Source organism: Rutidosis leptorrhynchoides, chromosome 4 (genome assembly GCF_046630445.1).
Source record: "Rutidosis leptorrhynchoides isolate AG116_Rl617_1_P2 chromosome 4, CSIRO_AGI_Rlap_v1, whole genome shotgun sequence".
Taxonomy (NCBI): Eukaryota; Viridiplantae; Streptophyta; class Magnoliopsida; order Asterales; family Asteraceae; genus Rutidosis; species Rutidosis leptorrhynchoides.
Genome location: NC_092336.1, coordinates 631,276,553 through 631,348,641, shown reverse-complemented (window position 1 = coordinate 631,348,641; position 72,089 = coordinate 631,276,553). Strand labels below are relative to the sequence as shown.

Genomic DNA, 72,089 nt, shown 5'->3' with positions numbered 1-72,089 from the left:
CAGCCAATCAGATTTCGCCACATATTTTTATATATTATTAATTAATATATTTTATACCCAACTACCAATAATATTTTACCACATCACTCATTCACAAATTTAACCCTCAAATTTGACACTCCCGTTTATTTAATTCATCTATTGACCTTGCCACATCACCAAAAAGTACATCACTTGACTTGACGTCACCGTCACCGTTAGAAAAAGTCTTACCGAGACCTATACTTCTCTTTTCTCCCCGTTTACATAACCTTTAAACAAATCAAAAGCTACCACTAATCCATGAGGGGGATGATTCTTACACACACTTTTTTGATCCTCACACACCTATTTTAACATTTTACTCTTCTAATAATATTCAATTGGTGTGTGAGGATCAAAAAAGTGTGTGTGAGAATCTATCCCTCCATTGATAAATGCCCCCCTTTAATAGTTAATGAACCTCAAACACATCCCACATGCACACATTTTTTATTCAAACATACTCTTCAATTTTCCGGGTGATGTGTTAAACATATTATTGGTTCACGTTTAACATATGCAAGTTCTATATCCAAACTCTCACACACAGATCCATCCAAATCTATTCAAACCGACGCAACTTCTCGTTTTAAAGTCAGAGATCTAGAAATCGAAAATAATATATAGAGTGTTGACGGATCGCGACAGGGGATTACGAACGAGATTTAGATCGCATCGAAGTTATAATCAGTGTTCTAAAAATCAGAGATCTTTAAATCGGACGACGTTTACAAATCGAAGATATATCCCATTGAAGTTAAAGTCGGAGATCTAGAAATAGAAAATCACATATACAGTGTTGACAGATCGAGAGAGGGCAGTTCGAACGAGATTTAGATCACATCGAAGTTACAATGTGTTTAAGAAATTGAAGATCTAGAAATTGAAAGACAATTACAGATCGAAGATATATCGCATTGAAGTTGCAATCGGAGATCTTGAAATCAAACAAGGTTTACAGAGGTGGTGGCTGAAATTGCGGCCGCTGCCGGAAAATTATGAACAAAAATCGGAGATTGAGAGTGGATACGTGGACAGTCATTTTTTCAAATGTTTTTTCATCAACATTTGCGTGAATTTGAGATTATGCTAGTAACTACGTTGATGTTAAAGATGTGTAATTAAGTTTTAAATGAAGAAAATTATGCGTGTGAGGTATCTGAGTAAATATTTTTAGACAATGTTAGTACCGTGACAGATTTTTGGATGATAATGACGTACGTCACGCAACTTGTCACGTGCAACGCATGACGTCCAGCACACGAGCTTGCCGGGAACCTAATGTTGTGTCACGTGGAACACACGTGATGTCCAGTTAAACGGTCAACTCATATACTCAATTCACCGTCACGCGATTGGTAGCGTGACGTACTGACAAGGTTGACTTGGTATTACTAAACTGAACCATATCCCTACATTTCAGGAACGTGGAGAACCTGGAATAGGTTGTGGGCATGATTAGGAGGTTCTAATCGTGGGTGCTATTATGGTGGCTATCATGCATAACCGTCATTTGACAATCTATAAATAGCACCCCTAGGCCTCATTTGAAGGCTAATCGATTCACTAATCAACTCGCACATACTAACCTTCTTCTGTAGCTTACCTTGGAGGCTCGACAAAAGACAAACAACACCACCACATCCAGATCCCATTTAACCGAAGGAAACCCTTCCAGAGGTTATTTCCTCCTTTTAATTTACTTGCACTCAAACCGAACCATTTTGGTTTGATCGGATGATGAGATAAGTAGAGTATGAAATTTTAAAGGACAAGATTACCCTCACATGTTTAGCACATCACATGACTGGATTTCACAAAAATAATTAGCGCTCATCAGGGACTATCTACGCAAGAACCGCAAACCACAGGATTTGCAAGGAAAAAATTTAAGGATGAAACATGTAAATTTTGACAAACCACGTGAGCTTTCCGTGTAAGTCCATTATAAATTTATGGGAGGTGATTCGTACACCACCAATTTTAGTCATACACCACCAAATATGCAGTAAAATGTTGTACAATACAATGCTTTAATGCACATTTGGTGGTGTATGGCTAAAACTTAGTGGTGTACGAATCAACACCCTAAATTTATACCGAGTAACTTTCTCATCTATCATGAGTACTGATCAAGTACGCATTAATACATTACATGGTGTAGTATTATATCAAGAAAGAAAAAAAAAAGAATGCTAATCAAATTAGATTCAAGTTCGGTTTATAACTCCAAAAAGGGTAATAAGGTATGCCATCAACCGTGTCACATAGTGCTACTACTTTCTTTAAGATCGCCTGCCGAATGAGAAAAGAACCAGAGAATGAAACCACAAAGAAACAAAACAACGGGTATGAAATGAATCGTGTTTTCTATGGGCGACTTGTATTGTTCCCTCTTTGTGCCATCAGGAGAGATCGGATCGTACATTGACAAGTCATCATCGTCATCAGCTTGTTGGGAAGACTTTCTTGGTGGCGATATGTTGAGGAAAAACTCGTCAGAGCGAAACATGGTGGCTGATGATGATCTATGCATTTTCAAGACAAAAGAAACCGATTTCTGGGTACTCTTGAGAACTTGAGAAAAGGTTGAAATGTTTATGATGAAAGCCTTATGGATTTATAGCACTATTTTAGCATTAGCATAGATTCACCTTTGCTTTAGCCTAAAGAGTGGGGTAGAGGGTTGACTTAATAACTAAAAAGGGAAGAAAAAAAACTGTAAAAATTATGAAGCCATGTTCAAACAGCTTCAAGTGTAATCAAAGGCATATGCATGTGGCTTTTATGCAATACCAATACAATACTGATGGTGGATTACCATATTAGTACATTAACTTGACCCCAATGATAATAGGAGATAATAGGAGTAAAAAAAAAAATAATAATAAAAAATAATCAGGTAACTAGAAAGTAACTAAGATAATAGTAATACAGAGGGTGTAAACAAAGCAGCAAAGAATGCAGTAGCCAGTAACTACTCTATTATATGTAAACTATAATTTAAAAGTTTAAAACTAAAAGTTTAGAACTAAAAGAAAGTAAAAAAAAAAAAAAAAAAAGGTAAAACCGACCCTCTAGCGGCCCACACCGACCGGACATGTGAGAGGAAAATCGTGTAACCCATGCTTAAAAGGACATGGGGCTGGGATTGAACCCATGACCTCCGCTTTATGTTGCATGTCCCCAACCACTAGGCTGCCATCGCGGGGACCAAAGCAAAAGAAAGTAATAAATGAGATACGATACAACATACATTTCATGACAAATTTAAATAATTTCATAGAGTACCTTACTACATCGGTATTAGTTTGGTATGTTTGGCCTCATTCTATATAAAACTTGTTTCTGACAGGTGCCAACATTTTGCCAGATGACAACTTGATTTGAAAACCAAGATCAACGTTCATCAAGCGATGATTTTCTTCTGAACGGCTCATTGAAAAATTAACGAGAACCTCGTCCTTTTCGTTGACACGAACAGGAGGATGCAAGAGAAAGACCTGCACATATTGCAAGGAAACAGAAATTAAATTTAATACAACCACTCTTTATTCCATGAAAACTTGCAATAGATAAGCTTTTGGTTAGCTTAATACTTAAAAAGTTGCCGGTATAAATTCATTTTTCTTTTTAGAAGTTTTAAGTAATTATTACAAACCTGTTGTCCCCAATGTGTGCCATCATCTACGCTGGGAGCTGTTGTCAACTCGACTTCACACTCAGCGGGATTCTCCTTTCTTCCCTATGAAAAAGACAAATCAGTTCAGTAGATTAATAATTAGAAAAAGCTATTTAAAGAATAAAAGAATTAAATAAAATAAAAAAATACTAGCCTCAATCATGTGCTATTCGGAAAGGGTGGTTTTACGCATTTGATTATATGAATATGCAACATATAACATTTCTTTTATTTGACATGGTTCCCTATTAGTTGAATCCATTATGTATATGGGTTAACCAATTTGAACAGCTAGATATTGAAAAACATAAACCAACCCATTTATAAGAGATGGGTCGAGATTGACTCGTCTACAGTTTAACTAGGCCCCAAGACTCGTTAAAAGCTGGTGGTACGGAAACTTATTAATAAGTAAACGGGTAAAGATCAACTCATTTAAATTTTAACTCGGCTCCAAGACTTATTGAAAGCTGGTGGTACGAAAACAAAATAAACTCACATTAAAATGAACATCAAACCAGCCACCAAATCCACATAATCTCGTGTCCTCTTTAGTGATTGTTAATGAAATGCTGGCTTCAATTTTGAAGATGTCTTCAACAGTTACGGTTAAACAATCAATCTCCTTTAAAATAGCACATGTTCCGACTACTTGGTTGGGATGCAGGTTGTTCCACACAGAATTCTACACAATTGAACAAGACCAATATGCAAAGGAATAAAAAGCCGAATATATTACTGTAAATATTGATGTAAAAAGCAATTAAAAAGATAATGGGAAAGAAACAATAAATCTAACCTGCAAGTAGTACTTTTTCTGCTCTTCAGAAAACGGTTTGGTCAAAACACTCATATCGACACCGTAATAAGTGTTAGTTTCATTCACAAAACCATGCCAGTCATCCATACATCCTTCATAATCACTCATTTTTTGATCTGCTAATCCTGATCTGATAGGTGCCAACCACATGCGAGCATGGCTTGGATACCTACAAAATTAAAAAATAAAAACTCTAGGCAAAAATGTTACGAGTCAATTTTTAACCAAAAAAAAAAAAAAATCACGTTTTGAGTAAGCAGATGCACGGAATAATAATGAATAAATCTTTAAGAAAAAAATACTTACATAACTCCAGTTGGTTTCAGCCAGCGATCACGGGCGCATATTACAGAATCAAACATAGATTCACGTAGAAGAAAGTATCCCATCCATTCAGATATAATTACATCAACTGTTCAATCGTTTTTCACATAAGAAAAAACAATTAGTTAACAGAAGAGGATTTCCAAAGGGTTGCAGCAGAAGTCAAAATATTTGTCTAAAGACATTTTGCAGCAATGGAAATAAGGGAGGAGATCAAGCACGTTGACTCACAAGTGTGTCAAATCGGGTTGGATTGACCCAAACACTTTTTTGAGTAATTTCTTTTACATTTTTTTATAAATCATGGTTAGAAACTTATGGTATTCAACTTTCTGAACAACATGATTTACACATTAAATATATAACTTTGAGCCAATTTCAAGTTTCAACCCGTTTGACTCATAACTCATTTCCTTTCAATCTGATATTTTCACTCTGCCTGTTCGATTTCACATTCCTGTCCATTCATTAGTAAGGGTGTGTTTGGTTGGAAGGTATAAGAAAGGGGAATAGGATTGATACCCACAGACTTTGTTTGTTTATGAATTGTAATAATGTGGGTTCCAAACCCACCTAAGGGGGTTGGTTTTAATTTCTTTCCCAATAAAAGCTACAATTCACTTCTTTAAATGTACAAAATTTAGTTTCAAACCCTTCAAACTAAACAATTATATTGGTAACAATTACATAATTGATACCCATTCGCAGTCCACTTTCAATTCATACCCATACATCTAGTGATTCCGGACAATAAACCAAACGCACCCTACATAAATGGGTTGAAATTGCCACCTCTAATTATATAACACTAACCTTTCTCAGGCAATGTTATATCTTCTATTGAACCCTCGATTACTTCAACCACATCATGAAGGTTATTCGATTTAACAAGCTGACGTGCATGTTCAGCCATCTTAGTAGCTTCAACAGCATATACCTTCTTTGCACCAGTTTGAGCGCACCAAATTGCTAGAATACCACTCCCTGTTCCTACATCCAACACAGTCTGTTCCATCGACTCACCATTTTAGTTCCAGGTCCAATAATTTCTAACTTATTTTTATCCAAATTATTTACAATAACACAACAATTGAAACACACAAAAATTTGTTTTTTACGTCGATTACTCTACTCTAATAACATAGGCCCTACAAGTCAAAAATAAATTTTTATTTCAATAAGCAGATAAATACTCATTCCATTGAATGTCATCTATGATGGAATTCTGTATATTATTTTCAAGTAGTCATTCAATTAGAATTTGTCTTCGATGAAAATAAAAGTACTCATTCCATTTGAGTAAGCTTATTTTCACGGCTTTTGTTCTTATTTAGATCTTGAAAAATCAATTAGCAACTTCAGCCTTGAGAGCTTAAATAGGCCATAAGTTGAGGCTTATAAGCTTATACCGATCTAACAGACTTTTCATTAATTTCAATCAGACCATAAACCTCAATAATAAGTTTAACCAAAGTAACACAAAATATGCAAACCCAAACAACTACTTTTATATTTCCAATGTAATGCATAAAAACTGATTATCAAGATTCAAGAATCGCACTTTTATAAATAAAAATGTTAACTTTTATACAAAACTAGTAAAATTAAGGTTACATAAATACATAATAATACACAGGTGATACTAAAAAAAAAAAAAAAGTAAAACAATTAATATGGCATGAGAAAACAAAAACAAGAAATATAATGAAATATTTAAATAAATAACATTAAAAAAAAGGAGAAAAGAAACATACTTTGCCAATGAAGTGATGTTTGTTATTGAAAACAGAGTTGTAATAAGCGTCCATACGAACACGGTCTGAAAGCATTTCCTTTTGGTGGTAAAGAAAGGCATAAGTGCAGAAATAATTAGCGAAATCGACTCCTTTATCGACGGTGGCGTTACCATTGCTGGTCGATGTTGCCTTATCGGTGGCGGCTGATGTTCCGTTTGCTGTCGTTCCCATTTTTTCTTTTATTTATTTGTATTAATATTTATAATTAAATTAATTTAATATTAAATATTAATAATAATAAAGATAAAGATAAAGAAAGATTGACTGCAGGGGTTTATGTTTTTGTAGGAATTATGGAGGGAGATGTAAAAACAGCGATTGGGAGAATAGCAGAAAGAGGAAGATTCATGTGTTAGCTCTTTGAATTAGGGCACAAGTATCTGTGGGTCCCTTCAATTTTTTTTTTCCCTTTGTGGTTTTATCCGTTACTTTTATAACCACTCCCTATACGTCATTATTCGCTCATTACCCGCTCATTACCCGTAACTAACCATAGGCACGAGCTAGTTACCCGCTTTAGTTACCCGCATTCACCATCAATTTAACGGAAGTTTTAAGTTTAGTTATAGGAATTGTGGGTCCAGTGACTTTTTATTGTTGGACTTGATACTTTATTGCTTGTACGTTGTATATTAAGAGGAGTATTGTTTTAGCCATTATAAGTAGTGTTTAATTATGAGTTAGTTATAGGATATTGGTGTTGATGTGACGCTGATGTGGAAGGTTAAGAGGATGAATAGTTTAGTTACGATATGGAGCGGCCTAACACGTCTACACATCCTAGACAACATCATTAATAAAAACAGATCATTTATGCTAGAGATAGTTACGCATTTTACTATTTTTGCTTTATTAAATCGTCTCAAAAAAATCATAGTTAAAGTCTTAAAGATACCGACCCGTTCTATTAAGGTAAATCAGGTGTCAAAAAGGAAAATAGTTTGTTGTTTCTGTTATATACTTCCGAAAAATGTTGATAACCAACTAAACCTACTAAACAACGGTTTACAATGTAAAACAAGCGCCGTTCCAGAAAAACCAATGTTTTTTTTTTAACGGCTGGTTAGTTGGTTACTGACTCACGCACCCGAAGGAGGAAACCCACTCTCGAATCTTCGCACAACCTTATTTCAGGAGGTGAACCCGACCGGTTTTGTCTGAGGACCCCACCCACCAGAAGTGGAATGGTGATTCAGCCATATGGGAGAAAACCTCCCCTCCCAGGATTCGAACATGCACCACTAGGTAGATACAAACTCTGCACAACAGGGAGTGGCCACCCAAGCTAGGCCCGGATGGTTAGAAAAACCAATGTAAAACAAGCAAAATAATTAACATGTTCTTTTATAAAATATTTCTGCCACGAGCCCCAAACATACTCGTTTGTAATATGCCTTAGCAAACATGGGCTTCCACAGCTCAAAATATATATATATAACTAGTAAAGTGGACCGCGCTTTGCGGCGGTGTGAAAAGAATTTTTTGTTTACGATTTCATATAATTAAAATGCCATTTCGAAAAAATAACTATGAAATTTGTAGTGCAATCGAATTTGCATAATTTTTTACCATTATTTTAAATTGCATACTCAACTGCCGCTTACCACCAGCAAATCGCTAGCCACCTTACAAATCTGAATCGTCGCACTCTTCCGACACCGCCACCCTTATCTTTTTTTTTTTTTTTTTTTGTCTAAAACTCCAACTATGTATTAGTTTATATTTTTATTTTATTTTGAACTCGACCCAACTTATTCTATTCGTTTTTCATTAAGATAGCATCAGTCACTTTAAAAAATATTACTATCCAATTAATATAATAATGTGGTTACAAGTTACAACTAATTTAAGGATTTTATTATAAAAATTTCAGATTGTCATTATTAAAACAAAGCAGTCACAAATTAGCTGGTTCCAAAAAAAAAAAAAAATTTGCTACCACTACAACAAATTTATCAATTGTTCACGCATATTTTTACACACTTGTAAGAAAGTGTAAGCTTTTTATCAAATTTCTCACACTTATAAATATGTATAAGTTTGTTACATTTATAAATGTTGAATGTTATTCAAATTTCACACTTAAAATTGTAGGAAAAATTTGTTCACGCTTATTAGTGTATACAAACACAAATTTAATCACATTTAGAAATGTGAGTAAAATTTGTTACACCTCATTTCTTCACACAAGGGGGAGCGTGAACAAATCTAGTGCGATAAAATTAACTTAACATTCTTAAGTGTGGTTATATTTATAATCTAGTGCGACAAAATTAACTTAACACTCTTAACAACATTTAACAAGATCGTTAACATAAAGGTTTCAAAACAACATTTACATGTAACGACTAACGATGACTTAACGACTCAGTTAAAATGTATATACATGTAGTGTTTTAATATGTATTCATACACTTTTGAAAGACTTCAAGACACTTATCAAAATACTTCTACTTAACAAAAATGTACAATTACATCCTCGTTCAGTTTCATCAACAATTCTACTCGTATGCACCCGTATTCGTACTCGTACAATACACGGCTTTTAGATGTATGTACTATTGGTATATACACTCCAATGATCAGCTCTTAGCAGCCCATGTGAGTCACCTAACACATGTGGGAACCATCATTTGGCAACTAGCATGAAATATCTCATAAAATTACAAAAATATTAGTAATCATTCATGACTTATTTACATGTAAACAAAATTACACATCCTTTATATCTAATCCATATACCAATGACCAAAAACACCTACAAACACTTTCATTCTTCAATTTTCTTCATCTAATTGATATCTCTCAAGTTCTATCTTCAAGTTCTAAGTGTTCTTCATAAATTCTATAAGTTCTAGTTTCATAAAATCAAGAATACTTCCAAGTTTGCTAGCTTACTTCTAATCTTGTAAAGTGATCATCCAACCTCAAGAAATCTTTCTTATTTACAGTAAGATATCTTTCTATTACAAGGTAATACTCATATTCAAACTTTGATTCAATTTCTATAACTATAACAATCTTATTTCGAGTGAAAATCTTACTTGAACTTGTTTTCGTGTCATGATTCTGCTTCAAGAACTTTCAAGCCATCCAAGGATCCTTTGAAGCTAGATCTATTTTTCTCATTTCCAGTAGGTTTATCCACAAAATCTGAGGCAGTAATGATGTTCATAACATCATTCGATTCATATATATAAAACTACCTTATTCGAAGGTTTAAACTTGAAATCACTATAACATAGTTTAGTTAATTCCAACCTTGTTCGCAAACAAAAGTTAATCCTTCTAACTTGACTTTTAAAATCAACTAAACACATGTTCTATATCTATATTATATGCTAACTTAATGATTTAAAACCTGGAAACACGAAAAACACCGTAAAACCGGACATACGCCGTCGTAGTAACACCGCGGGCTGTTTTGGGTTTGATAATTAAAAACTTTGATAAACTTTGATTTAAAAGTTGTTCTTCTGGGAAAATGATTTTTCTTATGAACATGAAACTATATTCAAAAATCATGGTTAAACTCAAAATGGAAGTATGTTTTTCAAAATGGTCATCAAGACGTCGTTCTTTCGACTGAAATGACTACCTCTTACAAAAATGACTTGTAACTTATATTTTCGACTATAAACCTATACTTTTTCTGTTTATATTCATAAAATAGAGTTCAATATGAAACCATAGCAATTAGATTCACTCAAAACGGATTTAAAACGAAGAAGTTATGGGTAAAACAAGATTGGATATTTTTTGATTGTTGTAGCTACGGGAAATATTGTAACAAATCTATATTAATCATATCCTAGCTAACTTATATTGTATTATACATGCATTCTAATATATTATGTAATCTTGGGATACCATAGACACGTATGCAAATGTTTTGACATATCATATCGACCCATGTATATATATTATTTGGAACAATCATAGACACTCTATATGCAGTAATGTTGGAGTTAGCTATACAGGGTTGAGGTTGATTCCAAAAATATATATACTTTGAGTTGTGATCTAGCCTGAGACGTGTATACACTGGGTCGTGGATTGATTCAAGATAATATATATCAATTTATTTCTGTACATCTAATTTTGGACAACTAGTTGTAGGTTACTAACGAGGACAGCTGACTTAATAAACTTAAAACATTAAACGTATTAAAAATGTTGTAAATATATTTTGAACATATTTTGATATATATGTACATATTTGTTATAGGTTCGTGAATCGACCAGTGGCCAAGTCTTACTTCCCGACGAAGTAAAAATCTGTGAAAGTGAGTTATAGTCCCACTTTTAAAATCAAATATTTTTGGGATGAGAATACATGCAGCTTTATAAATGTTTTACAAAATAGACACAAGTACATGAAACTACTTTCTATGGTTGAATGATCGAAGCCGAATATGCCCCCTTTTTGCTTGGTAGCCTAAGAATTAGGGAACATCACTAATTTTGAGAATTAGTGCACGCCTAATTGACGCGAATCCTAAAGATAGATCTATTTGGCCTAACAAACCACATCCAAAGTACCGGATGCTTTAGTACTTCGAGTTTTATATCATGTCCGATAGATGTCCCGGAATGATGGGGATATTCTTATATGCATCTTGTTAATGTCGGTTACCAGGTGTTCACCATATGAATGATTTTTATCTCTATGTATGGGATGTATATGGAAATATGAAATCTTGTGGTCTATTATTACGATTTGATAAATATATAGGTTAAACCTATAACTCACCAACATTTTTGTTGACGTTTAAAGCATGTTTATTCTCAGGTGATTATTAAGAGCTTCCGCTGTTGCATGCTAATATATGGACAAGATTCGGAGTCAGCATGCTTGTATAATATTGTTTAAAACTGCATTCGAAATTTACTTTGTTGTAACATATTAATATTGTAAACCAATATGTATTGGTAGTGTGTAAGTGTGATATTTTTAGATTATCATTTCTGATAATCTAGGTGGTGTCCTTTCAACCTTGTCGATAAAATAAAGGTTATGGTTTGTTTTAAAAACGAATGCAGTCTTTGAAAAACGTCTCATATAGAAGTCAAAACCTCGCAACGAAATCAATTAATATGGAACATTTATAATCAATATGAACGGGACATTTCAACATTTACACACAGGGGTGAATTTAGGGGGGGGGGGAGGGGGCAGGAGGCGCCCGCCCCCAGTCGATTTCGAAATTTTAGTGTAAATTTTTTTTTTTATTCTGCCCCCAACTCAAAAGTCATTTGCCCCAAACTCAAAAGTCATTTGACCAAAAACCTACATATTTTGTCTCAAAATCTTTAAATTTTGTCCACAATTCTCTAAATTTTGCCCAAAAAACTTCAAATTTTGACCACAAATCTTCAAATTTTATCCAAAAACCTCAATATTTTGCCTAAAAACCTCAAATTTTTGTCCCATAAACTCCGTATTTTGCCAAAAAAAATTGCTACGGTTTTAATTTTTTTTTTTTGCCCCAGATGAAGAAAAATCCTGCTTCCGCCACTGTTTACACACATTTACAAGTGTGGGGAATTTAGCAAAAAAGTACACTTTATAAAAGTGTGTAAATTTATGCGTGGTTAATTAACAAATTTGTTGTAGTGTACATAAGTGTGTAAATTTATGCGTGGTTAATTAACAAATTTGTTGTAGTGTACAGTGATATTGCTATAGTGATTGCTACAGTATATTAGTGTTTTTTAGCGAGCTGGCGAGTTATGATTGGTATCCATTTACACTAATTACTATATAGTATAATATAATATAATATAATATAATAAATATAAATAAACATTAAACATCAACAGAAATTAAAAGCAGATATTTGTAGAAACAAATATTAGACATCACGTGTACTAGGGTCATGGTTTACTTACACGTCATCTTTTGACATGCAAACCATACCCCCTACCTACTTGTTCATCACCGTCTTCCACTCTAGCACGCTCCGCCCATTATATATAGTCACATGTCTATATCTATAAACTAACTATCCGCTAAAATTGTATCAGAACGTTACTTTAATTCTCACAATAAATCAAACATATATACCACAAATATTGACACAAAGTGGAAGCACAGTGCAGTTGATATTTATTTAAGTTCCATCATCTCCAGGTACTTCTTAATTTCAAAATTTCAGAACTTTATTTTAGTTTATACGGAGTACTTGTTATTGTTATTGTTATTGTTATAATCTTACATGTGATTTATGTTATATTATTGTTGTTCATTAGTTTTAGAAATACTTGTAAATTGTAAATGATGTAATATTTCATGGTGTAGCTAATGTTTTATTTGTTGATTTTAAAAATTATACAGTACTTAGTTAGAGACTTAAATCATCCCGAGATAGTTTATTGATGCTATTCTCATAACAGATGATATTCTCATAAAAGGTGTTAGTGATATGAGTGATATGTAGCAGCTCATATATTATTTAGGATGTACAGGAAAGATGTAGGAAATGATTACCGGATAACCCAGCGAGAAACGATAATTTATAACCCGGTTAACAAGTCAAAAGTCAAAGGGCTTCTATACAATTTGATATACACCTTGAATGGTTGATTGATCCGTTTTCAATTTTGAGAAGTTCCGTTAGGTTCTTTCGTGAAAGAACACAGAGGCCTTTAGAACCACATTTTTTTTAGCAAAAGTCAATAAAGAGAAAAAAAAAAAGTGGAAGCTGTGTACAATTTGAGTGGTACATTGTTAACAGATTTCTAAAATAGTGGGGTCACTAGACTCCACCCACATATATGTAAATTCACCCATGCCGATTAGATCGTGTACATATGGCTAAACCATCCGGTATAGCCTTATCTTTAATATGAGGTCATCATGCTTTCAAATAATCAGCCTATACGCTTTCAAATTACTATATATTGAGCTCTATGTATAGCTAGTTCAACATGTAAAAAACTTGGGACAATGCATTTGATCACAAAATTATATTTGAAACTGGAATTTCGATTATAATGGATTCCAGGACACGAAATATGGCAATTTTATAACTTCCATCATAAGAAGAAAAAAAAGGTATTTCAACAAGTGTTATCATTGGTGTATCATATCACAAAGGTATTTGCACCATGGAACGATTTGTTCCTGATATGATATGATATATAGATACCGGTTTTATTTATAGATGAAGTCTAAGATGAGGCCGACGTGTGGGATTTGTTCATCGCAGGTTTTCTTCTCTCTGGCTGCATTTACTGGTTGCATTTCCGTCATTATTAACATGACTTTTACTGACGGACCTCTGGATTCTGGTTAGTTTTTTTTTTTTTTACACTTTTTTTGTTCGATTTATTCTACGCAGTGACAATGTTATTGGTAATCTTGTCAATTCAAGGTGGTACTACTACTATTAGGAGTTTTGAATTTGGACCAACATATGTGGTGAAACCTAAAGGCAAACACCAGGCCACAATTGTCTGGTTACACGGCCTTGGTGATGATGGTTTAAGGTAATATCATATGCATACTCCTTTTGTTTCTGGTTGTAATGTTGTTATAGATCTGATTCCATCAATAAGTAATGTTAGTCAATCCTAAAAAAACGGGTAGCCTGAACAAGGAAAATTTTAGATTTCATCTGTTTACTTGTTTGTCAATTCTCACTGACATAAAGGTCGAACAAATTTATTAAACAATTTCTTGGTTAAAATAGATCAATTAGTTGCACCACCATCTGAGCTAGCTCACATATGAGTTTAATCGTTACCTTTCACATTATTTCAATCTTCTAGAGTTTGGACTTTTGTGGGTGACATTATAAGTAACTATTATATACCTAACTTTTCCTTACAGGTTTTCTTCAATTGCATAAGTGAGATTATAATCTCTAATGATGTGTGTGAAAGATTAATAATTGGCGATCGAGGTCCATCTTCAAATATATCATCTACTTTTTTTCATCGTGCAGCTGGTCGCAGCTCTTAGAGACCCTTCCTCTTCCAAATGTAAGTATGAGTTTCTTACTTATACTCCATAAATGACTAGGCCATTACTTGTGGGACTATTTAACATTTCGGGACCATGAGTGCTATTTATACCATAATTAAGCTAGGACCCGCAAATTTAAGACCAGATGAATGTGCTACATATGTAAGATTAATTTGATCATTGCAGATAAAATGGATATGCCCTACTTCTCCTGCTCAGCCATTAACTTTATTTGGTGGACTTGCTACGAATGCATGTAGGTTATATATGCTTTGCAAACAAACACTATCGTCATAATATAATATTTAGAGCTTCATCTCATATTAAACGCAACGTTTTCTTCCTTGACAGAGTTTCAGTCCAAAATTACCTCTTTGACATTAGTTAATTGTGACAAAACTGATTTTGATAGATTCGATACTAGTAGGTACATTGAGAGAAAATGTAGATATGTGACCACTAGTCACGTCAAATACTTAAGTTAAGCTAATTAGTCATCTGATTAAATATAGGCCACGTCCCCAAAATAGACCTAAACTTATAAAAAAAAGGGTCTAACTGTCCCCGGATCCAGAAATTAGAAACAAAATAGTACTAATAGTAGTGCATACCTGGATACCTTTTGTGATGGTGATGCATACCCATGTTAGAAACTTGTGTTTGTCACTGAATCGAACGTTGTATTAAAATTTTAAAAACAAAGGGAGCATGTGACATCCTCACTACAGTGTAAAGTAAGATTGTATGCAATTGCAAAGGTGAAACAACACAATTTATCTTTGTTTTTACAACGTTCTGAACAAGCTGCAGGAGTCCCTCGTACTTTATGAAAAAACATGATGCTCAGAATTTTACTTTACTTTATTTATTAAATAGAAAAAAAAAAAGGAAGTCGTCAAGATGCAATTTCATTATTTGATTGTAGGGTTTGATGTGATCGCCATGTCTGAAAATGCAATTCAAGATGTAGAAGGAATGGATGCTTCAGCAGCATATGTTTTGAGCCTGCTTTCAACCGAACCTCCAAACGGCAAGTTTCTGTTTCTGTTCGCATTATCCATTTTTTAGTATATCGATTGGAATTTTCGCCTCTGCATTCGGTGCTTGTATCGTTTCTGATGTCGTGATCTTTGACTCTTGCAGTCAAACTTGGTGTAGGAGGCTTTAGTATGGGTGCAGCAACTGCAATATACTGTGCAAGTTGCTTTGCTCGTGGGAAATTTGGAAATGGATCTGTTTACTCTACTCATTTGGATGTCGTCGTTGGCCTTAGTGGCTGGCTCCCATGTGCAAAGTTTGACCACTCTCCATAACTGTTTCTCTTCTATTCATTTACATGTTTGTTAACCTTGATTTATTTTATAGTGATCTAACTAACGAGGTTGACGGCATCGACGTTGAAAATCGTGCTGCATCAATGCCCATTTTGCTTTGTCACGGAAGAGGTAACTGAGTTTATTTTATGTCTTTTCAATCTTCTCATAAATTCATGCAATTGTACTTGGAAGTAAAATCATCATATATAATTACGGTAGGTGACGATGTGGTTCATTTTCGCTACGGTGTGAAGTCAGCAGATAAACTAACTTCAGCAGGCTTTCAAAACTTGACTTTCAAGTCCTTCCAAACGTATGTTACTTCGTTCATCTTACATACTTTAGAGTCCTATGACATATAAAACGCACATGTTCTACATTTTGTTTAATATTCGACACATTAATGTATATTTTGTTTGATGATTGTTTCTTGGTGATGCAGGCTCGGTCATAATTTAATTCCAGAAGAAATGGATGTGGTTACGTCATGGCTAACTTCAAAACTTGAACTTGAGGGTGAGCCACCGAGGCGTACTTCCACCGGTTGATTCAGATGAAACAACCAACGGACCTGAAAACGAAGAACAGATGGATATAGAGAGGGCTGCATCAACCAAAATAACATATTCCCTTGATGTAGATATATCTAGTTTGTTTAGAGTTTACGGAGGACCAAATCACGAGTCGTACCATTTTATGTTATGTGGCCTGCTTGTTAGTTATGTTTGATAATTTTTTTTTTTTTTTTTTTTTTTTGGTTAAAACTGCATATAACACACATTATGAGGGATGTTGAAGGGGGCTGGTTGCTCCGTTATATGCATGCTAATGGGGCAAATATGTTTCTCATTGTGGTTCACCTTCATCTTTTTCGTGATCTATATCATGCGAGTTATTTATGATTTATGATTCAACTAAATTATACAAAAATCAAAAGGATACACAAACACGAGAACTATCGAGAAATATATTCTATGAGCATTGATATTTCTAACATAATTAATGACAGATCCACCATAACTGTGCATTATTGCATCTACAAGAGATGCTTACAAAACACTTGAAAGAGGTGGATGAAGAATCATAACTGAGAAAAAGGAAAGAAAAAAAACACTACTCGTATTTGCGGGCATCAGTCATCATTTACAGCCTCGTCTGTCGGTATAATCCTCTCAAAGGATAACCAACACACCCAGTTACGAATACACACCAGAAAACACAAGTATTACCTACCTTGAGATCCCTTTAATAAAAGCTATTTCAGGTGCAGGAGTTGGTGAAAGCAGGACTTTTTGGTCAACTTCATCACTTTGTGATGCGTCTTGACTACTTGCATTTGACCCAGAATCACTCCCATCATCATCATCATCATCATCTGTACATTCATAACTCACGAATTCATAACACCACCCCAAAACGTTATATCAAACTACAATTATATCTGACCATTGTCATTCTCACAACAGGTTTTAAAGATTCTCTTATTTTGTTTATTGCTAAAGATTCAAACTTCTAAGAAATGATGAATAAAAAGTTTAGATATTGGAAAAATTAAAAACAAGAAAAATCACTTTTGACCTCTATAGGAAAAGAAAAAAGCTTTTTAAACCTCCAATGGCGAAAGTAAAACGGATAAGATCTTCCTTGTCAATGCTACTCGGGGAAGGGGATCACCTGCCTAATCAGGTGATCCCGTGAACGTTTTCGACCTTTTTCCCTAGTCACCACAACGTGACCTCCAATAGCAGAAGTTACATAATTGAAACTTGAAGAAACATGATACATACCATATGTATGATACTCTGGCATCTGTTTAACGGTAGTTGCTTCAAGGCTATCAGGAAGTAAACAACTGAAGAGAGAACCTGAAATAGTATTTTAAATCCAGTAGAGTAAGTTTTGTGATCTTCTTCAACAAAATAACAACAACAACAACAACAACAACAACAACAACAACAACAACAACAAAGCCCAATACCACATGAGTGGTGTATGGGGGAGGTGAGATGTAGACAATCCTTCCCTTATCCGAGAATAAAGACAAGTCATTTCTCCACCCAGAGTGAAACACTCTCAAGAGTAGAAAAAGTCATCCCTCTCTTTATTCGACGGATAAAGAGATTGCTTCCGAGAGGACCTCCGGCCTTAAGTAGGAAAAAGTTTTTTAAAAAAAAAAATTAAATACTAAAATAAAAATAATAATAGACGTCATGAAAATGGTAGAATCAAATTTTCATGGGTTTTAAATCCTGCCTAGAATTTAGTTTAGGGTCTAAGAGTCAGTCAAGTCGCCAATAAATCGACGATTGTTGTCGACTCAATAGAGCCATCTTCAACAAAATAACTATTTATAATTTATAATACTATGGAAAGGAAAGGAACAAAAGAATGTTATGGGATGGCTTGACCCATTTGGACATACGCTATATATTTTCTTATTCTTTTTGACCCGCTCTCTAAACCCACATGTGACTTTACCCACCATCTTGATTATACCTGGCAAAAGGGTCAAGTTGGGTCGGTTTGGGTAACGGGTCATAACGGTTTGGGTTGAATGGATCACGGGTAAAACGGGTGAGATTTTTAAAAGGGTCCAAATGGGTCAGGTTAGGTCGGGTTGGGTAACGGGTCGAAATGAGTCATGGGTCAAATAAGTCCAAATGGGTCATATAATTTTACTTTTGTGATTACGTTTTACGTTAAAAAAATTTTTTTTTTTTTTTTTTTTAAAGGCAAGTTGTTGGCATCGAATACTCTCATTTGCCACACACGCACGTGCTTTCGGGCAGGAAACCAAACCGCATTACAGGGATCCGAACCTTATACCATCCCGAGGGGCAGGCGGTCGGACCTGGGTCTTGAATACGGGTCGGTAAAACCTTCCCGGGGCAATTCGGATTTTAGGAAATAAATCTCACGAATATTTTAAGGGGAGAGACTCGAACTTGAGACCTCCCCACCCCCATCCCAATGCACAAGTGCAAAGGGTGAACCACTAGACCAAGTGAATATTTTTACATTTATATTTACGTTTTACGTTTATACTTTCATTTGATTTTTACATTTATGATTACGTTTGACGAATAAAAGTTACGCTCAACCCATATGACCATTCACATGACGTATTAATATTTATTGAGCTTTAGGAATTGAAACCCACTTGACCTGTTCCCTTATATTTTGTATGAACCCAATAGATTGGAAGGAAACCCATTGGACCTCTTTTTAAGTTTTGGTTTACAATACCAGGCCTAATTTTTCTCAAGACCCAGTTGACCCGAAAGCTTGACCCAAATTTGAGAGTATGGGTCTCAATTGCCAGGCATGATCTTGACACAAAGAATGTCATTTAAACCAAAATACGGGAACCAATTCAATGGTAGTATATTCATGCATACCTAGCTTCGCCAATCGATTCACCCATCCGGGAATCCTTCTACCTGTTAACCTCTGACAGATATCGTCAGTAAAATGATTGCAATTCTTAGAAATTAGGTGATAGGTGTCCCCATGGTAATCCGAAGCCATGGTCTCAATAAATTCTCTAAACTCTGAAGCCGACATACTCAAATGCCCGAGAGAAATTGAACACCTGTATATGAAACCTGGACAGCTTCTTGGTTCAACTTCGAACACTCCACTAATCGAATAATCATGTGCCCCAAAACCATATTCCATACCATACACTGCAATGCGTTTCCATCAACTTAGATTAAAAAGTAGGGAAATTGAACGCTGGTACAAACCCTTCGACAAGTATATATTACGGAGTAATATATAATAAGTTTTTAACAAAATCCAAAGAAACCACTACAATCTCTTACGTTTCATATGGAACACATTTTTAGCATATAAAAAAAAAAAAAAAAAAAAAAAAAATTGAGATGACATTTTGTTAATAATACAAAGAACTTATAAGGATATGGAATTTCTTCAAAGAATCAATATCATCTACCAATCAGCATATAAAAGGATTGAGATTGAAAAAATTGCCCAAATCTTGGTTACAAATTCAACCATTCACATGCACATAAATAACCAGCAAAAGGATGATTATATAGTAAATAAATATAAATAAATAAATAAATTGGAAAGAAATTAGATCAAAATATCACCTTCAATACCGGTATGAAAAATACCAAATCCAAACCAAATGCTGTAAGCATTCATAGGAGTTAGATCATATATATTCAAAAAAAGCTCTCTATCAACGTAACCTTCGTATGTTCCACTAGTTGCACAATTTGATGATAATGTACTACCCTCCATTTTCTAATTTCTTTTGTTTAATTGATAACAAATGGAAGATATTGTTAATATTATTTTTTTTAAGAAAAGTAAATCAAAAATGGGGGATCAAGAAAGAAAAAACCCCTTTATTGCAAGAATGGGTTGATGTTGTTGTTCCTGAGTTGCATATTCTTTGCAACCAGAAACACACATACAAACACCCACACACACAAACCAAAAAAAGGGTTCTCTCTTTCCGGCCACCGGAATCAGAAAGATTGAATTTTTCTCACTTTTTATCTTTCAATTAATTAATTCGTTGGTGTTGATTTCCTGAGTTAACTCGGACTTTTGTTGGGCTGTTGTCAAATCTTAAAATTTTGTCTCTTTAATTTCAGTTTTACCGCAAGCAATATGGGGTCAATTTTTTGATGGTTCTAATTAATAATTTATATATATATATATATATATATATATATATATATATATATATATATATATATTTTTTTTTTTTTTTTTGAAAAGCAAAATTTTTATAATAAAAACACAAAACAAACGATACAATGTTGGGAGATCCCAGGAAAGTACGATTACACGAGATCTAAACTAGAACAAAACTACAAAACACACGAATATGGATGCGGAGGAAGCATCACCAATACTTGCAACAATTTTAAGTAAATATTCGGAATCGAGAACTTTATTTTTCACCCGCTTTGATATCCATTCGAAGGATCGAACTTGAATCTCATTAAAAGCAACCGGAACATTCCAACCATTTTTTTTGAACACCATCGAGTTTCGGTTCTTCCAAATCAAGTACGCACTAGTCCACTCCACACCTTGCCAAATTTTTTTACCCCATCGCGACATTGTGTGATTGTTATTTCCCCGAAGCAATTCATTGATACTTAGGTTTGAGAAGTTTCCAAGATCTCACCATTTGAACACTCGATCCCAAATATCGTAGGCAAACTTACAAAAGATTAAGGAGTGATCCACCGATTCCAACCCATCGTCACACACCGGACACCGAACACTATGCAAGTCAATACCTCTATTATCCAATTCCACCCTAACGGGCAACTGTTTCCTCATCACACGCCAAGCAAAGATTTCTAACTTTTTAGGAACAATGTTGTTACGTTGTGTTTCAAAGAAAGATGTATTACATACCAAAAGCTTCTCGTCGATTATAACAGCCATTTCCTTCACTGTAAATGTACCATCCGAATGAGATGCGAGGTTCCAGACCCAATGATCAGACCTGTTACACTCGAAAACTTGATCCGACAATAGTAGCTCCAGTTCGACGAGCTCGGAAGTTGTTCTGCCTGTTGCTTCTCGCCGCCAAGAAGGATTGAAAAGCACACTGTTACCCTCGACATTGATCCGATCACTTACTGTTGCATCTTTTGCCACTTCAAGATGAAAAAGTCTTGGAAATTTGAACCGCAACTCTTCAGCTCCGATCCATCTATCACACCAAAATGACGTATCTACTCCATTGCCTATGACCTTGGAGAATGAAGATGAAAAAGGCACCTGCAAATCATTAATACATTTACCAGCATAGATATTGTTGTTCCAAGTGCCAATTGTAGAAGAATGATTCTCCAACAAGAGACCACCATTGGAACCGTGAATACTTCAAATGACATTGGCCCATAATGAGTTAGTTTCGATTTTGAACCTCCACCACCATTTGGCCAATAAAGCAAGTTTTTTTCCTTTCAATGATCCGATATTTAGCCCGCCCTTCCCGTAAGGTAGTAGAATATTGTCCCATTTGATCCAGGACAGTTTTGAATCAAAACCCAACCCACCCCAAAAGAAGGAACGTCTCACACTCTCAAGTAATTTAATCACACGTGGCGGGGCACGAAAGAGCGAGAAATAATACAAAGGTAGACTACTTAGAACCGACTTTATGAGGACTAAACGACCACCAAATGACACCGATCGCATTTTCCACTCCGAGAGCCTACTTTTGAATTTTTCAATAACCGGCAACCAATCGTTTTCCTTTTTCATCTTTGCACCTATGGGTAACCCGAGATATATGAATGGAAGATTCCCGACTTGACATCCTAGCCGGTTAGCAACCGAACTTACTTCATGTTGATGCACTCCAATTCCATAAAGATAACTCTTTTGGAAATTCACCTTTAACACCGAAGCTAATTCAAAGCATTTTAAGTTGTTTCTCAAATTCACCGCATTTGCTCTACTCCAATCCCCAATAAAAATGGTGTCATCCGCATATTGCAAGTGTGAAACAAGGACTTTATCCGCACCTACTTCTATCCCTTTGTAAAGACCTTTATCAATGGAGGCTTTCGTAAGAATGTTGAGACCTTCGGCCGCAAGAATAAATAGAAAATGAGATAACGGATCGTCTTGTCTCACACCTCTACCGTGAAATGTCCCGTTCTTATTGATTAAAAATGTTCCATATTAATTGATTTCGTTGCGAGGTTTTGACCTCTATATGAGACGTTTTTCAAAAACTGCATTCATTTTTAAAACAAACAATAACCTTTATTTCATAAATAAAGGTTTAAAAAGCTTTACGTAGATTATCAAATAATGATAATCTAAAATATCCTGTTTACACACGACCATTACATAATGGTTTACAATACAAATATGTTACATCGAAATCAGTTTCTTGAATGCAGTTTTTACACAATATCATACAAACATGGACTCCAAATCTTGTCCTTATTTTAGTATGCAACAGCGGAAGCTCTTAGTATTCACCTGAGAATAAACATGCTTTAAACGTCAACAAAAATGTTGGTGAGTTATAGGTTTAACCTATATATATCAAATCGTAACAATAGACCACAAGATTTCATATTTCAATACACATCCCATACATAGAGATAAAAATCATTCATATGGTGAACACCTGGTAACCGACATTAACAAGATGCATATATAAGAATATCCCCATCATTCCGGGACACCCTTCGGATGTGATATAAATTTCGAAGTACTAAAGCATCCGGTACTTTGGATGGGGCTTGTTGGGCCCAATAGATCTATCTTTAGGATTCGCGTCAATTAGGGTGTCTGTTTCCTAATTCTTAGATTACCAGACTTAATAAAAAGGGGCATATTCGATTTCGATAATTCAACCATAGAATGTAGTTTCACGTACTTGTGTCTATTTTGTAAATCATTTATAAAACCTGCATGTATTCTCATCCCAAAAATATTAGATTTTAAAAGTGGGACTATAACTCACTTTCACATATTTTTACTTCGTCGGGAAGTAAGACTTGGCCACTGATTGATTCACGAACCTATAACAATATATACATATATATCAAAGTATGTTCAAAATATATTTACAACACTTTTAATATATTTTGATGTTTTAAGTTTATTAAGTCAGCTGTCCTCGTTAGTAACCTACAACTAGTTATCCACAGTTAGATGTACAGAAATAAATCGATAAATATTATCTTGAATCAATCCACGACCCAATGTATACGTATCTCAGTATTGATCACAACTCAAACTATATATATTTTGGAATCAACCTCAACCCTGTATAGCTAACTCCAACATTCACATATAGAGTGTCTATGGTTGTTCCGAAATATATATAGATGTGTCGACATGATAGGTCGAAACATTGTATACGTGTCTATGGTATCTCAAGATTACATAATATACAATACAAGTTGATTAAGTTATGGTTGGAATAGATTTGTTACCAATTTTCACGTAGCTAAAATGAGAAAAATTATCCAATCTTGTTTTACCCATAACTTCTTCATTTTAAATCCATTTTGAGTGAATCAAATTGCCATGGTTTCATATTGAACTCTATTTTATGAATCTAAACAGCAAAAGTATAGGTTTATAGTCGGAAAAATAAGTTACAAGTCGTTTTTGTAAAGGTAGTCATTTCAGTCGAAAGAACGACGTCTAGATGACCATTTTAGAAAACATACTTCCACTTTGAGTTTAACCATAATTTTTTTGATATAGTTTCATGTTCATAATAAAAATCATTTTCCCAGAATAACAACTTTTAAATCAAAGTTTATCATAGTTTTTAATTAACTAACCCAAAACAGCCCGCGGTGTTACTACGACGGCGTAAATCCGGTTTTACGGTGTTTTTCGTGTTTCCAGGTTTTAAATAATTAAGTTAGCATATCATATAGATATAGAACATGTGTTTATTTGATTTTAAAAGTCAAGTTAGAAGGATTAACTTTTATTTGCGAACAAGTTTAGAATTAACTAAACTATGTTCTAGTGATTACAAGTTTAAACCTTCGAATAAGATAGCTTTATATGTATGAATCGAATGATGTTATGAATATCATTACTACCTCAAGTTCCTTGGATAAACCTACTGGAAATGATAAAAATAGATCTAGCTTCAAAGGATCCTTGGATGACTTGAAAGTTCTTGAAGCAGAATCATGACACGAAAACAATTTCAAGTAAGATTTCCACTCGAAATAAGATTGTTATAGTTATAGAAATTGAATTAAAGTTTGAATATGATTATTAAATTGTATTAGAAAGATAACCTACTATAAGTAACAAAGGTTTCTTAATCTTGGATGATTACTTGGAATGGATTTAGAAAACTTGGAAGTAAACTTGCAATCTTGGAAGTATTCTTGATTTTATGAAACTAGAACTTTTGGAATTTATGAAGAACACTTAGAACTTGAAGATAGAACTTGAGAGAGATCAATTAGATGAAGAAAATTGAAGAATGAAAGTGTTTGTAGGTGTTTTTGATCGTTGGTGTATGGATTAGATATAAAGGATATGTAATTTTGTTTTCATGTAAATAAGTCATGAATGATTACTCATATTTTTGTAATTTTATGAGATATTTCATGCTAGTTGTCAAATGATGGTTCCAACATATGTTAGGTGACTCACATGGGCTGCTAAGAGCTGATAATTGGAGTGTATATACCAATAGTACATACATCTAAAAGCTGTGTATTGTACGAGTACAAATACGGGTGCATACGAGTAGAATTGTTGATGAAACTGAACGAGGATGTAATTGTAAGAATTTTTGTTAAGTAGAAGTATTTTGATAAGTTTCTTGAAGTCTTTCAAAAGTGTATGAATACATATTAAAACACTACATGTATATACATTTTAACTGAGTCGTTAAGTCATCGTTAGTCGTTACATGTAAATGTTGTTTTGAAACCTTTAGGTTAACGATCTTGTTGAATGTTGTTAACCCATTGTTTATTATAACAAATGAGATGTTAAATTGTTATATTATCATGATATTATGATATATAATATATCTTAGTATGATATATATACAGTTAAATGCCGTTACAACGATAATCGTTACATATATGTCTCGTTTCGAAATCATTAAGTTAGTAGTCTTATTTTTACATATGTATTTCATTGTTAATACACTTAATAATATATTTACTTATCATTTAACATAATTAACCAAGTGTATCAATATCTTAATATGATTCATATGTACGTAGTAAGACGTTGTTATAACGATAATCGTTATATATATCGTTTTCGAGTTTCTTAAATTAATAGTCTCATTTTTATGTATATAACTCATTGTTAAAATACCTAATGAGATACATACTTATAATAAAATCATGTTAACTATATATATAACCATATATATGTCATCGTATAGTTTTTACAAGTTTTAACGTTCGTGAATCACCGGTCAACTTGGGTGGTTAATTGTCTATATGAAACCTATTTCAATTAATCAAGTCTTAACAAGTTTGATTGATTAACATGTTGGAAACACTTAATCATGTAAATAACAATTTCATTTAATATATATATAAACATGGAAAAGTTCGGGTCACTACATACCGAGCATAGATTCTTTAGTTGGTGACCCATTAATTAAAACGGATACGGAAGCTGTTGTAAGACATGAGATAATCCACTTACACCACTTACATCTGAAACTCATGCTTTGCATAACTTCCATAAAAAAATCCCAATTGAGGCTATTGAACGCCTTCTTAAAATCCGGCTTAAAGATAATACCTTTTTGCTTTTTATATTTAAGATAATCAATCGTTTCGTTTACAATCAAGGCACCATCCAGAATATATCGCCCTTTAATAATTTATATTTATATTTAATTACTTTATATAAACACAAAAGAGAATTGTGATTTTATAGCAATCAGCCAACCACTTCTGCCCAAGACAGTCAAAATCCTTGCAAGATTTTGACATTGCAAGATCATATCAACAGATCCTACTCAAATTCATAAAAGTCCATCGAGTCGAAATTAGGTGTAAAGACCCGTCCTAATCCATCTGGATGAATACATTACATTTGGTTACATCGCGAGGTACTTGACCTCTATATGATACATTTTACAAACATTGCATTCGTTTTTAAAAGACAAACTTTCATTACATCAAAGTTGACGACATGCATACCATTTCATAATATATCCAACTATAATTGACTTAGTAATAATCTTGATGAACTCGACGACTCGAATGCAACGTCTTTTGAAATATGTCATGAATGACTCCAAGTAATATCTCTAATATGAGCAAATGCACAGCGGAAGATTTCTTTCATACCTGAGAATAAACATGCTTTCAAGTGTCAACCAAAAGGTTGGTGATTTCATTAGTTTATCATAATCATTCATTTTTATCATTTTAATAGACCATAAGATTTTCATTTCCATTTCTCATAAATATACGTCCCATGCATAGAGGCAAAAATTATTCATATGGATTGAACACCTGGTAACCGACATTAACAAGATGCATATAAGAATATCCCCTATCATTCCGGGACATCCATCGGACATGATAAAAACAACATCGAAGTACTAAAGCATCCGGTACTTTGGATGGGGTTTGTTAGGCCCAATAGATCTATCTTTAGGATTTGCGTCAATTAGTATATCGGCTTACTAATTTCTAGGCTACCAAGCAAAAAGAGGCATACTCGGCTTCGATCATTCAACCATATAATGTAGTTTCGATTACTTGTGTCTATTTCGTAAAATAGTTATAAAAGCGCATGTATTCTCAGTCCCAAAAATATATGTTGCAAAAGTATTTAAAAGGGGAGTAATGAAACTCACTCTACAATATTTTGTAGTAAAAATATTCATACGACGATACCGAACAATGCAAGGTTGGCCTCGGATTTACGAACCTATATCATTTATATATATATTAACACACATAATTGTAGTCGTACAAATTTATATATATATATATATATATTATTTTATTAGTTATATCATTTTTATATTAATAACCTATATGTTTCATATATTCTTTTTATATATTTGAAATAAAAATATTACTTTTGTTATGTTATATGTATTAAATACATTTTCGTATATATATATGTATATATATCTTTTGTTTGTTAAAATTATATTAATACTAAAATAATATTAGAAATGATAAAATAATAATAATGATAATAGAGTTAAAAATGATACTCTTAATATTAATGATAAAATGATAACTTTAATAACAAATATACTTTTAATAAAAAATGATAATTTTAATAATAATGTATGCTAATAATAAAAATAATAATGATTTTACTAATAATAATAATGATACTTTTATTTATTTTAATAGCTCTGATGATAATAATACTACTAATAATAATACTAATAGTTATAATAATAATAATAATAATGATAATATTAATAATAATAATAATAATCTTAATAATCCTATTAATACTAATGATACTAATAATAATAATAATAATTTTAATATTTAGTGTTAGTTTAATAATAATAATAATAATAATAATAATAATAATAATAATAATAATAATAATAATAATAATAATAATAATAATAATAATAATAATAATAATAATAATAATAAGTAAACTACCTCAAAGAAGTAGTCCTTAAAAAAATGTCCAAGTCCGGGTTTGAACCCGCGACGTCCCTCTAACCCGATAACATCCTTAATACATCACCATCGGCAATCATCTTAATCAACATCAATATCAATATCACAGCATCATGAATCGTTATTATCACTCGATTAACATTGATGTTATGCGAGGTGTATATGAAATAGTTATATTTTTACTACGAAATATGACGAAATATGATACAAGTTTATACAAGATATTTATTTATTTACAGATGGGATATACCTAAACCTTGCTACAACACTATAGTCAGTGTACCTAATCGTAGAGTAGTATAGTTTTTAGTAAGTCCGGTTCGTTCCACAGGGAGACGACTTATTTTACACTATATTTTTAAACAATTATATTTGTATAAAATATATTATATATATTAATAATATATAAAAGAGGGTTTACCGTTTAATGACCGGTTTGTCGATTTTAAAAACTTTAGTTGCAGTTAAAATTTAATGTAAAATATTAAATAAATAAAAGACTTAATTTAAAGCGTAAAGTAAATAACGATAATGAAATTGCGATAAATAAAAGTGCGATAATTAAAAAGTACGATAATTAAAAGTGCAATTAAATACAATGACAATAAATAAAAGTGCGATAATTAGAAATGCAATTAAATATGAAAATAAAGGAATTATGCTTGTTTAAACTTCCGTAATCATGATGTTTGACGTGTTGATTTTAGTTTATTCCCATGGGTTAATTGTCCTTTGTCCTGGATTATTTAATATGTCCGTCTGGTTTTTGTCCATAACAGTCCATCGGTCATAAATTTAAAGTGCGAGTATCCTCGTCAAATTATCCTTATATCCGAAGTCAAATATTCCAACTAATTGGGGACTTAAACTGTAACAAGGTTTTATTACTTTGTTTAATAATTACACCAGGATATCGACTGCATGTAACCCAAGGTTTTAATACTTTGTTATCAATTATGCAAAGTGTCCTTGTACATAATTTCACCACTGTTTTAATAATTCTAGTGGCTATTAATCCATTATCGTGTCCGGTTAAATGAACGATTATTCGTACATATAAATATCCCGCCCATCGTGTCCGATCGAGTGTATATGGTTATTTATAGGTACGTCCAATTGTAAATCTTTATATTAAAATTAACAAACTATCATTTAGTTAAACAAATATAAAGCCCATTAATAGCCCATAGTCTAATTTCCACAAGTGTCGTTCTTTTGTCCAAACCCCAATTATGGTACAAAGCCCAATTACCCATTTTTAGTAATTATTTTTAGTCCAACATCATGATTACTTCATCTTAAATAAGCATAATAATAACTTAAGTACGAGACATTAATTTAAATAGAAGAACATAGCTTACATTGATTATTTATCGCGTAGTGTTACACGGACAGAGCTCAGACTTTAAAACCCATAAAATAACCTTTGCATAACCCAAAACTAATCTAATATAAAACTACACTATACTATATATATATATATATATATATATATATATATATATATATATATATATATATATATATATATATATATATATATATATTATTACAGAGGAGTATTATTATTATTATTATGTTTAAAACTCGTCGAATAAGCTGGCTATTTATAGGACCTGACCAACTTTTTCGGGCCATGCGATCGCATGGGATATGTGCCTTCTGGCCATGCGATCGCATGGCCAGCTGGATCCAGCCACATTTGCTTGTTTTCTTCTTTGTCGACATAATATATAAATATATATATAATATATATATATAATTTATATAATTATATATATATTATATTATATTCTTGTGCATAGTAGACTTGTAATTTTTGGTCCGTTGCGTCGGGCGTTGATAGTTGGCTCAGGTCCCGGTTCCGAATTTTCGAACGTCCTTTCGTATAATTTAATATCTTGTACTTTGCGTTCCGAAACTTGTACTTTTGTCATTTTTAGACGTTTCTCATCAATAAATTGAACCACTTGGATTGTATCTTGTACATTTGAGCTTTTTGGTCATTTGCATCTTCAAATCGTCGTTTTCGCCTTTTGTCTTCGCACTTATTTAATATAAATGATTACAACTTAAAATAGGACAATTATAACTAAATAATTTACATATTGGGAGGATATTGCTACTAAATATATGTTCATTTGGAGCACTATCAAACATAACTCGATCATCATCATTTATCATGCGTTTACAAACATCATCATCTTTTTCCATTTACATCATCCTCAACTTTATAATACCATCATCATACTAGTATAACTTCATAATAATAACGATTCATCTTCATCTTATTATTACTTAATATTATCAAACTTATCATGTATTTATCATCATCTCTAATCATCTTCATAAAATCATCATACTTCGTCATGTACAAGAAATAGAAGTAGCAGTAGCTCGTTAACATGCCACAAGAGCTAGTCCAGGTGAACTCTTGGGCTTTTAGAACAAGTTTTAGTTTAAGTAGGTAATGGGCTTAAGGTTTGGGCTTGTATTGAAAGAAGGCCCGTAGGAAAAAAAATAAATGGATTCTAGGCTCATATAGTTTGAAGAAGTCCAGCAGGGTTTCAACATACAACCAACCTTAACTCAATATCTTAATTGTAACCCGTTATTCATAATCATTATAAATAAGTTTCTTGTCGTATACTATATCACAGAAAAGGAAACATACTTCTATCTAGTTCTTGTTCATCATCATCCTTGTTACACCATCATACTCATCTATTATTGTTAACACCCATTATTAACATCACTTCAAGATCATCATCTTAATTCTATATCATCATCCTTACTAACTAATTATTATCATTATCATTCGGAAATATCACGCATCACCTATTAATTCGTTCATCGATCAACGTATTCACATATCAACATCTTTTAATGACAAAAAGGAAAATATGATGAAGTCTAATTGCAAGTCCTAGTGTTCCATGTAATAATTCGACCCACAGACAAGTGGATCTCGGCCCAACAGTGAACATAGTAGTCCAACAAGGATCGTTCATTTTGCAATTTCTTCTTTTAAAATCGAATAGCCCAAACAAATAACAATTTAAACGACTCATTTAGCAAAGTGAAAGATCTCGGTTCTTTCTTTTTCCTTTTCCAACCGACAAGCTCAAAAGCAAGTTGACTAGTTTAACAAGTGGGTTTTGTTTATTTAATACTCCATATTGTTGAAACAAAAACCGTAAATATCTATGCGACTTGGTCATCTCCTTTTTCAAGTGGGTTTAAATAATTGTAGTGGAATTATTTGTTAGGGGATGTCGGCCACAATGTAAAGATATCAATCAAATTATAACCAATATGAATATGACCAAACCAACCGCTACTCCAAATAATTGGTATTTCAAATAGAAACGGTAATGGTACACGTAGCAATCGATCACTTAACAAGTGGGTTTTGGCTTTTGGGTTACAACCGAACAAGAGTACAGTTGTAGCAACTTGAAATAACTAACAGCTGAAATGGTTCGGATGTGGGTTGTGAGTTTATATATATATATATATATATATAGGCAAACAATGGGTTTGGTGGATAATGAAAAACGTAGACAGAATACTAGTAACAAGTTAATGATTCGTTGATGTCGTAAAAAAATAGAAACAAAATAATGGTGTTTTTGGGTTCGAACTTACGAGGAAGCAAGAAGCAAAGTTGGACTTGATCGATGGAGAAACAATGAAGAGATAACGTATAGCAGTTGCATGTCGTAGTAACACTCGAGTGGTTTTGAAACAGAGAAGTAGATGCAGCCGTTTATTAAAGGTGTTGTAATGGTGAAGGTGGTGATCATGGAGGTTTCCAAGAAAGAGAGATGGATGAGAGAGAGAAGAAAGAGATGGCGGTTTGTGTGTTTTGTTTGGTCAATCACAAGAAGATATAGTATAGATAGAGAAGAGATTAAAGGTGGTAGAAGGTGTAGGGTAGCGATTAAATGGATTTGCAGTGGGTTTCAAGGTGGTGAATGGTGATCGATTTTGGTGGGTGTTTTCGGGTTATTCATGATGGTGTTATTGGTGATTGTTGTTTGTTGAGAATGATGGCAGTTTAATGGTTTTGTTATTGAGACGTGATTACAAACTGAAAACAATAACATAAACAAGTAAGAGTAGCAGTAGTATGACCAAGAGGATGATGGGTTTAAAGATGTGGTGATTTGTCCGGACAGAAAACAGAAACCATGATCGAATATGGTAGTAGCAATACTCATTGTTCACAAGTGGATTTTTGATGATGGTTTTCCATGGTTGAGGATGGCAGAGGTGGTGATCGTATGAAAGTCACAATGAAAGTAAGCAGTAAGGAATAAGCATCGAATGTTAACATCAAAATACAAAAGGAAATTGGTTATGATAGTTGTCGAAAATTGTCATCAAGAGTATTAGTAATGGATGATGATTGGAGTTCAAATGAGCTAGAGATGATGATGATTGGAGTTCAAATGAGCTAGAGATAGAAAAGAAGAAAAGAACTAGGAATCAATTATGTTAATTATTAACACTTTAATCTACTTTAAAAATCACGGATTGATTTTTGTGTTCCAATTGTGTGGTGTAATTCCAAAGGTGGAAAAGCAGAAATATAATATATTAACATAATTTTAAAACGCGGTGTTGATATAAAACAGAAATACTTAGATAGGTTAATTGCATATCACGGGGGTTTCCATAAATTTTAGCTTTTGATGATTCGTAGTACTAGTCTAAACAATTAAATATATAATCATTCACTATATATGTGTGTATAGAAGTTCATGGGTCATCAAGATGTATGCATATATATATGCATGATGTATATTATCTGCATATAAACAAACTAATAATAATATCAATATATTAATAATAATGATATGTTAAATAGGTCACCTAATAACAAAACGTGCGTAATTGAAAGAATAGGATAGCAACCATAATTTATTTTAAACTTGTTTACTAACAATCAAAATAGCAACCGATTGTTACTATCATTTAATAATTATGTTCGATGTACTTTCTCTCTCTCTCTCTCTCTATATATATATATATATATATATATATATATATATATATATATATATATATATATATATATATATATATATATATATATATAGATACTTTTTGATAATATGTTTTATTATATCGTATTTTATTTTACATATTTAGTTCTATCAATTAGATCGTATATTATTTCAATTTATATTTCAAATTAATTCGAATTAATATATATATATTTATATTTTTAAATATATATGTATCTATTTACAAATAGTTGTTCTTGAATCATCGAGAACAGTCTAAGGGTAATTGCATATATGAAAACAGTAAAAAAAAATTGAGACTCATCATAACAGACTTTGCTTATCGTGTCGAAACAATATAAAGATTAAGTGTAAATTTGGTCGGAAATTTTCGGGTCGTCACAGTACCTACCCGTTAAAGAAATTTCGTCCCGAAATTTGAGTGAGGTCGTCCTGGCTATCAGTAAAAATGTTTTCATGATGAATATGAGTTGATAAATAGAGTTTCATCATTATTGAGTAATATCGATAAAACGATTTGATTATGTGAAGCGTACGAGTGAAGCTGTCACAAAAGATTGAAATGAAGAAATTAAGATTCGTCTTAACTTTTGACGTAGTCATGATTGAATTCTGGAATTCAAGGGATTTAAAAGAAAATCTTGGAAATCTATAAGATCTGATTCTTCGAGATTTATGGAAATTAAGATCTCTATAATTAATTGCGATCATCTGTCTTGATTACTTTGTCTGGTATTTTCACTATAAATGAACTTCTTCCATTCCATTACTTCCCACCACTCCCATTTGCTATATTTTAATTTCATACTTTCAAATCATCAGTCAATATGCTTCATCCAGTTTTAATTCTGGATATATTCCTGACTTTCATATCGATCATTCTCCTTTTTCATCTATTTCACCGGAGGAATCTATTTACTTCTACTTTGCTCTTGGGGTTATTGTGTTTATCATACTCCCGTGTCTTTATATTGCTATTCGTATTAATGTACATGGTTTGTGATTTCTGTGTTGTTGTCGAGTTTTATATCTTCCCTTACGTTTCGGAGCTCTTTGCCTTTTTATTCTCTTCTCGACTTCTAGTTAAACGAGTAACGGTCCAGAATTCGTAGGTATGGAGTTTCGAATGAACTTAATGTTCTAAACAAGAAAGAACGTAATAGCACGATTTGATTTGTCAAATTACCAGAATCCCTGAGGTTGGAACTATCAAGAATATATTTTCTTGATATGTTCAGAGGTTAAGTAGAATGAAAGAGTTATGTAACATGGTTCATGATAAAGGTATGATCTGTGATCCTTTATCACGTTCCATTAGAAACTCAGCATGACTTACTGTAATATAATCATGTTGACCGGGCGTCATTATATTATACTAACCCATGCTTCAATTCCCAGCACTTCTCCACAATTCATTCATAATTTATACTTAGATTTTTACAGAAGTTTCCAATATAATGAAGTACAGAAAACACGAAGAGGTAGATAATTTCGGACGAGAACATTTATGAAAATATCCTCAGAAATATCGAAGATATTTATGATGATATTTTGGAATTTCTAAATTCGAAGGTTGATGAAGAAAAATTTTCCGCAAGATTTTAACATGACTTCGGAGCAAGATATTCTCTAAAGATTTCAACGGATCCTGAATTACCTGGATTCTTTGAATATAGGGTATGGTTCTTGTATTTGTCCTTGGTTTCCTTCATGGTTAGCTCAATCCATTTTTCAGTACCAAATTTTCTATCTAGTGTTCCCAACATTCCATTCTTTATTATCAAACTCTTGACCATTTAGACCATCTACAATTTTACTGTTTCTTCTGCATTTAATGCTACCATATCTGAATCATCGGTTATCAATCCGAGGTGGTTTCAAGAGAATTGTGTTTTTAGATGATTAAACGCTGATTGTAATCGCTAAGATACAAAGGATGTTTAAGATGAAATCAAGTGGCAACTTGAGGAATTATATAACTGTAGTAGATGTAATTTATTTACGATCTTTTAAGTCAAAATGTGTTGTAATTACTATTTCCTACTCTTTTAATACTTTTTAATTGTCCATGACAGTAGTCCAATAGTTCAACCAAAACTAGTATATTATAAGGACATAGTCATATAGGAACAGTTAGCTAGGAACAGTCAGCTAGGATTTGATTAGAATAGGTTTAAAATTTTACGTAGTTAATTAATTGGTTACTAATAAATTTTATTTTGTTCATTATTTTCTTCATTATGCCACTTGTCAAATCTTGACTTGGATTTTGATCGGCAGAAACTTGTAAATGAAATTGAATTGGAATGAAAATGGTTATTCTTTGGTGAACAGATACGTATATGTGTGGATTTGAGCAGTATTGTTAATGACTGCTGATTCTAAATTGAAGAATGTACAGTGTAACTTATTAATGTGAAATCTAAATATTCCTCGGGTATTACCTACCCGTTAAAATATTTTTACCATTAACAGTTTGTACAAGAGAATCTTTTAATTACAATCTTTATGAAAATATATATACATATATATTTTCTTCAGATGAAATTATGAATTTAATGAGTTAATATGATATTAAGCTCATTTGATTTTCGGTTATAACTAGAATACATAATCTCTAAAACTTTTAGAAACCACATATTCTTCGCAGAATATTTCTTCAATGAAGTTATGGATCAATACTTCATCGTTCATTGTTGTTGGTACTCCTTGGTATCTATGGTGCATATGATGCTGATGTTCGTGGGACAAATTGTGAAATTGAGGCTTGGGATGTGGATGTTGAGGCTTGTGTTGTTGGTGGCATTGGTGCTATTGGTGCTGATGCTGGTGGCGCAGTTGATGTCGGTGATGTTGCTGAAGCTGGTAATTTTTGCACCATAATTTCCAAAGCCACTACTCGAGCGCGAAGCTCGTTGACTTTTTCTACTAACCCTGGCTGGTTATCAGTGTGAGGTGGAGATTGGAAATCTTCTCTAGTTCCGTTAATGGTAGCCTCAAGACGAAAAATTCTCGCAAAGAGGGTATAAACAGTGTTGCGAACAAGTTCGCCAGTGAGCGGGTCGAGTACTCCGATGTTAGGCGATAGATTCGGCTCATGATATGGAGTACCTTCTTCCCTTATCCATAGGGTGAGTATGTCGCGAACCCACCCCCATTTTCTCCAGTAATCACGGTAGTTGATCGGTTGGTGCGCTCCCGTCACGCTGTCTTCGGAGTCAGATGAACTTGGTCGATTCGTTGAGGCCATCTTACTCGATCACAGAAAAGATTTTTGGTATGAAATGTTTAGTGACAGCAAATGATAGTTGGATGGTACTCTCAATGCATAATATATATATATATATATATATATATATATATATATATATATATATATATATATATATAGTACCAGGATCCCTTAAATTACGGAGAAATTTACGGAAGATATCAGGCAAAGTTTACCGTAATAGATACGCTAAGATATAAATTTTGTCTATACACTATTCAGACAATCAATGCAGTAAGATGTGTCTAGACTAAGAATGATAAGAAGATAATTTCCTAAGGATGATAAGTAGGTAATTTTTGACACTAAATGATAAGCAAAACTTTTGACATGCAGACACGGTCGAAGTCCAGACTCACTAATGCGTCTAAACAACTATCAGTTAGACACACTAATGCAAGACCTGGTTCGCTAAGACCACCGCTCTGATACCACCTGTAAAGACCCGTCCTAATCTATCTGGACGAATACATTACATTTAGTTATATCGCGAGGTACTTGACCTCTATATGATATATTTTACAAATATTGCATTCGTTTTTAAAAGACAAACTTTCATTACATCGAAAGTTGACGGCATGCATACCATTTCATAATATATCCAACTATAATTGACTTAGTAATAATCTTGATGAACTCGATGACTCGAATACAACGTCTTTTGAAATATGTCATGAATGGCTCCAAGTAATATCTCTAATATGAGCAAATGCACAGCGGAAGATTTCTTTCATACCTGAGAATAAACATGCTTTCAAGTGTCAACCAAAAGGTTGGTGATTTCATTAGTTTATCATAATTATTCATTTTTATCATTTTAATAGACCACAAGATTTTCATTTCCATTTCTCTTAAATATACGTCTCATGCATAGAGGCAAAAATCATTCTTATGGATTGAACACCTGGTAACCGACATTAACAAGATGCATATAAGAATATCCCCTATCATTCCGGGACATCCATCGGACATGATAAAAACAACATCGAAGTACTAAAGCATCCGGTACTTTGGATGGGGTTTGTTAGGCCCAATAGATCTATCTTTAGGATTCGCGTCAATTAGTAGACCGGTTTACTAATTCTTAGGCTACCAAGCAAAAAGGGGCATATTCAGCTTCGATCATTTAACCATATAATGTAGTTTTGATTACTTGTGTCTATTTCGTAAAACAGTTATAAAAGCGCATGTATTCTCAGTCCCAAAAATATATGTTGCAAAAGCATTTAAAAAGGGAGTAATGAAACTCACTCTACAATATTTTGTAGTAAAAATATTCATACGACGATACCGAACAATGAAAGGTTGGCCTCGGATTCACGAACCTATATCATTTATATATATATTAACACACATAATTGTAGTCGTACAAATTTATATATATATATATATATAATTTTATTAGTTGTATCATTTTTATATTAATAACCTATATGTTTCATATATTCTTTTTATATATTTAAAATAAAAATATTACTTTTGTTATGTTATATGTATTAAATACATTTTTGTATATATATGTATGTATATATATATATATATATATATATATATATATATATATATATATATATATATATATATCTTTTGTTTGTTAAAATTATATTAATACTAAAATAATATTAGAAATGATAAAATAATAATAATGATAATAGAGTTAAAAATGATACCCTTAATATTAATGATAAAATGATAACTTTAATAACAAATATACTTTTAATAAAAAAATGATAATTTTAATAATAATGTATGCTAATAATAAAAAAAATAATGATTTTACTAATAATAATAATGATACTTTTATTTATTTTAATAGCTCTGATGATAATAATACTACTAATAATACTACTAATACTTATAATAATAATAATAATAATAATAATAATAATAATAATAATAATAATAATAATAATAATAATAATAATAATGATAATATTAATAATAATAATAATAATCTTAATAATCCTATTAATACTAATGATACTAATAATAATAATCATAATTTTAATATTTAGTGTTAGTTTAATAATAATAATAATAATAATAATAATAATAATAATAATAATAATAATAATAATAATAATAATAATAATAATAATAATAATAATAATAATAATAATAATAATAATAATAATAATAAGTAAACTACCTCAAAGAAGTAGTCCTTAAAAAAATGCCCAAGTCCGGATTTGAACCCGCGACGTCTCGCTAACCCGATAACATCCTTAATACATCACCATCGGCAATCATCTTAATCATCATTAATATCAATATCACAGCATCATGAATCGTTATTATCACTCGATTAACATAACTCGATCATCATCATTTATCATGCATTTACAAACATCATCATCTTTTTCCATTTACATCATCCTCAACTTTATAATACCATCATCATACGAGTATAACTTCATAATAATAACGATTCATCTTCATCTTATAATTACTTAATATTATCAAACTTATCATGTATTTATCATCATCTCTAATCATCTTCATAAAATCATCATACTTCGTCATGTACAAGAAATAGAAGTAGCAGTAGCTCGTTAACATGCCACAAGAGCTAGTCCAGGTGAACTCTTGGGCTTTTAGAACAAGTTTTAGTTTAAGTAGGTAATGGGCTTAAGGTTTGGGCTTGTATTGAAAGAAGGCCCGTAGAAAAAAAAAATGGATTCTTGGCTCATATAGTTCGAAGAAGTCCAGCGGGGTTTCAACATACAACCAACCTTAACTCAATATCTTAATTGTAACCCGTTATTCATAATCATTATAAATAAGTTTCTTTTCGTATACTATATCACAGAAAAGGAAACATACTTCTATCTAGTTCTTGTTCATCATCATCCTTGTTACACCATCATACTCATCTATTATTGTTAACACCCATTATTAACATCACTTCAAGATCATCATCCTAATTCTATATCATTATCCTTACTAACTAATTATTATCATTATCATTTGGAAATATCACGCATCACCTATTAATTCGTTCATCGATCAACGTATTCACATATCAACATCTTTTAATGACAAAAAGGAAAATATGATGAAGTCTAATTGTAGGTCCTAGTGTCCCATGTAATAATTCGGCCCACAGACAAATGGATCTCGCCCCAACAGTGAACATAGTAGTCCAACAAGGATCGTCCATTTTGCAATTTCTTCTTTTAAAATTGAATAGCCCAAACAAATAACAATTTAAACGACCCATTTAGCAAAGTGAAAGATCTCGGTTCTTTCTTTTTCCTTTTCCAACCGACAAGCTCAAAAGCAAGTTGACTAGTTTAACAAGTGGGTTTTGTTTATTTAATACTCCATATTATTGAAACAAGAACCGTAAATATCTATGCAACTTGATCATCTCCATTTTCAAGTGGGTTTAAATAATTGTAGTGGAATTATTTATTAGGGGATGTCAGCCACAATGTAAAGAAATCAATCAAATTATAACCAATATGAATATGACCAAACCAACCACTACTCCAAATAAATGGTATTTCAAATAGAAACGGTAATGGTACACGTAGCAATCGATCACTTAACAAGTGGGTTTTGGCTTTTGGGTTACAATCGAACAAGAGTACAGTTGTAGCAACTTGAAATATCTAACAGCTGAAATGGTTCGGATGTGGGTTGTGAGTTTAAACCGATAGGCAAACAATGGGTTTGGTGGATAATGAAAAATGTAGACAGATGTCGTAAAAAAAATAGAAACAAAATAATGGTGTTTTTGGGTTCGAACTTACGAGGAAGCAAGAAGCAAAGTTGGACTTGATCGATGGAGAAACAGTGAAGAGATAACGTATAGCAGTTGCATGTCGTAGTAACACTCGAGTGGTTTTGAAACAGAGAAGTAGATGCAGCCATTTATTAAAGGTGTTGTAATGGTGAAGGTGGTGATCATGGAGGTTTCCAAGAGAGAGAGATGGATGAGAGAGAGAAGAAAGAGATGGCGGTTTATGTGTTTTGTTTGGTCAATCACGAGAAGATATAGTATAGAGAGAGAAGAGATTAAAGGTGGTAAAAGGTGTAGGGTAGCGATTAAATGGATTTGTAGTGGGTTTCAAGGTGGTGAATGGTAATCGATTTTGGTGGGTGTTTTCGGGTATATATATATATATATATATATATATATATATATATATATATATATATATATATATATATATATATATATATATATATATATATATATATATATATTGTGTTATTGGTGATTGTTGTTTGTTGAGAATGATGGCAGTTTAATGGTTTTGTTATTGATACGTGATTACAAACCGAAAACAATAACATAAACAAGTAAGAGTAGCAGTAGTATGACCAAGAGGATGATGGGTTTAAAGTGGTGGTGATTTGTTGGGTTATTCCGGACAGAAAACAGAAACCATGATCGAATATGGTAGTAGCAATACTCATTGTTCACAAGTGGATTTTTGGTGATGGTTTTCCATGGTTGAGGATGGCAGAGGTAGTGATCGTATGAAAGTCACAATGAAAGTAAGCAGTAATGAATAAGCATCGAATGTTAACATCAAAATACAAAAGGAAATTGGTTATGCTAGTTATCGAAAATTGTCATCAAGAGTAGTAGTAATGGATGATGATTGGAGTTCAAATGAGCCAGAGATGATGATGATTGGAGTTCAAATGAGCTAGAGATAGAAAAGAAGACAAGAACTAGCAATCAATTATGTCAATTATTAACACTTTAATCTTCTTTAAAAATTACGGATTGATTTTTGTGTTCCAATTGTGGTGTAATTCCAAAGGTGGAAAAGCAGAAATATAATATATTAACATAATTTTAAAACGTGGTGTTGATATAAAACAGAAATACTTAGATAGGTTAATTGCATATCACGGGGGTTTCCATAAATTTTAGCTTTTGATGATTCGTAGTACTAGTCTAAACAATTAAATATATAATCATTCACTATATATGTGTGTATAGAAGTTCATGGGTCATCGAGATGTATGCATATATATATTCATGATGCATATTATCTACATATAAACAAAATAATAATAATATCAATATATTAATAATAATGATATGTTAAATAGGTCACCTAATAACAAAACGTGCATAATTGAAAGAATAGGATAGCAGCCATAATTTATTTTAAACTTGTTTACTAACAATCAAAATAGCAACCGATTGTTACTATCATTTAATAATTATGTTCGATGTACTTTCTATACATATATATATATATATATATATATATATATATATATATATATATATATATATATATATATATATACTTTTTGATAATATGTTTTATTATATCGTATTTTATTTTACATATTTAGTTCTATCAATTAGATCGTATATTATTTCAATTTATATTTCAAATTAATTCGAATTAATATATATATATATATATATATATATATATATATATATATATATATATATATATATATATATATATATTTTAAATATATATGTATCTATTTACAAATAGTTGTTCGTGAATCGTCTAGAACAGTCGAAGGGTAGTTGCATATATGGAAACAGTAAAAAAAATTAAGACTCATCATAACAGACTTTGCTTATCGTGTCGAAACCATATAAAGATTAAGTTTAAATTTGGTTGGAAATTTTCGGGTAGTCACATTAGGGATGGCAATGGATGCAGAAAAATTCGAGATCCGCGATGTGCGGATTTAGAAAAGTTTACAAATAGGGTAAAATTTTGTACCCGTAGATGGGTTATGGGCGGGTGACGGATGTATTAGATTCATTGCGAATAAAATCCGATCCAAAGATTCATGATACCCGTTTGAAAAATCCGGGGGTATACCCTTAAAAAATCTGTGAACCTGTATACCTATCCATTTAATATGCATGTATGGTACATTTTGTGAGGTTTGATGGATCTTTTGTGACGTTTTGTGAGGTTTGATTCTGGTGTAGATGCAGATTCGGCCATCGACAAATTTAATGGATCGACTTTGTTTGGTAAGAAGTTGTTTGTGGGTAAGGCTTCTCGCAAATTTTCGTTTGGTCTTTCTTCTTCCTCTCCGTTTAGGGCTAGATCTAATGTTTTAAAGGTTAACTTGAATGTTAATTTCGACATTGTTAACAAACTTAGACTTAGCGTTTTGTTGGTCGACCATAAACCATTTTCTAATCAAAAATTGTTGAGTTGCTTGACTCGTAGAGGGGTCCTTGCGAGTCGGGTTTTCAAATTGGGTTCTTCGGGTATGTTGTCTGTTGTGTAGATGATAATAGCATGGAGCGTTTATGTAATGTCCATCCTTGTGTTGATGGTTTGGTTTTTATCGGACCCTTCTCTTTTCGGGTCAATCGATTCTTCCGGTTTGCTTAGATTAATATCACTGGTATCCCGGCCAATTTATTTTCAAAGGAGAAAATTAAATAAATAGCAGCAGGTTTTGGTAAAGTGATTCATGTGGCTAATTCGTCATCCGATCTTAAGCAGATTGGACTTGCCTACGCCTTCATCGAGTTAGATAACCCTTCAATGCTAGTTGATGTGGTTAAAGAGGTTAAAAACAATTTGGGTACCGAAGCTTTTTTCATTCGGGTTAATGAAATCCCAAACCTTGAGTGTGATCGTATCTCCTGTGATGAATTTCCTTCATTGGATTTGATTAATTCCAATCGAGCTGTTTGTGAAGGGAATGTTTTGCCTTTTACGGTTAGTGATCGCATTGTGGTTGACAAGGCACCTGTTTACAAGGACACAATTTCTTCTTAACCTGTAATTACGAATGTGTTTCTGCAAGTGTCAAAAAGGCCATGGAGAATCTGAATGCTTCTGGTTCTTGTGTCATTGACAATGCTTTCCCTTGTTTAGGAAAAAATTACGAAAATCAATGCTTGAAATCTTGGAATTTTTGTCACCGGCATAATGTTGCTTTGGTATGCTTGGCTCACAATTCTTCAATTGATCTTGACATTGATTCCGAGTCCGTTCCTGTTCCAAGTCCTCCTGCCACTGAAAGTTTAATTGTCGGAACCATTCCAGTTCCAAGTTCACCGGCGGCTGAAAGTTTAGTCATCGGGACCGTTCGTATCCCCACCCCTGTTTCGGTGCCGGAGTGTGCTAATCGGGTTAAGGTTTCGTCAATTGATTGTCTTTTTCCGGATTTCGACTCTGTTGACGAGCTTGATGTTGATTCGGCTCCCGTGGTTTCAAGGCATGAGGTTATTGTTGAAGAAGATGATGTTGTGGGTTTTATGTCTGGTAGCGATAAACACACTGACGTTGTTTATGAGTGTGGTACAATGCCAGTTATTGTTGATGGTGTTGGGCCTTTGAACCCCACTGTTGGGTCTTGTAAGACTAATGAGGTTAGTTTGAAGGATGAAGTGGTTAAAGGCCATATTGATTCTGGGTCCGTAGCGTCCAATTCCGATAAATCTAGGGGGAAAAAACCTTTTGTTCCCAATCGTCTCGCTGCTTTTATCAATGTCATGGACAATATGGTAGGCGTTCAAAAGGGGCCGAGTCCACATCTAGCAAACTTCCATCCGATTCGACGCATGATAGAAAGCCGAGAGTTGAAAAAAAAAGAAGTTGGCTTGTGTAGAGGAATTGAAGAAGTTTGGCGAGTTTATTAAAGATGCATGAGCGTTTTATGTCCTAGGTGGTGGCAGGTTTCCTTTGTTGTCGAGTTGAATTTGAATCTTAATCTTCCGTTAACGGTTAGATTAGATTGCTTTTTCTGTTGTTTTGTTCTTTTTTCGTAGCCTTTATTTTCATAGTTAGAGTTGCGAGCTTCTTGTAGTTTTTGTTTAGTTTTGCTCGGGTTTTTTTTTTTCGTTTGTAAGTTTGAGGGAGGTTTCATTTTTGATGAGCCTTCTTTCGTTATTTATAAATTTATCTGTTTTTTCGCTGAAAAAAAAAATACAAATAATTGTAATTATTACAAACACTGAAAATCTAATCACTTCTTTTGCTAAAATAACGATAACAGTAAAACAAAGTCTTTTCATCAATAAATGAAAAGGACGAACAAAGATACAATCGAACCAAAAACACTGCAAGACTCGGAAGTAGCAAACGAACCCTATCACTAGACAAAGAGCAAAAGATAACTAAGCCCGGGCCTTGAACAACCGGGTCTCTAAAACAAACCCCGAAACACAATTAAATACAAGATCCAATACAAAAAACCAAATCTAACCAAATAACGATAGACAACACAAAAAGCACAAACCGATCAATTCACATAACGTCGACATTGAAGTTTCTCAATTTCTCGCCATGGATAGTCCTAGGTTTTGCCTTTCCAGACTTCGGTTTAGGTTAAGAGCCGTCATTGAATTAAGAACCTTCCCTTTAACCCAACAATCAACAAGATCCTTTCTAATGTCCTCAAAAATATTAGAATTAGCACAATTGCCCGAAGAACCAACATTGCCCACACTTTGATGTATCGTAGGAAATTCACATTCAACATTAAGATCTAAGGCTTTAGACGTCTCCTCCTCACTCGAACCTTGAACCATAACTGACTTAACGCTAACATTCAAGCCTGAATCAACAATAGACTTACCCTTAACTAAATTCAACCTTAAGTTGCCATCAAAAGAATTACATGCACCAGTCATCTCACCCTCGTCCACAACCTCCTCCTGAAGTACCAACTCTTCATTTACTTCCATCTGTTTGAGCTTGTCCATCGTATTCTTAGTACCTGAACCACTCACACCTAGAACTGAAGCTTCTATACCTATTGGAGACGAAGAATTGTGATCAACAATACACAAGCTCGAACACGGGATGGCATCACTGACAACGCTCTCAACACCAACAACCTTCTGGCTACCGTCGTCATCTTTGGCTGCATCCTCACCACAAGGCACACTACCAAAAATAATACCCTTAGCATGAACGTCCAAAGAGCCCGAAGTTAAAACCGAAATCTCATTTGACTTGCCCGTCAAACTAAACCCGAAACCAACTATGTCTAAAGCACCTTTAACAGTCCCATATTGATTCCCATAATACACTTTACTAGGAGTAATATAAACAGAAGCATCAACATCCTGAACATGATCCGAAGTTCCGAACCATTTACATTGACGTCACTGAACATGATTGTACGATTAACAAATTCTAATAACCCTCAGTCAAACTCTTCAAAAAGGACCTTTCATAAGCTCGGAACATCACCAATCCCGGAAACCCAAACAAGAGTAGACGAAGGTAACAAATCGTCTAAGTCTAAATTCACGTCAACGAGATCGTGAATGTGCTTAACAGAAGATTTAATAAACGCAAAGAGAGACGCGATATTACCAAGATTAGACGATACCTTTGCTACGGACAAAACGTCACGTGGCTTGCCTTAATGCCTTTTGTTGTCTCTGTTTAGTAGAGTTGCTCGGTTACCTACTTACCTTCTGAAATATGAAAAGTTTTTATTTATTTTTTTACACTTAATTCTTTACATAACAACTCTTCAAACTTTCAAAGGATTTAAATCTCCTATTCTCCTGGCTTCCTACCTGCTTGCATTCTCACGTAGATAAACAAAAAGGAAAACAATTCAACAAACATAGTTTACATTACAAACAACAAATGGTACAATACAATAGCAGCCAAGGAAGGACCACAATGGCCTGCAATCACGACTAGTAATTCACACAAATACTACATACATACATTAAACTGCACTAAGATGCCGAGAAGGCAACCGAATACCTCACGAGAAAAACATGATCAAGAAATAGCAAGTTGTGGATTAGTTAACCACATATGCCAATCGATAGTTTTTTTTTTTTCTTGATTCTCTTCGCAATCCAATCGTATGTTTTTACTTGAATTTCACTGAGCGTAATCGGAGGATTCCATGATTTTTTCTTGAAAATCGTTTGGTTCCTATTCTTCCATATAAGATAACCGCTCACCCATTCGACCGCTTGCCAAATTTGCCTCCCGACATCCGAGGTAATTTTATTCGAATTCCAGAGAAACGCCTCGCTAATACTTAAATTCACCACATTGCCAAAACCCCACCAATTGTAGATTTTACTCCAAATGTCCAACACATGTTTACACAAAATTAATGCATGATCTAAGGATTCAATTTCATCATTACAAAGAGGACACGATACCGAATGAAGATCAACTCCTCGCTTGTCAAGTTCCGGTAAAATAGAAAGTCTTCTCTTTCGCACTCGCCAAATAAATATCTCTACCTTCTTTGGTACCAAATAATTACTTAAAGTTTCACTTATATTAGTCCCCACTGAAAGGAGCTTGGAATCAATCATGGATGCAAGAGAATTGGTAGTGAAAACACCATTACCCAAACTCCACAACCATAATCATCCTTGCTACTGTCCAATGTGAATTCAGCAAGAAAATTATTTAACTTCGGATAATTCACCTGCAACTCTACCCGAAGGTGTACGGGTCCAACAATCCACCAATTTTAGAACTGAATTGTCTCGAATAACTCTGTCACGAACCACTGCAGACTGATCAGCATCTAACCGGTAAAGCCTGGAGAATTTACTTTTAGCACCACCTCTCCAAGCCATTGATCGCACCAAAAAGACGTCTCTGCACCATTACCTATTTTCCTGCAAAACGACACCCTAAAGGGTATACCCAACACATCCAAAACAGCTCCAGTATGCACAATATTACACCATAAAGAACCCGAAGAACAGTTTAGTTGAGAACCCACCCCAAGACAACCTGAAGCCCCGAAAATACTTTTAATGACCTTGACTCACAAAGAGGTGGGTTCGGTTTTGAACCTCCACCACCACTTGCCGATCAAGGATAAGTTTTTGATTTTAAGAGAACCCAATTCCAACCCGCCCATTTCAAAAGGTAGAAGAATATGATCCCACTTTACCCAAACCATTTTATTTTTTGAACCCGACCCACCCCAAAAAAAGGAACGCCTTACACTCTCAAGTTTGATAAATACTAAAGGGAATTGCGATTTTATAGCAATCACCCACCATTAATATTTATTATTAATAATTATTATAATATAATAAATCACTTTTGCCCAAGGCAGTCAAAATCCTTTCAAGCTATAGACATAGCAAGATCATATCAATCCTTGCAAGATATTTGGTATTGCAAGATAGTATCAACAGATCCTACTCAAATTCATAAAGTCCATCGAGTCGAAATATCAAGCTTACGTTTGAGTTTCACGGTTGAGCTTAAATATAAACAAAACTGGGATCGATCATCATTAATGAATCATAATTATGATCTTTAAGTATCGATATGCATGACGTCCAGTTTTGCTGATGTTTTTGAGTCGTTGAATCGAGCTTCTTTACAAGTTGTTTTGATCTATTTAAAGTTTGGAACAAGCACACAAAGTACTGATAAATAGTTTCAGAATCTTTAGTGAACAAGAACAACTTTTATTCCACTGTCATAACTCAATGCCTAACACTTACAAAAAACATACATTAAGAAAATAGCACATAGCGGGATGCTAGTTTCGCCACATCATATATCATATAACCTACAGTAAATCGAGCATAGATTATTCTTACTTCTTTCTTTGATCGTTCCAATTTCTTCGTATATCAAGTTGCCATGCTTTCATCTCGTGTTGCATACAAAAAGATTCACAAACCAGTAAACCTTTAAGCGGAATTGATACGATTTGATTTGAACACAACAAGAGCCTCCAACAAACAAACAATATACCTTCTTTAACAAGTCAACCTGCGAGAAATTTTAATGTTTCTATGCATCAACATATAGTCATATAGCTCATGTCACAAACTCAAACAAATATGAACGGTTTGACTTTTGGATCAAACAGGTAAACTTATATTTCAGTCAATAATATAACTCAAATTATTTGTAAAGAACATTGATCCAAAACTAAGATTTCTTTATGACAAAAAGAAGCTTTATCCCTTTCAAAGATATTAAACTGACCTACTGACCACAAAAGTCAACATTGTTCTAATTCTATTTGTAACACAGCTTCCAATTAGAGTTCAAATACAACACGATGGTATCGTAAATGAAATACCTTTAGCTTGTTGGATGAATCCACTCCCCAAACAGTTAAGACATCGTTGAATCCTACGATCAAAATCAATATTTGCCATCAATTCAATTGACCCTTAAAAGTCAAATGCAAAAGAATCAATAAGCACTATTGCATTAACATAAATAAAAATTACTAATGTAGAATTCAGATTACCTATGTCCATCACAAGTAGGACAAAGACAAGGGTTTATAAACACAGGATCATACAATGAAGACCACTCTATAGTAGCATTCCCTTTACATAATTTACACATGTAAAACCCTTTCCCTCTACATACATTACATGTACTTGCATTCTTTGATCCAAATTTATCCTGCACCCATATCATAAAATCAAAACAAAGCACAAATGCACAACCCCAAGAATAAAAATTTGATCTTTTACTCAAAATTCATCTTCTTCAATATCATATTATGTAATTCTATTAATCAAGAAAAAGAAGGTGTTGGGTATTTGTGCTTACTTTTTTATGTAGGGTGAATAATGTAATTGCAGTAGATGAAATCATGGTGATTGAAAAAACACCACCTACAGTTACAGCTGCACCTTTGACTAATGTACGCAGCAGCGGAAAATTGCCACCGCCATCACCATCCGCTGCACCGGCAGAACCACCATCGCCAGTTGAAATCATCTGACAAAAATTTGCCAACTGGGTTTTATCCTTTCATGCCATATTTGATTTTTTTCCTATCTTTTTTTTTTGTATCTAGGGTTTTACACAAAATAATTCAGTACTAAAATGCGCCGCTATTTTATTTATTATTACGGAGTATTATTTATTTATTATTTATTTTTTTTGTAAGGTGTAGCCCACTGGATATTAATTTCAATCCACCACATCTATACAAAAAAATCTAAGCATAGTTATGTTATTAATTTAAATAATTTTGAATTAAAATTAAATTTTATTAATTAATTATTATTATTAAATTTTATTAATAATTATATTAAATATTAAAATTAAATAATTTTGAATTGTTTTAATTAATTATTTTGAATTGAGTACGAGAAAGTATAAAAGGTAGGCGGGAGGAAATCAATTCTAAATTTATATTTTAATTTATACTTTTAAAATAAAATGACAACCAATATTATCTCTTATGATTGGATGTGGATTGTTTAATATGCATTTTAGGTGTTTGATGAAATGTTCAGCTGACGAGTTTCTTAGTCAGACTCTGTGGTTTCACGGGTCATTTAACTAAATGACTTTGACATTTACGTTCACTTAATACCTAAAACATATCATTAAATTGTTTTGTTTAAATAAACGCGTAATTCCACAGGTCATTTCACTAGTTATTTTATATAATATCTTATAGCCCAAATAACATTTCAGCCCAACAGTCTATTTCTTTCAAGAACTTTTTAGAAGACTGGTTTTGAAATTTCTTTATGTTATTTCCAAGTACTCATTAATATAAAGTAAGGCCCAATTTGTTTTGGACTTAATAACACTTAATAAATTAAAAAATTGAATAATTATTTAATGCGAATAGAATGTCTTCATAATTTAAGTCTTAAAAATGAGAATTTTTATATTCGCCCCTACTTTTTCAAAACTGCTAAAATAACTACCTATAATTGTCATATGTACATGGTTAAATTTGTAATTTTAATCATTCGGTCAGTTAACACATAAAATAAACAATAATTATTTATTCATCACTTATTCCTCGCAGACATCATAAGTTCATTCAAACAACATAACTTAATCAAAAGAAAAAACAATTGGGGCCTAAGTCATATCGGATTGGATTGATTGCACGAGATTTGTTTTACCTTCTTTTAAATTTAGAAACTACAATGAGACAGTTTAAGTTATGAATTTTTTTTTCAAACATAGCCATAAAAGTTACGAATATTCAATTTTGTATAATATAATAAATTTTGCATGTTAATGGCAACTATAATTAAAAGATACATCTGAAAATGATACAAACCCCAAAGAATGTATATAAGTAATTTTAAATTTTTAATGATGTATAAAAATTTGGAAAAGATATTTTCAAATAGATTAAAATTTACAAACAAATGTTATTAATCACAAACTATTAGACCACTCTTTTTGGTGGGTGTCCTCACCCGCCCTCACACATTCAAATCGAGGGCGCCGACGGCAATAGTGCCGCCCTCGGCCGCCCTCCAAAGCCCAACACTACTTCGCCATGGTTCCAATCACTTTGAAGCATTTGTGAGCACAAAAAAACTGAAGCAAATTACCTATTTCAAACAGCTATATAGCTGGTGTGGCACTGATGTGGCAGTGAGGAAGGATGTCATGGTTGAGAGTGGTCTTACAATAATGTCTACAAAGCAATAAACTTATAGACAAGAAACGACCAAGGCAAAACAATGCCAAACAACCAAACCAAACACCATAACTACACAACACGCACTATATATTCCAAGCCATCTTCAACCCGTGAACGTGAGTAGAGCCCTTGAACTTGACCGACATCAATTCTAACCTTATGGTTCAATAAATGATGTTGAAGACTTGATTTAGGTTCCTATCATCGCCTTTGAACAACTTAGCATTACGCTCTTGTCATATGAAATACACCGCAGCAGCAAATAGTAATTTAGTTACCACCATGCGTGCTACTTTCCTGTTCGCATAAGGGGCCAATAAAGAAATAATGTCCTTCCATTTTTTGTTGGAAACTAAACTTGTTTTTGGGCTATGTGTTTTGGATTTGGGCTTGCAACAAGTATATGGATCAAAATTGTAGCCCATTATCTAGAAACCTCATGGAATATGTAGTAGTCAAAGTGTGTAGAAAAATCTTATAAAATATTTAAGTCTAGAATTATCATGAGAATACTTGGGAAATATCTAGATATTAGTGGATGGTGAAGTGTTCTAGAGTAGTCCATTGTGTAGTATAAATAGAGGGATTCACCCCTCATTTGTAATCAAGCAAATCAAGTAATAAACAAAGCCTTCAAGATCAATCAAACATCTAAATCATCAATCCTCTCTTTCACAAATAATATACACATAACCTCCTATTTCTAACAAATTGGTATCAAGAGCTTGGTTCGACAAGATGATGGCCAACAATGTCATCACATTTCCTCGCCTCACAAAGGATAATTATGATCGATGGAGCATCCAAATGAAGACCTTCCTAGGTGGACAAGACCTATGGGAGATTGTGGAGGAAGGCTATGAGGAACCTACAGAAAAAGGTTCTCTCAGCAAGGAGAAAAAATTAATGAAGACGAACGATCAAAAGGCTCTTTCCATCATCCAACAAAGTGTAGATGATGGAGCTTTTGAGAAAATTGCAAGTGCAACCACCGCCAAGAAAGCATGGGAGATCTTGGAGAATTCTTATAAGGGAGTTGATAAGGTGAAAAAGGTTCGACTACAAACACTACGAGGTGAGTTCGAATCCTTAAATAAGAAAGACTCAGAATCAATTTCTGATTATTTTACAAGAGTCTTGGCGGTTGTCAATCAATTAAAGAGGAATGGTGAAACTCTAAGTGATGTAAGAGTCATTGAGAAGATTCTTAGATCATTAGATTCAAAATTCGACTATATAGTCGTAGCCATCGAAGAATCTAAAGATCTAGAATCAATGACTATCGATGAACTCATGGGTTCACTACAAGTCCATGAAGAGAGGTTTAATAAGAAAAGTAAAGAGCCTTTGGAGCAAGCTTTACAAGCAAAACTCTCTTTCAAGGAAGAGAACAGTGAAAAGACTCATCAAACGAGTCAACGAGGTCGTGGTCAAGTACGTGGCCGAGGACGAGGGCAAGGATATATCAAACATGGAGGTTATAGTTCTTACAAAAATGAAGAAAGAAGTCAAGATTTTCACCCGACAAGAGGTCGCGGGAGAGGCTACACAAGTAGAAGGCCAAGGTATGACAATTCTCAAACCAAATGCAATAATTGTCATAAATTTGGCCACTATGCTTCGGAATGCGAGAAGTCAAACAATTACGTGCAAGAAAGAGCAAATTTTGCACAAGAAGATACTGAAGCCGTGGAAAACACTTTGTTACTAGCATGCAAAGTTGAAGATAACGGAGAATCAAATTTGTGGTATCTCGACACGGGTGCAAGCAACCATATGTGCGGTGAAAAAAACATATTTGTGGAGTTAGACGAGGTAATTAGTGGAAATATCACCTTCGGAGATTCCTCTAAAGTCCCGGTTAAAGGCAAAGGTAAGATTCTCATCCGCTTGAAAAATGGAAGGCATCAATTTATCTCTAACGTGTATTATGTGCCCAATATGAAGACGAATATACTGAGTATTGGACAACTCTTAGAGAAAGGCTATGATATTCACATGATAAATCGTAGTCTTTATCTGAGAGACCAAAAAGGAGGTTTGATTGCTAAGGTGCCAATGTCAACGAATAGGATGTTCTTGCTAAATATTCAACATGACATTCCAAGATGTTTAAAAGCATGTTTTAAAGATAATTCTTGGCTCTGGCACATGAGATACGGGCACTTAAATTTTGAAGGCTTAAAATTATTATCAAGTAAAGGAATGGTGAAGGGTTTGCCTCCAATTAATCATTCGAATCAAATATGTGAGGGATGCCTTCTAGGAAAGCACTTCCGAAACAGTTTTCCAACAGAAGCTTCTAGTAGAGCGAAGAAACCTCTAGAACTTATTCACACGAATGTGTGTGGACCCATCAGCCCACCGTCTTTTGGTAAAAATAGATATTTTCTTCTATTCATTGATGATTTTAGTCGAAAGACATGGGTCTATTTTCTAAAAGAGAAGTCGGAAGCTTTTGGAATGTTCAAGAAGTTTAAAGCATTTATGGAGAATCAAAGTGGTCTCACCATAAAGGCAATGAGATCCGATCGTGGAGGAGAGTTCACATCCAAGGAATTTAAGAAATTTTGCGACAACAATGGGTTACGACGTCCTCTAACCCTTCCGTATTCACCTCAGCAAAATGGTGTTGTGGAAAGAAAAAATAGGACCATTCTTGATATGGCTCGGAGTATGCTAAAGAGCAAAAGGATGCCTAAGGTGTTTTGGGCTGAGGCAGTGGACTGTGCAATCTATCTAGCAAATCGTTCGCCCACTAGAAGCGTCAAGAACAAAACGCCCATTGAAGCTTGGAGTGGAAGGAAGCCCGACATCTCACACCTTTGAGTGTTCGGAAGTGTGGCATATGCTCATGTGCCAGATCAGAAGAGGATGAAGCTCGATGATAAAAGCGAGAAACTCATATTAAAGGGCTATGACTCAAGTTCGAAGGGTTACAAGTTATACAATCCCAAGAATGATAAAGTAATCTCAAGTCTAGATGTGGTGTTCGATGAAGAAGCAACATGGGATTGGAATGTTCCCGAAGAGGAGAACTACGACTTTCTCCCTTATCCATTCGAGAGTACTGCAAGGAACGAAGAATATCTAGAAGTTCAAGAACCTTCTAGTACACCATCTCCGCACTCTCCACGTACTCCAACCACTACACCTAATGAAGTGACACCAACATCAGGAGGAGAATCAAGTAGGCTACAACATCACACAAGGAGCATTAGGGAGTTGTACAAGGTAACCCAGCCTATGGAGGATCTATCATTGTTCTGCCTTCTTACCGATTGTGAGCCAATAAGTTTTGAAGACGCAACAAAAAGCCAAAAGTGGAAACGTGCTATGGACGAAGAGATTCAAGCAATCGAGAAGAATAATACGTGAGATCTTGCCACACTACCAAAGGGACATAAGGCTATTGGTGTAAAGTGGGTGTACAAAGCAAAGAAAAATTTCAAAGGTAAAGTTGAAAGATACAAAGCAAGGTTGGTGGCGAAGGGATATAGTCAACGAGCTGGCATAGACTATGAAGAGGTATTTGCTCCCGTCGCTCGTCTAGAAACTATAAGATTAATAATCTCACTTGCGGCTCAGCATAATTGGAAGATTTATCAAATGGATGTCAAATCCGCGTTCCTTAATGGCCACTTAGAAGAAGAAGTCTATATAGAACAACCTTTGAGATACATCGTGAAAGGCCAAGAGAATAAGGTGCTAAAATTGAAAAAGGCCTTATACGGGTTAAAGCAAGTGCCTCGAGCATGGAATAGCAGGATAGACAAGTATTTCCAGCAGAATGACTTTACAAAATGCCCCCATGAGCATGCCCTCTACACCAAAGTTAGCAATGATGGAGATGTTATGATTGTGTGCCTATATGTGGATGACTTAATATTCACTGGAAGTAATCCCAAAATGTTTGAGGAGTTCAAGAAAGCAATGGTTCGGGAGTTCGAGATGACCGACATTGGACTTATGGCTTATTATCTTGGGATCGAGGTGAAACAAAAGAAAGAAGGAATATTCATATCCCAAGAAGGTTATGCGAATGAGGTGCTCAAGAAGTTTAAGATAAATGACTGCAAGTCAATGAACACACCGGTGAATTGCAATCTCAAATTGTCAAAAGATGATGAAGGATACTTGGTGGACCCAACACAATATAAGAGTTTAGTTGGAAGTCTGAGGTACCTAACCTGCACGAGGCCAGATATTCTCTACGGAGTTGGACTAGTAAGTCGATACATGGAAGCACCTACAATAAATCACTTGAAGGCGGCCAAGAGGATACTTCGCTACATCAAAGGTACGATTGACTATGGCCTATTTTATTCGCCTTCTAATCACTTCAAGCTAGTTGGATACAGTGACAGTGATTGGGCTGGAGACATAGACGATCGTAAGAGTACGAGTGGTTTCGTGTTCTATATGGGAGATACGACGTTCACATGGAGCTCGAACAAACAACCCATTGTGACTCTGTCAACGTGTGAAGCCGAGTTTGTAGCAGCAACATCGTGCACCTGTCATGAAATATGGCTCAGGAAGTTACTAAATGAACTTAAGTTTTTCCAAAAGGAAGCTACGGAGATATATGTGGATAACAAGTCTGTGATTGCTCTAGCGAAGAATCCAGTCTTCCATGATAGAAGCAAGCACATTGATACGAAATACCATTACATCAGGGAGTGTGTTACAAATAAAGAGGTGCAGATAAAGTACGCGAAGTCATTTGATCAAGTTGCTAATATTTTCACAAAGCCCCTAAAACACGTGACATTTCAAAGATTACGGAATATGCTCGGAGTGACCAAATCAAGTTTAAGGGGGGCTGTTGGAAACTAAACTTGTTTTTGGGCTATGTGTTTTGGATTTAGGCTTGCAAGTATACAAGTATATGGATCAAGATTGTAGCTCATTATCTAGAAACCTCATGGAATATGTAGTAGTCAAAGTGTGTAGAAAAATCTTATAAAATATCTAAGTCTAGAATTATCATGAAAATACTTAAGAAATATCTAGATATTAGTGGATGGTGAAGTGTTCTAGAGTAGTCCATTGTGTAGTATAAATAGAGGGATTCACCCCTCATTTGTAATCAAGCAAATCAAGTAATAAACAAAGCCTTCAAGATCAATTAAACATCTAAATCATCAATCCTCTCTTCCACAAATAATATACACATAACCTCCTATTTCTAACATTTTTCACTAATACATGGAGCACTTGTGAGCAGCTGCATTTATCCCACACACTTTTTGAGAGAACAAATGAGTGTGTAAGTCTTGTTGAGTTTTACACAACGAACACAAGAGAGGACCATTCTGCCCGCCACCTGTATCACAAGGAAGAGTCTTATCTTGCGTTTAACTTCTTGAGCATAAACAACCACGAAATAAATGCATCACGCGGGATGCAATATGAGAACCAAACTATAGTTTTCCACCCAACTTTGTTTCCACAAGAACGCATAAAATCCCAGGCAGCTTTAGTAGAGAAATCTACTAGTTCATCATCACTCGCCTTCCACATGATTATATCAATTTGGACAATATCAGGAAATGGTATATTGGTGAAAGGACCCGTTCATATACATTATAAATGATTCACAATAGTTGATTACATCGCGAGGTATCTGACCTCTATATGATACATTTTATAAATATATGTACACTCGCAAGTGTATAAAAGTATTCTATAAGTTGTAGGCACCCGGTAACAAGCCTTAACGTTCATGTTTTACCCTCTGAAGTACACCAGATCAGGTGTGTTTAAAATAACCTCGAAGTACTAAAGCATCCCATAGTCAGGATGGGGTTTGTCAGGCCCAATAGATCTATCTTTAGGATTCGCGCCTATCGTACATAGACAAGTAGTTTAATGTTACCAAGCTAAGGGTATATTTCTGGTTTAAACCCACGTAGAATTAGTTTTAGTACTTGTGCCTATTTCGTAAAACATTTATAAAAACAGCGCATGTATTCTCAGTCCCAAAAATATATATAAAAGGGAGCAAATGAAACTCACAATACTGTATTTCGTAGTAAAAATACATATAACGTCATTTAATAAGTGCAAGGTTGGCCTCGGATTCACGAACGTATCAATATTGAGATTCAATATTGCAGGAAAGTACGTAGACGCAACGGAGATAATAAACACTAGATTGACCTCACGAGCATACCCATGAACCATACCCATCACCTCCATAGCTATAACCCATAATTTCCTTAGCTTCGACTCATTCAAAAAAACTATTTTGAAATCACTCGGACAGCACTCCGTCGTAATATTTTATGTATACTAATAATATCTTGAAATAATACAGAGCAAATATATATATATATATATATATATATATATATATATATATATATATATATATATATATATATATATATATATATATATATATATATATATATATATATATATATATATATATATATAAATCAATTGAGAGAGTTTAGAGAAATATATTTTCAAGTTTCTATGAAATAATGAAACCTATTGAATTCTATTTATAATAGATTTTTGAATTATAAAAGTGAATTATTAAAGTATGAATTATTAAAGTGAATTATTACAGTGAATTATTAAAGTATGAATTAATGAAGTATGAATTATTAAAGTGAATTATTAAAGTATGAATTATTAAAGTGAATTATTAAAGTATGAATTATTAAAGTGAATTATTAAAGTTAAAGTAAAGTAAAAATAAAGTAAAGGTAAAGTTAAAGTATAGTAAAAGTATAAAAAACTATGTATGTATAATACGCGTATAAATATATATAATATTAATTTAAATCGTTATATATATTTAATGAAATAAAATATAAATATTGTTATATTTATTATACTGGTTAAGTAATGAGTTGTCAAAAGTGATTCTAGATATTTATAAAAGTTATATACGTTTTAATAATAAAGTTCTTTTTAAACTGAAAACGTCTTTGTACGTTTGAAAATAGATTAATAGAATATTATGGAAACCAATTCTCCACTAACTTTTGTCTAACTTTCGTAAATGACACTTTTTATTTTTATTTATAAATAGCTTTACAAATTATTCTGAATATCGTTAAGAGGAATAGATTTTCTCAAATCATAGTGGACCTCTCAACAGAGACTTGTAATCATAATTCAATGTTTCTGATAATTCAATCATTTAATATATTTTTTTCGTCGAAAATCATATTGAAACAAATATGTTCGTGTAAAGTATTATACGTTTAATACTTTATTAATATTCTCAAGTTATAATATATATACATATACATATCTATTTATATATAACGGTTCGTGAATCGTCGGAATTTGGTCGAGGTTATAATGAATGTATGAACACAGTTTAAAATTCTTGAGATTTAACTTAACAAACTTTGCTTATCGTGTCGGAATAATATAAAGATTAAAGTTTAAATTTGGTCGGAAATTTTCGGGTCGTCACAGTACCTACCCGTTAAAGAAATTTCGTCCCCGAAATTTGATAGAGGTCGTCATGACTAACAATGAGAATGTTATTATAACGATTATAGAGTTTTATCATGTTCAAGAAGAATGGATAAAATAATTCGATTACTCGAAGAGTGTGAGTGAAGTTATCGTAAATGAATGAAATAAGATAATAGTGATTCATCGTATCTTTTGACGTCATCACGATTGATCTCCGAAAAGAAAATCTTTGTAATCTATATTGGATTTGATTATTCGGCGATTAAGGAAATTATGATCCTCTTCGAATTAATGCGATAATCCATTTTGATTTCTCTGTCGGATATTTCACTATAAATCCACCTCATTTGTTTTTTTACAACTCACACCTTCTCAACTCATATTTTAAAGTATTTGTCAATATGCTTCATCCAGTGCTGATTCTTGATATACTCCTCACTTTCATATTTGTCGCTCTTCTTTTTCATCTGCCTCCGGAAGAATCTATTTACTTCTACTATACTCTTGGTTTTATAGTGTTTTTAGTTCTCCCGTGTCTTTATATTGCTATATGCATTGATATATACGGTTTGTGATTTCTGGGTTGTTGTTGGGTTTTATATCTTCCCTTATATTTCAAAGTCCTTGCTTCTTCTATAATCATTGTCATCCACAGTTAATGCTCTCTTCTATTTGCTATGATTTATACTCCCATTTCTAGTTCGGAGCTTTGTCCTTTCGTTTCTTCTTCTTGCGATTAAGCACCGCTTGTAATGGTCCAGAATTCGCAGATATAAATTTCGGAATGAACATTGTTAATGTTCTAGGAAGGAAATTGTAATGACACGATCTTGACTTGTCAAATTACCAGAATACTTCGAAAAAGGCCGAATCATCAAGAAATATTTTTTTGATATTTAGAGATCAAAGAGAATACAAGAGTCGTGTAACATAGCACATGATGACGTTATGATCTGTGAATCATCATGTTCCATTTAGAAACTCAGCATGAATTACTGTAATATAATCACGTTGATCAAGTGTCATTATATTATACTAACTCATGCTTCAGCTCCCAACACGTCTTCAAGAATATTCATATTTTAAACTCGAATGTTTCAGAATTTAGAAACTAAAATAGTTTCTTTTATGATATAATACAGATAGCGCGAAGAGGTAAATGATTTCAGATAAGAATAATTATAAAAATATCTTCAGAAGTATGGATGATATTTATAATGAAAGATACGATGATATCTTAGAATGTCTAATATCAGAGGATGATGAAGGATATTGTCCGCAGGGGTTTAGAGTCAGGAGCAAGGTATTCGTTAATGACTTCAGCAAGTACTGAATCATTTGGATTCTTTGAAGGCAGGTTCAGCCTTTGTGATTTGTCCACAGCCTCCTTCATACTTTGCTCAATCCGTTTTTCAGTTCCAAAGCTTCTCTTTTTCTGAGCTTTGCCAATATACTATCCTTTATCATCCAACTTTTTACTATTAAGGTCGTTTACAGTTTTTACTGCTTCATCAGCATTTTTCAAAATTTCGAGAACTGGTTCGCAGTTTAGGGTGTTTTTCAGAAATTTCTCATTCAAAGAATGTAAGTCTTGGAGGTAGACGTTGTGTGTATATGTAATTGTTGATGTAGACATGCTGCGAGGTTTTAAAATACTGATTGCTGATTCTCAATAATTGGTATGGCAATTCTTGTTATAAGGTACGAATGAGTATATGATAGGGTTTCAATAATTATAATGATTTTTTTTTTTTGGAAAGTCAAAGATCAATGAAGTTGTTGGTAAGTTTATTGCTAATGTGGTGAATATAAACGATTCCCCGGTAACGTTGGCGAAAGGGCAACGTATCTATCGAGGTTATAATAAGACTGTTTTGATTGAGAAGTCGAAGATGACTTGCTGGAGCTGTGACAAAACTGTCTATTTTGAAACGGAATTGAAAAGTTATTTTAGCTAGTAAATGCCAAAGGGTCTAACACGGATACGTGTCGAACTATGACTTGGGTTTTGAGAGTTTTTCAGGTGTATAACTGTGGGTAACATGTGGTTGGATCATCATCTCGATTGTTCCTTAGTTGAAGTGTCTTCAGGAATTTCGAAGGGTTTGAGCACATATTGTAATCGTTAATACATATGATGTTTTAACACAGTTTTGAAGTCAAAGTATAGCTTTGAAAGATATAGGAATCTAAGAGTGATGATACTGGTTATATTTCGAATTGAATTATGCGATTTCAAAATCAGAATATGTAATTGAATTTGAATGAGTATGATTGTTTTGATTTATATGAAAGAATGGATATTGTTGTGAAAGTAGGGAATATAGTTGATGATTGCTGAATCAGTTTCGAAAAATGTAATATATTAATTGTGAATTTATATATCTCTCGGGTATTACCTACCCGTTAAAAAAAATTTCACAATTAATATTTTGTACAAAAGAAGTTTATTACAGTCTTTATGAAAATATATGTGTATATTTTCTTTAGATGTAATATAGATTTAATGAGTTAATATTAAATTAAACTCATTTGTTTTATGGTTGGAACTAGAATTGAGTAGTCCCTAAAACTTTATAAATTGCATAAGTATTTCTTCAATAATATTGAAATTATGAATCATTACTTTGTTATTTGTTGGTTTTCATGAAATTCTTGTGAACTTCGCAAGGTACGAATGATGTTATTTGAAAAGTTTCGAGTACATCGATGATGAAAGTGTAAATTCAAACATATATTCGAATAATACACTTGATTTATTATGAATTGGATTTTTTATTGAATTGAGACAGAGATTGTAATTAACGATGGTTAAGTTGCGGACGAAGGACGTACATCATTGCATATTTGTAATATGAATTAACTGAGTAGTTAAGATTCACACATAGTAGCTTAGTACGGGAAGATTTATTATGGTTTAAAAATTTATACATATAAAATATACATATAAATCTTTCGATTGGAAATGAGTTAATACTTCATAACTCGTTGATACAATATATTTGTTGTTGATTCGTAATGATGTCCACAATGATTCTTGAACTGACAGAGTTTGTGATGTTACAGGTGCTGTTGATTCTGACGATACTGACAGCACTGACTGTGTTGATGATGTTACGGTCCTGTTGATGCTGTTGGTAAAACAATTCTAGCTTGTAAATCGTACACCATTTTCGATCAAAGTTTCTACTCTACCATCTCCGTTCACTCATCCGATTTATGGTCAGAATTAAATAATCTCTAAGATTTTGGAGATTACATAACTGCCGCAGAGATATCTCTTTAATGAAGATTATGAATTAATACTTCATCGTTTGTTGTTATTGATATTCCTGGATATTTACAGGGCGTATGACGTTGATGTTTGAGATACATATTGTGATGTTGCGGTGTGGGATGTGGATGTTGTTGTTGGTGGTGGTGATGGTACTGTTGGTGTTGCTGATGGTGGTACTGTTTATGCTGCTGCTGCTGGTGGTGTTTGTAACCTTTGCACCATATTCTCCAAAGCCACTACCCGAGCGCGAAGCTCATTGACTTCTTCTATTACACTGGGGTGATTGTCGGTTCGGACGAGCGGTAAACAAAATCTAGAATTTGGTGTAGTATGTAATCGTGACGAGATACTCTGGAAATAAGAGAGAAAATGGTGTTTCGGATAGGTTCGTCGGTAAGTACTTCAGGTTCTTCGCCAAGAGGGCAATGTGGTGGATGGAAGGGATCACCTTCTTCTTGTCTCCAATGATTAAGGAGGCTACGAACCCATCCCCAATTCATCCAGAATAGATGATGACTAATTGGTTGATCCATTCCGGTCACACTGCTTTCGGAACTTGAGTGGGATTCCATTTCGGAATCCGAGGGACTTGAACTAATGACGAATTCCATTTCGTACGATTGAATAAAGAATTTTTCGATATGAAATGATTTTCCGGCTATCGGGTGGTATTCTAATTATATAGAGCAAAAAGTTTCGTAGATTACGGAGGAATTTACGGAATATGTCAGGCAAAGTTTACAGTAACAGATATGCTAAGATATGAATTAACAGATACGCTAAGATATGAATTTTGTCTATAAACTATTCATGCAATCAATGCAATAAGATGTGTCTAGACTAAGAATGATAAGCAGGTAATTTCCGACAAGAATGATGAGCAAAACTTTTGAAATGCAGACACGGTCGAAGTCCAGACTCACTAATGCATCCTAACGAATATCAGTTAGACACACTAATGCAGACCTGGTTCGCTAAGACCACCGCTCTGATACCAACTGAAAGGACCCGTTCATATACATTATAAATGATTCACAATAGTTGATTACATCGCGAGGTATTTGACCTTTATATGATACATTTTACAAACATTGCATTCGTTTTTAAAAGACAAACTTTCTTTACAACGAAAGTTGACGGCATGCACAACATTTCATAATACGTCCAACTATAATTGGCTTAATAATAATCTTGATGAACTCAATGACTCGAATGCAACGTCTTTCAAAATATGCCATGAATGACTCCAAGTAATATCCTTAAAATGAGCTAATGCACAGCGAAAGATTTCTTTAATACCTGAGAATAAACATGCTTTAAAGTGTCAACCAAAAGGTTGGTGAGTTCATAGGTTTATCATAACAATCATTTCAATATATTAATAGACCACAAGATTTCCGTTTATAAATATATGTACACTCGCAAGTGTATAAAAGTATTCTATAAGTTGTAGGCACCCGGTAACAAGCCTTAACGTTCATGTTTTACCCTCTGAAGTACACCAGATCAGGTGTGTTTAAAATAACCTCGAAGTACTAAAGCATCCCATAGTCAGGATGGGGTTTGTCAGGCCCAATAGATCTATCTTTAGAATTCGCGCCTATCATACATAGACAAGTAGTTTAATGTTACCAAGCTAAGGGTATATTTCTGGTTTAAACCCACGTAGAATTAGTTTTAGTACTTGTGTCTATTTCGTAAAATATTTATAAAAACAGCGCATGTATTCTCAGTCCCAAAAATATATATAAAAGGGAGCAAATGAAACTCACAATACTGTATTTCGTAGTAAAAATACATATAACGTCATTTAATAAGTGCAAGGTTGGCCTCGGATTCACGAACGTATCAATATTGAGATTCAATATTGCAGGAAAGTACGTAGACGCAACGGAGATGATAAACACTAGATTGACCTCACGAGCATACCCATGAACCATACCCATCACCTCCATAGCTATAACCCATAATTTCCTTAGCTTCGACTCATTCAAAAAAACTATTTTGAAATCACTCGGACAGCACTCCGTCGTAATATTTTATGTATACTAATAATATCTTGAAATAATACAGAGCAAATATATATATATATATATATATATATATATATATATATATATATATATATATATATATATATATATATATATATATATATATATATATATATATATATATATATATATATATATATATATATATATCAATTGAGAGAGTTTAGAGAAATATATTTTGAAGTTTCTATGAAATAATGAAACCTGTTGAATTCTATTTATAATAGATTTTTGAATTATAAAAGTGAATTATTAAAGTATGAATTATTAAAGTGAATTATTAAAGTATGAATTATTACAGTGAATTATTAAAGTATGAATTATTAAAGTGAATTATTAAAGTATGAATTATTAAAGTGAATTATTAAAGTATGAATTATTAAAGTGAATTATTAAAGTTAAAGTAAAGTAAAAATAAAGTAAAGGTAAAGTTAAAGTATAGTAAAAGTATAAAAAACTATGTATGTATAATACGCGTATAAATATATATAATATTAATTTAAATCGTTATATATATTTAATGAAATAAAATATAAATATCATTATATTTATTATACTGGTTAAGTAATGAGTTGTCAAAAGTGATTCTAGATATTTATAAAAGTTATATACGTTTTAATAATAAAGTTCTTTTTAAACTGAAAACGTCTTTGTACGATTGAAAATAGATTAATAGAATATTATGGAAACCAATTCTCCACTAACTTTTGCCTAACTTTCGTAAATGACACTTTTTGTTTTTATTTATAAATAGCTTTACAAATTATTCTGAATATTGTTAAGAAGAATAGATTTTCTCAAATCATAGTGGACCTCTCAACAGAGACTTGTAATCATAATTCAATGTTTCTGATAATTCAATCATTTAATATATTTTTTTTTCGTCGAAAATCATATTGAAACAAATACGTTCGTGTAAAGTATTATACGTTTAATACTTTATTAATATTCTCAAGTTATAATATATATATATATATATATATATATATATATATATATATATATATATATATATATATATATATATATATATATATATATACATATCTATTTATATATAACGGTTCGTGAATCGTCGGAATTTGGTCGAGGTTATAATGAATGTATGAACACAGTTTAAAATTCTTGAGATTTAACTTAACAAACTTTGCTTATCGTGTCGGAATAATATAAAGATTAAAGTTTAAATTTGGTCGGAAATTTCCGGGTCGTCACAATTGGCAACATGGGATACTTCTTAATCCAAGCTTGAGGCCATTTCCAACCCGAAGGAGACATTAAATCAACAACTTTAGAATCATCAACCACTTCAGCTCTATGAATCTCTCGAGCAGTAAAGACGTTCGAAAGAGGGCCATAATCAGACCAAGAGTCGTGCCACACTGAAGTATTTCTTCTGTTTCCTATTACATGGACACATAGGTGACGAATACCTTTTCTAATGTTTAGGATCTCCCGTCATCCATAACTTGTCGATTGGAAAATATCTACCACCAAAAAGTTTCTATTAAGACATGTTGTTTGGGCTCTGCAATCCTATCACAAATAATTAATTTAAGAATACAAATCAAGTATGTTCTAAATTAAATTATATTATTATTCATATAATAGATGGAATTGTTAGCCGATAAGTCTATGCTATATTGGGCTGATATAACTCTTAGATTGGATATTGTTTATGTATTTATGTATTTGTTTATTTAGGCAGTGTTTTATAAGGGTCCGTTAGCTTATCTTGTCCACTAGATTTAGCACTTGATTAATCTTATTTATATATGTAATCCGCAGCTATAACCGTTCAGGATAATATTACGCTCTTTACTTCACGTTAAACAATCTAAACCCGTAATTATTATTCAATACTCGTACGATATTTAAAGTACATAATGAAACACTAGTAAACCTATAAATCATAATGGACCCAAACCCACAATCGGGTTGGGCTAACTTAATATGTCTAACACTCCTCCGCAGTCCAAAAGGTGAAATCGCGAAAGTTCGAACTTTAAGAAAACACTAAAAATTAAAAGATTAAAAAAAAACACAAATTTTTCGCTCTAAATTGTTGCATGGAGCAAAGTGATAATCGCCAATATTATTGTGTAGCTTGACTACGTATTCCTTTTCCGTAACTTTTGCTTTTTTTGTATACGTCGTGACTGGCTTTGCCTAAGGAGTGAGCAGAACTTGACCAGATACCTTATGTTGACGATTTAACAATCTTCTTCAAAGCTGCAAAGAAAGAGGGTTTTTTTAATATATTTTTTTGGAGGGTTGTAATCTAGTTAAGTTAGGCGGTTCTGCCCCACGCCGATTATGATTGAAGAAAAATAAATTAAAGGAGAAAAAATAATGGCGGTTTTTGCAGCTGGTTTATGAAAATAATGGATTTATTACAATTGATAATAATCAACTAGAAACTAAAGTTGATGTGATAACGCTACTGAGATTATTGGCTAAGCAAAACATGAGTGGCGGTGCAAAGTAATTGTTTTGTATTTTCAATTTTTTTTTTCATTTTTATTTTAGATAATGTAAACTCAGTGATTATTATTCAATAGTCATACAATATTTAAAGTACATATAATGAAACACTAGTAAATCAATAAACCCTAATGAACCTAAATCGACAATCGAGTTGGGCCTAACTTAATATTTCTAACAATTAAGACCATTATAATGTTATTCTTGTAGAAGATTGTAACGTTTTGGTCCATTATTACATTCTGATTTTTTCAAAACTATGACGGACTATAATAAAACTTATTAAAACCAAGTTCAATATTCAAGAAAGGAAATTGAACTCCATTTGACTTGTATCAATCAAATCCAAGATGAAAAGGAATGATAAAATACTTAATTAGAGACATAAGAATTTACTATAGCACAATTTAATTCAAGTGAGCCAGTGATAAACAATTTACTTATAACCAATTGATTAAAATCTGTATTTATTTTTTATTTTGTTCTTTTTAGTGTAAATAACTAAATTCATTAACTAGTTTTGGCACTTTTATTTATATTAATTTTGGTTCATATTTTGGGACAAGTGATGCGTTCGTGCGATATACATCTTTTACCCTCTAAATTTATATTTGATTCAAACACTACAATCAAACACACACAACTAACGAGCACTTAGAACCCGGTTATTATAACACTTTAATGTAAGTATTCTTATCAAGTTCGTCCCAAAGGACAAGGTGTAAGTTGGATATTTGAAACTATCAATTGTCCTAGAGTTTGTTTGATTGGGGGGTTTCGATTGATTTCAACTAACAACTAAAACTTGCACAATTAAATAAACCTAAATTTATCAATTAAGCTAGTAACAAGAGACAAGTAGTGAAGTATTAAGACTTAAAACAAATTAACTAAGACGTGTTCACTTATCTAATCCTCTCTATGCTTGGCTTGCCCCATTTTGCCTATATTGCTATCTCATTAGTTGTTGAACTATTAAATATTTAGCATCACTACTAAACCTCAAATCAAATGATACTCCACGAATTCACAAAAGTTTTATATCTTAAGATCGAGTTAAGCATGATTTGGTCATTGAGATTGAGCTTATGTTAAAATCACTTAAAACCCCCAACTATCGAAATCACTTAAGATAATCGGAATTACTATGTTGACTAGAGGCCAATTGAAAACCAACCTAGATCAAGAACACAATCACTTGCAATTCCTAAGCTAGTTGTCTTGATCACCCAAGGTGTTGAAGCACATATTGATTCACTTCTCAAATCACTAAGAGAGCTACACAACATATGTAATCAAAGGCAAGCCTAAAACAAACTCATAGCAATGGATCTTTAGCTAACTCAACAACACATGATCATGTAATTCATTCAAACAACAATAATCAATTGATTTGGGGCAAACACTGGCATTAGAGATTCATAGATAAGCAAACACAAGAGATTTAGCCAATCATAGCTAAAATTAAACTAATAATAAGCATAGAAATGTAAATCATCATCATCTTCAAGTTATTACAAGTAATCAATGCAAAATATGAAAAGTAAAGTGAAGATTACAACCCAAAATGTAAGAAGATGAAGATCTAAGCTAAACAATGATGAATTTTGAGCTAGCTTCCTTGAATCCACCCTTAAACACTAATGGATGATGAAATTAGGGTTTTGTGTGTGAAATTCGGACCTTAAGCAACTGCTCCCAAAGATGCATATGAAAAATGACCTAATCTCGTTCCTTTTATAGTGCTGAAAATCTGGGTTGAAACAGCGACAGGAGTGCCGCTTTTGGACAGGAGCGACGCTTTTGACTTTAATGAGGAGCGGCGCTTTTGATCAGGAACGCCGCTTTTAGCTCTAATTAGGGGCGACGCTTTTGTTGAGGAGCGACGCTTTTGGCTGAATAGGAGCAACGCTTTTCACTATAGGAACGGCGCTTCTGCTCACTGGAGGAAAATGGAGCTGAAATGTGTGTTAGAACGTCGCTTTTTCAGTTGGTGCGACGCTTTTGGCTCACAGGAGCGGCGCTCTTGACTGAGGAGCGGCGCTTTTGATGCTGATTCTGTACTTTCCATTTCCTTAGTCAATTTTGCCCAAGATTTGAGCAATTTTATACCAAATCCACTCCTTAGCCCTTAATTTACCATTTAGCTCAATAGCACACAAAATAGGCTCCAAGATAGTCATAAACCGAGCAAAGTGAGGTAGATATCGAGAAATAAAATATATATAAATGGAGCGATATCAACAAACAAAAGTGAGAATGGACTTGTCACTTCTTTATTAATCACTCACATAAAACAGCACCTGGTTCTCTTATCTATGCAAATTATTGAGGTATATATTTTATCAGATTCTTAAGGAGTATATTGTTATTTCTAGCGAATCAGTGACTAGTATTTGTTTACGATATATAGATATTCTCGGTATCTATTAATGGATACTTCTGATGATATTAATCATTTGTCAATGATCAGTTAAGAATAAATAAAAAAGGTATTTGATCAGTTAATTTTGGCGGGAAATTAAAGTATGCTTGAATGGTGATCCTTACATTTGTCCCTTTGAAGTTCTATCCAATTTTCAGAATCAACAAGTAGTTTTGTGACAATTATTACTCATATTCCATGAATGTGTGTGTTTTTGGTGTATTATAATTAGGTGATTAAGAAAAAAAAAACATTATTTTTATAGAATTTTATGAAGCCCGAGTGGCTTAAATACTCTACACAGGCTTAATAAGAGTATGAATTAAAATTCAAGTCAAATACAGAAATTGCTTGAATTTGGAGTGTGTGTGTGTGTGTGCGCGTGTTCAGAGAGATATGAAAGAACATATATATAAACGATCTGTATGTATCCATCCATTAACTTCATGAAATAAGAGATTACACCAAAACTATCACCTAATATAAAAGGACTAAAACGAAAAATGATGTCTGATGAAGGACACGGTTCTCTTCCTTTGGGTTCATATATATCCGCATCCTGAAACACAACCGAAAAGATTTTTATACATTGATCAGAAACAGAAATAACTAAAGAAACGATGATTATATAGACTCGAGCTTAACTACCTACCTTAATTTATTCCCTTGGTGTTTTGCATTTGTAGCATTCCATCCTGCTAGCATAATTGTGCACCCCACAACCATATCTGTTTAAAGATCAAACAAAGAACAAAAAGCCTAATTAGTAACCTATCTTACAAATGGTTGTTTTTTTTAAAAAAAAAATAAACTTTATTTTTTAAAACCTTTTTACCTATTGCAAATCCAGTCTCCTGCTTTCCATCCGGGAACAGTGCCAGCATCACAACCATAACATGATGCAGTGGTTGCACCCATCATAGCACTATAATCTTTAAATGCACCACATCTATAACATGCGGTCCTGCTAGCGTAATTATGTGTCCCACAGTTGAATGTCGCACAATACCAGTCGCCAGCCAATACTTCCGTTCTGTTCGTACCGTAATACGAAACCTCATCAGGGGATGCGAATTTGGGACAATGACATTTTTGGCAGGCGTCACGTTTCTTGAAGTTCATATGCTGACATGCAGCACACATCCAGTCTCCACTGCTCATTTTCTCTTGTTATAAGTTTTGAAGTTAACCTGAAATACCAGCAACAATTATAATCAATTATAGCATAGTGTTATATTTAATCTTTTTTAAACATTTTCATTATCCAATAAAGAAAGTACTAACCCTGAGATTTATGGAAATTGAAGCAAAATGTCAAGAGATGATATGACAATATTTGAGTTGATGATCTTCCTAATTGAAACTTAAATGGTTTATATACTTGTCGAAAGAATCGAAAACAGGGGACCCATGTAAAACATGAAGTAATGATCTTATCTCTGATACATCTATCATAAAGTGAATTCATATGGTCTCCTTGGAATGGGATTCTAAAAGTAGAAAAAGTTCATTTTGGTGTAGATAGACCTGTCTATGTTTTATCTTGCTTCAGATAAACCTTCCTATATAAATTTAAACACATCTTATTCTTACAAAACACATATGCATTTGAAACTACTTACAAAGATTTTTTAATATAGATAATGGCATAGTAATTTTACTACAACTAAACCCACTGTCAAATTAATTACAATCCATATACCGATACAGACCACTTATGTACATTATCACCTAGAGTGGACTTAACAGCATTCGCGATCATATGCCACCTACACACACGTTAGGAGGAAACCCAATTCGCGACGATGTTGGCAGTATCATCGAAGGTTAGGAAAACCCCCGAGACCTTCCCAAATCGCATTGACCCACTTGTATGTATCTACGTATCCCTTATTTAGTACGGAGTGTTATGACTAATATCCACAACTAATTTAGATTTGACTTGAAGTTATATAAGTTGGTCTAAGATATTAATATTACTTTTCAAAGACTTCATAACCATAATCAGAAGTTAGTTAAAGATCACAGAGAGTTGTTTTCTCCATGTCTTGTTAACTATCCTATCAAAACAGCTCCAACAAAAGTAAGAGTTTTTAAAAGGAGGTGGTAATGTACCAATAAACAAAATTAGTATCATTTATTTACAATAATGTCCCTCTTTACATGATTCCCCTTGCATTATTTGAACAGAAATGCTTCCAAGTGTTATGTTTCTAACTATTTCCACTCTAAGTAATATTTTATGAGTATTTTAATGTTACATATGTTACATTTATATTTCTTTTCTAAGTTTTATCCCTCCACCATTACTTTGAATGGCCCCATTGAGCATACATTGCATAAACATGTAAACCTTTCATGTGTAGGTTTATATAGTTCCAATCAAAACTATATATTTTTCGGCCTAGTTATCAGGTTTATCAAATGGTATATATAGTTCAACTTGTATTTCCCTTGCATTGTGGGAATAAATTCCTTATAAAACAACACGGCAACGTCAAAAAGTTCTTATTCTTCGCCTTCGATTATTTTTGTTGCAATAATTCAAATACCCACTCAAAGATTCATTTTTTTCTCTCACTTTACTTGCAAAACTCTAACATGATTGTATTTTAGATCATATGTATGATTTTAACGTACAGTTTGAAGATCATCGATCTATATATCTTATGCAATCGTGCTTGTGTATATACACTTAAATACATTAAAAATGTCTTGGTATCCTAAAACCACTAGCTTAATACTAATAGCATGTCTTTTTCATAGATAGAGCATGAGTTTCAGGTTAAACTCGTTAAAATAAGATAATATTCATTAGTTAATTAGTACGAGTTAAATCATAAGCACTAACGTATGCAGGATACAAGCTAAGATAAATGGGTCCCAACACCTTTTTTGAAAACAATATTGTTCCAAAACATTGTTCCAAAAACATATGTTTCGGCAAGGATATGCAAGCCCTGTGTTGACTTTGTCAACCCATCCAGCGGTCCCCCTAGCCCACTGGAGCCTGGCGAAACACCTTCACCCATAAATCACCACAATATGCCAGCGCCCAGATTCGAGCCTGCGTGAAGTCATTGTTCCAACACTTACATATGTGGGACCGACGGAATCACAAGGGCCGGGTACCGTTGAAGCAATGCTTAGTTGGTTTTTTGAAAACAATATAGATGACTTAAGTGTATAAAGTAGGGCCCTTATTAGATTATGCAAGTGTAAATAGTTACTAAAAACTTGCTAAAATAGTACAAGTTTGTTTAACTTTTCAAATTTCATTCATTCTATCGATTAATGCTTGCTAAAATCATTCAAAGAGGATGAGTTTAACATCACTTTCATATTGAACTAAGGTTTTCATTAGGTCCTTCACAATGGGATTGACACTTTTACCTCGATGGTCCTATTCATTGTTCGTGGATCCTATATTATGGATCGTATATAGTATATTGTATATCGTCTATCTTATGATTAATTGTGCTTATTGATTATACGAACCTTATTCAATACCTCCCTTGTGGATACAGGAGATTATGGGTTCTGAAGATCTTGTAAATTTCCAAAATATGGAGGACCATAAAATGGTCACTAAAAAGGTTCCCACTTGAGGCATTATTAGTATATTATATATTATATATTATATTATAGTAATAGTAAAATAGTAATTGGT

The 72,089-nt window shown here is 33.1% G+C and overlaps 5 protein-coding genes across 11 annotated transcripts; 1 reads left to right on the top strand and 4 right to left on the bottom strand.

The window, feature by feature from the left end:
• Positions 1-2,925: 2,925 nt before the first annotated feature.
• Positions 2,926-7,004, bottom strand: LOC139904233 (protein arginine N-methyltransferase PRMT10-like). 2 transcript variants are annotated; one of them, XM_071886167.1, is made up of 8 exons: positions 6,602-7,004; positions 5,661-5,853; positions 4,830-4,935; positions 4,503-4,692; positions 4,203-4,388; positions 3,683-3,766; positions 3,313-3,524; positions 2,926-3,219 (listed from the first exon to the last, which is right to left on the bottom strand). In XM_071886167.1, exons 1-7 carry the CDS (start codon positions 6,812-6,814, stop codon positions 3,348-3,350), a joined length of 1,149 nt encoding a protein of 382 aa, XP_071742268.1. In that variant the 5' UTR covers positions 6,815-7,004; the 3' UTR covers positions 2,926-3,219; positions 3,313-3,347. The 2 variants fall into 2 exon arrangements, with proteins under 2 accessions (XP_071742268.1, XP_071742267.1); XM_071886166.1 differs by having other exon boundaries at positions 2,926-3,524.
• Positions 7,005-12,637: 5,633 nt separating this feature from the next.
• On the top strand, positions 12,638-16,812 carry LOC139904232 (uncharacterized). Of its 3 annotated transcripts, none has more exons than XM_071886164.1 (10): positions 12,638-12,776; positions 13,855-13,936; positions 14,020-14,134; positions 14,593-14,629; positions 14,799-14,868; positions 15,538-15,642; positions 15,756-15,906; positions 15,978-16,057; positions 16,148-16,241; positions 16,371-16,812. In XM_071886164.1, the coding sequence occupies exons 2-10, from the start codon at positions 13,906-13,908 to the stop codon at positions 16,474-16,476; spliced, it is 789 nt and encodes a 262-aa protein (XP_071742265.1). In that variant the 5' UTR covers positions 12,638-12,776; positions 13,855-13,905; the 3' UTR covers positions 16,477-16,812. The 3 variants fall into 3 exon arrangements, with proteins under 3 accessions (XP_071742265.1, XP_071742264.1, XP_071742266.1); XM_071886165.1 differs by lacking the exon at positions 12,638-12,776 and adding an exon at positions 13,698-13,742; XM_071886163.1 differs by lacking the exon at positions 12,638-12,776 and having other exon boundaries at positions 13,544-13,936.
• Positions 16,813-16,915: 103 nt separating this feature from the next.
• LOC139904231 (deSI-like protein At4g17486) lies at positions 16,916-20,464 on the bottom strand. 2 transcript variants are annotated; one of them, XM_071886161.1, is made up of 4 exons: positions 20,044-20,464; positions 19,327-19,614; positions 17,716-17,793; positions 16,916-17,303 (listed from the first exon to the last, which is right to left on the bottom strand). In XM_071886161.1, the coding sequence occupies exons 1-4, from the start codon at positions 20,195-20,197 to the stop codon at positions 17,158-17,160; spliced, it is 666 nt and encodes a 221-aa protein (XP_071742262.1). In that variant the 5' UTR covers positions 20,198-20,464; the 3' UTR covers positions 16,916-17,157. The 2 variants fall into 2 exon arrangements, with proteins under 2 accessions (XP_071742262.1, XP_071742263.1); XM_071886162.1 differs by having other exon boundaries at positions 16,916-17,300; positions 17,719-17,793.
• A 25,456-nt stretch (positions 20,465-45,920) lies between these two features.
• On the bottom strand, positions 45,921-49,111 carry LOC139904230 (uncharacterized). 3 transcript variants are annotated; one of them, XR_011778706.1, is made up of 5 exons: positions 48,876-49,111; positions 48,565-48,725; positions 48,391-48,443; positions 46,759-48,074; positions 45,921-46,570 (listed from the first exon to the last, which is right to left on the bottom strand). XR_011778706.1 is itself a non-coding variant. In XM_071886160.1 (4 exons), the coding sequence occupies exons 1-4, from the start codon at positions 49,044-49,046 to the stop codon at positions 48,070-48,072; spliced, it is 390 nt and encodes a 129-aa protein (XP_071742261.1). In that variant the 5' UTR covers positions 49,047-49,111; the 3' UTR covers positions 45,921-48,069. The 3 variants fall into 3 exon arrangements, 1 of the variants encoding a protein (XP_071742261.1); XR_011778707.1 differs by having other exon boundaries at positions 45,921-46,567; XM_071886160.1 differs by having other exon boundaries at positions 45,921-48,074.
• Positions 49,112-68,907: 19,796 nt separating this feature from the next.
• On the bottom strand, positions 68,908-69,755 carry LOC139904554 (RNA-binding protein involved in heterochromatin assembly dri1-like). Its single transcript, XM_071886473.1, has 4 exons — positions 69,704-69,755; positions 69,255-69,609; positions 69,072-69,147; positions 68,908-68,978 (listed from the first exon to the last, which is right to left on the bottom strand). Exons 2-3 carry the CDS (start codon positions 69,578-69,580, stop codon positions 69,078-69,080), a joined length of 396 nt encoding a protein of 131 aa, XP_071742574.1. The 5' UTR covers positions 69,581-69,609; positions 69,704-69,755; the 3' UTR covers positions 68,908-68,978; positions 69,072-69,077.
• Positions 69,756-72,089: the final 2,334 nt, after the last annotated feature.

Coding starts and splice junctions, on each gene's coding strand:
- LOC139904233 (XM_071886166.1), bottom strand. CDS start 6,814: ATGGGAACGACAGCAAACGGAACATCAGCCGCCACCGATAAGGCAACA. Junction 4,693..4,829: donor CTGAAACCAACTGGAGTTAT/GTAAGTATTTTT, acceptor TTAATTTTGTAG/GTATCCAAGCCATGCTCGCA. Junction 3,525..3,682: donor GCACACATTGGGGACAACAG/GTTTGTAATAAT, acceptor CAATATGTGCAG/GTCTTTCTCTTGCATCCTCC.
- LOC139904232 (XM_071886163.1), top strand. CDS start 13,810: ATGAAGTCTAAGATGAGGCCGACGTGTGGGATTTGTTCATCGCAGGTT. Junction 14,630..14,798: donor AGACCCTTCCTCTTCCAAAT/GTAAGTATGAGT, acceptor TGATCATTGCAG/ATAAAATGGATATGCCCTAC. Junction 16,058..16,147: donor TTTGCTTTGTCACGGAAGAG/GTAACTGAGTTT, acceptor TAATTACGGTAG/GTGACGATGTGGTTCATTTT.
- LOC139904231 (XM_071886161.1), bottom strand. CDS start 20,197: ATGGAGGGTAGTACATTATCATCAAATTGTGCAACTAGTGGAACATAC. Junction 17,794..19,326: donor GAATCGATTGGCGAAGCTAG/GTATGCATGAAT, acceptor ATACTATTTCAG/GTTCTCTCTTCAGTTGTTTA. Junction 17,304..17,715: donor GCCAGAGTATCATACATATG/GTATGTATCATG, acceptor ATGAATGTACAG/ATGATGATGATGATGATGAT.
- LOC139904230 (XM_071886160.1), bottom strand. CDS start 49,046: ATGATTTCAACTGGCGATGGTGGTTCTGCCGGTGCAGCGGATGGTGAT. Junction 48,726..48,875: donor TATTCACCCTACATAAAAAA/GTAAGCACAAAT, acceptor ATATGGGTGCAG/GATAAATTTGGATCAAAGAA. Junction 48,444..48,564: donor CCTACTTGTGATGGACATAG/GTAATCTGAATT, acceptor TTTTGATCGTAG/GATTCAACGATGTCTTAACT.
- LOC139904554 (XM_071886473.1), bottom strand. CDS start 69,580: ATGAGCAGTGGAGACTGGATGTGTGCTGCATGTCAGCATATGAACTTC. Junction 69,148..69,254: donor GGAGACTGGATTTGCAATAG/GTAAAAAGGTTT, acceptor ATCTTTAAACAG/ATATGGTTGTGGGGTGCACA.